This window comes from Lactuca saligna, chromosome 5, assembly GCF_052625555.1.
Source record: "Lactuca saligna cultivar CGN05327 chromosome 5, ASM5262555v1, whole genome shotgun sequence".
Taxonomy (NCBI): domain Eukaryota; kingdom Viridiplantae; phylum Streptophyta; class Magnoliopsida; order Asterales; family Asteraceae; genus Lactuca; species Lactuca saligna.
Window position 1 is genome coordinate 193,305,905 of NC_136421.1, and position 72,089 is coordinate 193,377,993.

Genomic DNA, 72,089 nt, shown 5'->3' on the forward strand with positions numbered 1-72,089 from the left:
TCGTCGGCATAGGGCACCTGTACCGACGACGTTTGTCGTCAGGATAGCCGTCGTCGCCTCAGTTGAATATTCTTGTAGTGAAGGAAATGAGCAATTAGCGGCGACAAAAGTCGCCGGTAAAGGGTCGAGAAGTCGCTGCTAAAGCTAATAGCGGCGACACGTCGTCGGTAAAGAGTCGCCGCTACTGCTTCGTTGCTATTGATCAGATTATCGCCGCTAAAAACAAATGTCGCCGCTAATAAAGAGTATCAAATACACATACTTTCATATACATATACCACATATACACCAAATACATATACATTCACATATATAGATAATAACATCCCACTTATAATAATTTTTAATTACATTTGTAGTTGAGCAACGTGCACATAGGAAAGTTCGAGGCAAAGCCAAAAATATAAAGCTTGAAAAAGCAATCTTATGGAATCAGGGCAAACTGATTAGCATGGAATATGCTAGGGATATAACATTTGATCCCGTAGGAGAGCCAAAAGACATGTTTTCACGAGAATTTGGAAAAACAATGTGGCAAATGGTCCCTTTTGATAAATGGACTTGGAAAAGTTTCCCCTACAATAAAGGACATACGTATTACAACATTTAGGGGTAATTATTTATTTAAAAAAAAATCATATGCATAACTATAACCGGTTTTTACTTAGTTAACTTTTTTTTTTCTGTAGACAAAGTTTGATTTGGATTAGATGTACCAAGATGTACAAGCTAATATGTTGACAAAGCCTTTTCAAGCAAATTTGTTAAAAGGTTATCGAGAACGTAAAGCTGACGCAAAAGAATACTTTATGTTACTCGAATGGTATGAAGATATCCCGAGAGCATTAGCCAACCCTCCAAAGGGTATGGAAGTTGATAACTAGAAGAAAGCAGTTGAGTATTTTCAAATAGACGAATACAAAATTGCTTAAGAAAGGAACAAGAAAGTCCGTGAAAAGCAAACAAATGCGAATTGTGGGGGGTCGATCTCGTATAGTAGTACTTGCTATAAGAAGGTAACGTACATATAATTATTTATTAAAAATATAATCTTATTTTAAAAGTTAAACAGAATTTTAAGAGAATGGAAACGTTTCGCAAAGCTCATACCGATAAGATGGTGCATTTGTTACCGCTGAGACGGAACAACAATATGTAAGTATTTAATTATAATTTTATCATATAATTAAATGTTTATTTATACTTAATTATTACTCACTTTTGGGAGTTACAGAATTGGTTAGTCGAAGAGCTCTTAGAACAAACCCAAGGTGAAAGTGAGTTAACACCCGCTCAAGAAAGAGTTGCTTTTGGAAAGTATTAGGAGAGCGACGTGGCCATATCAGAGGCATTGGCCGTAAACCTTCTGGTCTCCGGCCGATTTCACATCCATCGTAACCATCACCACAACCATCACAGGTAAAACAATCTACTTTGGTTTTTTGTGGTGATTATTTGCAAAAAGCTTTGATAATTAGGATTTTGTCCCAAGTGCAACAAATAGCAACGTAGTTTGGTTTTAGTCTTAGTTTAAAAATAGAAATCTACTTTTGCATCATAAAATGCATGTTAATTTGGTAATTTTAGTTTTGTGGTGATTATTTTCTAAAAGAATCGGTAAATGGGTTTGTGTCCCAAGTGCAAGAAATAGCAATGCACTTTGGTTTTTTTTTATCTTAGTTTAAAAATAGAAGTCTACTTTGGCATCATAAAATGCATGTTGATTTGGTAATTTTGGTTTTGTGGTGGTTATTTGCTAAAAACTTTGGTAATTAGGTTTTTGTCCCAAGTGCAAAAAATAACAACGTACTTTGGATTTTTGTCTTAGTTTAAAATTAGCAATCTACTTTAGCATCATAAAATGCATGTTGATTTGGTAATTTTCGTTTGTGGTGATTATTTGCTAAAAACTTTGATAATTGGGTTTTTGTCCCAAGTGCAAGAAATAGCAATGTACTTTGGCTTTTTGTCTTAATTTAAAATTAACAATGTACTTTGATAGTTTTTGTTTATGTTTGATAATTTAACTTATAAGTTTATAATGTTGTCATTAGTTATGTAGTTGGAAAATCTTCGTGCAATGCTCAGCGACCCGGCATGTAGGGATGAACTTTATTCGTTTTTTCAATCCCAAAATAACCGAGGAAACGATGGAAATGAAAATGATGGTATGTAGAGATGAGTTTTATTTGCATATTACACTTGTCACGCTTTGCTACTTTTTAGATTGTAATATTTTTGATTGTTTTCTGTAATTACCGGCGACATTATTACGTTTTATATTTAATCGGATGTTATGTAATTACCGGGAGACACTATTACCGGCGATATTATTACTTTTTATATTTAATCGGATGTGCGTGTGATTAACGACGACAATATTACTTTTGATATTTAATCGGATGTTTGTTTTGTAATTAGCGCCGACACTATTATTTTTTATATTTAATCGAATGTTGTTATGTAATTACCGGCGACATTATTACCGACAACCAAAATCATTGAATAAAAAAAATTAAAAAACGAAAATAGTTATTAGCGACGACACTATTACTAGTGACAACATCATTACCAGCGACGACACTCTTTACCGACAACAACCTCATTAGCGGCTACAATTCTCATTAGCGGCGACAATTTGATCAATAGCGACAAAGCAGTAACAACAATTTATTAGCGGCGACGTATCGCCGTTATTACATTTACCGGTGACTTTTGTCGCCGCTATTTATCTTTTTCCTTGTAGTGAGTTTTTTTAAAATTTCCCAATACACCCATTAATTTATTATAAAAACACATACTCTTACTTGCCTTTTTATGTAATTTTATATATTTCAACAAGCTTTTCAGTTATTTTTACGAAACGTTATTTTTTATCAGCTAACATTTCGAGTATCAACTAACTTTTTATTTAACAACTAGCTTTTCAGCTATCAGTTAGCTTTTTAGGTGGTCCGCCAAACATAATCTTACCTCCCTTTCAATAAGGAAATAAAAGGAAAAAAAAAAAAAACAAAACAAAAGGTTGGCGTGAAAAGGTTGTATAAAGTTAAAATCTTTACATAAACAAAACTCATGAAGTGTACCATTATGTGTTTGTTACCTTAAAATAATTCAAATTGAATTTGGATCACCTATTTGGTGGAATCTTGTTTTTTTTAAAGAAACCCAAAGGAAGGTGGTAGATTTAAATTAATTAGCCGTCTTGTTTTTTGTTTATGTTTGTTAGTTAGGATTAATATTTCAATCTTTGTTTGGATTTTGATTAGAATTGGTTAAATTTTGAATGGAATTTGATTAATTGAAGTCTCGAACTCTTTTTCTTTACGTCTTGGACTCCTCGATAGCATTTACTCAACATTTTGGAAATGCTCGTGAATATTGGCGTTTAAGATTTTAAAAATCTTAAATAATTTTAGACTTTTGGTGTTTCTGAGCTTGGTTGATAGGTTCATTTGAGAAGTAAATATTTGTATTTGTGCACAAGATCTAGTAGGGGGTCGAAGGCGGCAACGGCTAGGGTTTAGACTTGTTCCCTCCTCGTCGCCGTTCTCAGTGTAGATCTATCCAACCATCGTGTTTCTCCTTGTCGCCACCATCTCTGAAACGAATTTGTAACAAGTTAGGGTTTGTAATGGTGGCGAGCTGAAACCCTAGTAATGGCGGCGCTGGACTCAACCTAATCCACTGAGGTGTGGCGACGACCACCTTTTTACGAACCCTTCTCCGATCTTACACCAATGAAGGTTTGGCGCTGAACTTGACTGCTATCCTTCTAGTTTTTTGAAACCCTAGCTATTCAGATCTGTTGTGGTGTTTAGTGTGTATGTGTGTTTAATCTCTCGTTGGTCTTATTCGAGTTTGTGTGTGTGTTTAATATGTATGTGTGTGTGTTTGTGTTGTATCTGTTGAAAAATCGTTGGATGTTTGTGTGGATTTGTGTTTGCTCATCTGATTTCATTTTTATGTGTGTGTGTTCATCTGATCTGATTTTGTGTGTGTGTTCATCTGATTTCATTTAGGTGGAGATAGATATGGCAAATTGTGGCTGTGGCGGATGGTGGTCAAACAATGGTGGTGGAGGACGACGGTCGAATGGTCGTGGTGGCGGAAGATATTCTTCAACATTCTTGAGGAAGAAGAAGAAGATGGGTGAGACAGAGAGGGAGAGAGAGAGAGAGAGAGAGAGTATTTTCTTTTTTCTTTTATTTTTAATTCTATTTAATTGTTGTAATAAAATAAAATTAATATATTAAATAATCAGGGGCAAAATCGTCCTTATAAAAAAGTTCAAACAAAATCGGACCAAATTCTTAACAAAATGAAAAGTTTGGATCTCTGGTACTAATCAAAACATTTTTGGACAAAAGTGATAATTTTAAGCTAACCACAGGGACCATTTGTGTAGTTTTGTCTTTAGAGACACGAACACACATACTACTAGTTGTTGGTCGAAGACACGTTGTCTGGGGTTTCTAATGTGAACGTTGACAATTTTTTGTGTTATCCAGTGAGCAAATTCTTGTTGTCTGGGGTTTCTAATGTGAACGCTGACAAAGTTTTGTGTTATCCAGTGAGCAAATTCTTTTCCAACAGAGAAAGAGGTTAATGATTTGTAATCGACGTTGTGTATTTCTGAAAGATGGAGATCGTAAATTGGATGTTAGATTAGTTTATTTACTTTTTTATAGAAATTTTGTTTTCTAAAATTTAGTAACCTAATTTTATTTGAATTGTTATTGATTTTGTTCAGCAATCTTATGGTTTTGTCAGATATTTATTTAATTGTATAGTTGCATAATTTACCAAATAAAACTGATTTGCTTGTTATTTGGAGTGAGTGCTTAACAAATAACTTTTTACATTACATATATAAATACATATAATTACGTGGGGGGCAAGATGCCATTACATTATATATATATATATATATATATATATATATATATATATATATATATATATATATATATATATATATATATATATATATATAGACAAATATCGTCTCATATACATTTTTCTAAATATTAGCCTCAAAATCCTTCTAGATTTCAAATAGGACTTTCCTTTTCGTGGTTGTTGTTGACATACTACGCATCCCTAACCATTCCCTATAAATACAAATCATAACACAACCATTTTTCAAAACACCATATATTCACCTTCAAATTAAATACTTCTAGATATTCTTCTGATATTTCTCTTCACAAGAATTTAAAGACGAAAAATGTCAGGTTTAAAGATCAATTTGTTGGTGATTATGGCGCTCATGCTTGCATCTGTGCAGTTTCAAGGCACGGCGGCTCAAACTACCCATGTGGTCGGCAACGCCTTGGGCTGGAATATTCCTCCCAACGGACCTTCTGCTTACACCACCTGGGCATCAACGCAGACCTTCAGAGTCGGCGATGTTCTTCTCTTTAACTTCATCACCGGATTTCATAACGTTGCTGAAGTCTCGCAGGCGGCTTACGGCCCATGCACCGCCGCCAACCCCATCTCCATCGTCACCACCGGCCCCGCTAGAGTCACCTTGAACGCACCTGGCACTCACTATTACATCTGCACCGTTGGCACTCATTGCCAAATTGGTCAGAAGCTAACCATCAACGTCTCCGCCATGTCTGTCACCCCTCCACCAACACCCGCCTCTGCCGCACCGGTTTCTCCACCCACAGATAGCACCATTCTACAACCGCCATCATCCAGTTTTGCTCCATCTTTCACCGCTGTCGTACCCTTCAGTTTCTTGGCGATTGCTTTAGCTTTCTTTTATTAGATCCAATGTTTAGTTGCTTTATTTGAGATGTGTATATATACGTAACTCGTTTTGGTTTGAATTTTCTCTTTTTGATTCTATTCATATTTCGTCTACTTATAGAGATTGATATTGCTTTATACTCTTTATATGAGTATTTCCATTATATTCCGCTTTTTTTTTTTTTTAAAAGATTGATATTGCTTTATGCGTTGATATGAGTATTTCCATTAGTACGTCATAATTGGAAATATGACATGATCAATTTTAGAAAAGGGGAGCTCTACTTATTACACTATTAGCACTACAACAATCGGATCCTGTGGAGACGACAATTTCAGACCCTATGGAGACGACAAGTCGTCAGCATAGGATATCGCGACGACAAGTCGTTGGAAAAAACTCGTCGGCATAGGCGTGTCGGCATAGGTCTGTTAGGTCGTCGGCATAGATGTTGTCGGTATAGCTCGCTCTATTGCGACGACATGTCGCTGGCACAGATTTAGTCAACAACATTTTCGGGGGAAAAAAAAATAAAGTTTTACGACGCCGTGTTGTCGCTATAGGGTTTTATCAGTTAACGGTTATGGACCTATAGCGACGACTAGTCGTCAGGATAGCTACTGGTTGGTTTTTTTTAGCTTTACAGGTTTTGTACATTACCATTCCTGCATTTTTAACAAATCCATAAAACATAGCAGCATATATCAATTGAAATACATTAACTAGGTAACATTGTTCAAATTCAAAACATCAAATTCAAGTTTAATATTACAATAAGTAGTTAACTAACATTGTTCATAATAATAAAAAAACATCAATCATCATTATCATAATCGTCTTCTCCTTCTCCTTCTCCTTCTCCTTCTTCTTCTTCTTCTTCTTCTTCTTCTTCTTCTTCTTCTTCTTCTTCTTCTTCCATCCTTTCGGCAAATTGTTGAGAGCTACTTGCTTATGTGTTATAGTTGAATAGAAAGTTAGGAAATGGTGGTGGTTGGAAGTTCAGAATACAAGCCGCCAATGATGCATTATATTGTTGCAAATATTCTTGCATTTGTTGTGCATCGAATTGGGATTTAGATTGGGGTTGAGATTGAGATGATTTGGAAGTGGAAGGCCGTTCATTTGGAATTAAACCGAAGTTGGCGGTTGGTCTCCTACCCACCCCGCGAGCATGTCCACGTCTCGTCCCAAGGGCACGTTCGAAACATTCTTCCTCGTTTACTTCTCCTCCTTCCCCAACCTCGTTTTGCATTTTCTCATATTCATTTTGAATTTTCTCCTAAAATAAAGAAAACAATTAACATACGTTAATTAAAACAAACAACTAAACTTAAACATTCAAAAAATAATAATATTCCTTAAACAAGAAACTATAATTAATAATAATATATTTAAACAACATATTTATTTCGTTTATCACTTACCCAGTCTTCTTCTGCTCGACTTGTACACCAACCCGAACCTTCGTTGTAGCGCATTTTTCTCCAACCCTCAATATGCTGCAGCTTGATTCTCATTTGTTCCTATAATAAGTGAAAAAATAATAAATATATTTGTACAAATGTTAATAACAATTTTAAATAATACTAATGTAATTTATTACCTCTAAATAACGTCGTTGATCATAGGGTCTACACCCATGAGCACTTGTGTGTGGAAGTTTCGACCTAGTAACTTTATTTTTTTCCGACGTGCGTCTGTATACCTCGGTCAAAAACAACAAATCAATCATATCGTTCCAAGCTTGGGCGGTCCAATCATTCGGTGGGTGTCTTCTTGCCCTTTCCACATTACGATATCCACCAACTCCTTCAAAATGTTTTTTTTATTTGATACTTACGCTCTCGATAAGCTCTTTGCATATCTGCTTGGATACCCGCTCGAAGGGGTTCCCACAAGTTTATGCCCCGATACCTATTAATATCAAAATAAGTCTGCAAAAGGAAAAACGTATTTGATTAGTAAAAAAATATTTAATAAGTGTAAAATTCAATACATATAAAATATATTGTATATATACCTCTAGCTCGGGATATAAATCAACTTTGTACTTGGTAGGAACACGACGCCAAGTATGATAATGCAACGGTACCTTTGATCCCACCAGATTTGAGATCAGTCTGACAAATATTTGCCCCTTGTCCCCTATAAATCGATACGTCCGCCCGGAGATATCAATTCTCAAATCCAAAGGCCTACATTTGTTTTTTTCATACTCCTCATACAAATTTAAGTTTCTCCCTTTGCCACGCATATTCACATTCACATTCTTTGCTTGTGCTATATTTACATATACAATTGGAAATTTAGAAATTTAAAACTTTAATATATATAATAATTAAATATTTCATATAACTTACAAGATTGACAACCCGATGGTACACCGCATGCAATCCCGTGTGGAGGTCTATCCCCACCATCTCCTCCGTGTCCCCTCGCGACTTCTGCCATCTGTTTAACAAATATTATAAACATTCAGAAAATATAATAAAACTACAAATAAGCAACATTTCAAAATTTAACAAATATTATAAGCAATCACGACATATAATAACAATAACATACTGTCAATCAGATTCATCACTAGAACAATATACATGTACAACATCATCATCACTGTCATAGTTTTCATTATTTATTTCTTCATCTGAAGAGTACGTATCATCATCTTCATTTTCATCGTTAATGAAATCGTCATCATTTATATTAGGAGCAACATTCCTCCTAGCAACCACACTTGATTCACCAACTTCACCTAAAGTCGTTTGCATAGGTAAGGTGCCTAAGCCGACAACCAAGGTAAAATCAGTTGATTGAGTGTTGTTCACAACATCTATCTCGTTGACAACACCGATACTTGGATGATTCCAAAGTTTTCAATGATGAACTTCTTCCACAACTCTCCAGTTATTGTTTTGAGTGGGATCTTGGAGATAAAATACTTGTTAAGCTTGTGTGGCTAAGATGTATTATTGATCATTAAACCACATTTTACCGACATAACATTCATGACTGGTATCGATAAGAATCATATTATTTATAGTCTTTAAACGTCCATTACATAATGAGGCATTGAACCATTTAACCACGAAAGCGTACAACTGATTTATCATATAAATAATGCAACTCTATGATCTCCTCTAATTGACCATAGAATGGTGTATCGTCTTCTCCGAATGTAACAACACCACTATTTTGAGTAGTGCGTCAAAGATCACGACTATTCACGACAAATCGGACACCATTTACTATGGATGCAGTGTACGAATATGCACGAAACGGACAATATATGCCAACGCCTTTAATTCGTCAGTACAGTCCGTAGGCACATCTTTTTGGAGACAATAAATCTGTAAGGAAATATAAGATTGTATGTTTAAGTAATAACTTAGTTTTACATTATAAATATATAACATACTTACCTTTTCTTTGAACCATGAACGAAATTACTTTTTGAAATCACTTTCAGGCAATTCTAATTTGAATTCACTGAATATGGGACAAAATAATTAGAATAGTTAAAACACTATCGAAAAGTTAGTTAATAGATTACAAACTTACGATTTGTAGTTTCTCATCTCATCCTCATCGCAATTGTTTGGTACAAACCAATGCAATTATTTTTTTGGCCTCGTTACAAAAAACAACGATTTTCTTAGCCGACATTGTTCGACATTGTGATGAGAAGACATAAAATTGCCTTTTTGGAAGGCTAGGATCATCATTTCTATCAGCACAGATGAATTTAGTTTGCATACCCTCAAGATACATAGAGCAAAATGTCAAAGCTTCGTCTGCAACATAACCCTCTGTTATTGAACCTTCTGGTTTGGCTTTGTTTCTGACATAATTTTTAAGTTTTTACATATATCTTTCAAAAGGATACATCCATCTCATGTGTACAGGCCCTCCAAGAACGGCTTCATCAGGTAAATGAAGAATAAGATGAATCATTATGTCGAAAAATGCTGGAGGATATATCAACTCAAGATTGCATAAGATATTCACCACTTCTATTCTGGCATTTCTCATGTCATTAACATCCAATGACCGTGCACAAATTTTTTTAAATAATGTACACAGGTCAATGATTGTTCTTGAAACATTTTGTGGGAGACATGCTCGAATCCCGATAGGTAGCAATCGTTGCATTAGGACGTGATGATCGTGACACTTCAGCCCAACCAAATTTGATTCAGTATCATTAACCTTCTTCTTCAAGTTCGATCCAAAACCATCAGGTAGTCTCACTCCTTTAATGAATTGACTGAAACGTTGTTGATCAATTGGTTTGATAGAGTAAGAAGCATGTGGGAGTATTTCCTTCTTCTTGTTTTCTTCCTTGTTGTGTTTCTTCATCTTCTTGACTTTCTCTTTTGGCCATTGATCGAGTCTAATGCCCATATTTTTCAAGTCAATTCTTGCTTCTTTTTTATCTTTGCTTTTATCGTTCATCAGTGCATTATTCAACACACTCTCATTCACATTCTTTGAAATATGCATAACATCGAAATTGTGTTTTAGGTCGAGGAAAACCAATACTCAAGCTCAAAGAAGATACTTTGTTTCGTCCAATTTAACTCTCTTTTTTTCTTTCATCGTCGCACTTTCTTTTTTTGCCCCCATATTCAGGATGTTTCCCTGGAATTCGATCAGAGAAACAATTTACTTGCTTTAATATAGTTGCATTACTGAATCTTCTAGGGCGCGGTTTTGTCTCAGGTTGACCATCAAACAATAGACTCTCCCTCCAACTATGGTTTATATTCAAGAATCGTCTGTGATCAACATAAGACATCTTGTTGGTCACATAAATGGAAGATGTGTCTTCGTTACAAGTAGGGCATGCTAAATAACCTTGACCACCCCATCCAGGCAGACTACTACGTGTTGGGAAATCATTGATAGTCCATAATAACATCGCACACATATTGAATACAGTGTTGGTGTATGCATCTCTCATTTGGACTCCCTCGACCCACAACATTTTCAACTCATCTACCAAAGGCCTCAAGTAAACATCAATGTCCTTTGTGGGTGATCTAGGACTAGGAATCAGGAAAGTTAGCATGAAAGAATTCTAATTCATACATATCCATGGTGGTGTATTGTAGGTAGTCAATATAACCGTCCAAATACTATAATTGTTATTTAAGTTGTCGAATGGATTAAAGCCATTAGCAGCTAACCCTAGACGAACGTTTCTAAGTTCTTTGGCAAACTCTGGATATCTCTTATCAAATTCTTGCCATGACTTGCCATCTACTAGATGATACATCATACCATTCGTTGATCTTCCAGTATTATGCCAAATAATATCTTTAGCTATGAATCTGTGACAACCCGAAATCTATTCCGTCAGTTTTGACCTTTTTCCGTTAAGAAGCTTCGTTTTATTTAACTGTCCGTTACCCTTTTGGAAGAGGTTAATTATATGGGAACGTTTATAATGACTTGGTAAGGGTTGAAACAAATTAGAAACACCCACAAAATGCCCTTAAAAATGTCTAGTTACAACCAAGTCAAAATTTGACCGTTTAATCGGGTGCGACCAAAAAGCCCCGTTTAACGGTAGTATCGGGTAGAATTCCACTGAGCCGCAAATCCAACCCCTATATAAGGGAGAGTAAACTTCATTTCACCCTTTTTCACTCTCTCTCTATACTCTCTCTCTACAACTTAGTTTCGAGTAAAAAATCATCCGTTTCGAGCCCCAAACGAGTAAGCCACCTATCCTAACTTGTTATATAGCCTATCTAACATGCAAATTCGTGTTTAAAACATAAAATAGAGACAAAATGATGTGTTTACGTCCCAAGAACACTCTTGGACCGTGAACACCATTTAACGGGGTTTTTAAGCCCCAAAACCTCTCTAAATTGTCCCTAAGGCTTAGATATGGCTTGTAGGCTTATGGAATCGGACTTAGAACACCTTGAACTAGCATTTTGGGGAGTAAACATGAGTTTACTGCCCAAGAACATGCTTGGGCCATAAAATCCTCTTCATGGGGAGTAAACTCATATTTGAGTGTTTAAAAGCCACTTAAACACACCAATGGCCTTAGATTGAATTCTAGAATCGACCACCAACAAGTTAAGGGCCTTAAACTTCAATAAAACTAAGGGAATAGGAGTTCATGGCCGTGAACTCCCATAGAGGTGGTGCATGGGTCGTAAACTCCCAATAAGTGCCCAAATGGTGCCCTAAACTCCCCATTTGACATGGAAAAATGCTTAGGAATTTACCCTTTATCATTTAAGACTGTAAAACACCAAAAGAATGAGTGCATAGGAGCTTACGGCTGTAAGCTCCCTTGCTTTGGGTCGTAAACTCCTCAATGGTCCATGTGAAGCCTTAAAACCACTTATACAATTTAGATTTGGAGCTAGCAAAATTCCACGATCGATAATAAGCCTTTAAACATCCTAGAACACTCTCACGATGAGTTTACAACCGTAAACTCATGGGGAGTTGTCCCAGGGCCATAAACACCATATGGAGTGTTTACTCTTGGAGAGTAAACTCCATTCCTAAGCCATTTGAGCCCTTAGATGTTACCCGGGACACCCCAAACACTTAACCAAAGTGTTTTCCTCTCCTTAGAGTGCCTATACTTGTTTACTTAGTATTGAATGTACTAATTGTATGTGAACATATGTTATCATATGTTAAATAGGTATCTAAGTGTGTCCAAATATTTACTTGACACCGAGCACCCAACCGGCACCTTCGTCGGATCCACTTACACCAGGTGAGTTCATCCCCTGAATGAACCTTTTTAATGGTTTTACATGTTTTATAGGGGGAATACAAGTTAAACATGCCAGTTATCATATCAATCACATGTGATTGATAACCCGCATGCACAAGAATTTACCACACTGTAAACTGTTTTACTGAGTAGGATACTATAAATGGTTTTCTAGAATGTTTTCACTTGCTCATAACTCTTACTTATACTGTTTTATTAAAGTTCATTTTAAACTGGTTTATGGAAGGTTCCAAAGAATTTCTAAAGGTTCTCTTTCATGTCGAATACTCTTGCTTGTTAGATGCCGCTGCTTCGCTTTTACTTAGTTTAAACTCCTACTTGATAACGTTTCCACTTTGTGATGCACTTATATTTGGTAACACTTATACTTCACGGTTCGATTATCCCACACTGTTTGTTTACACTTTACGATTTGGTTATTCCACACTATTCACTCACACTTTATGATTCAGTTATTCCACACTATTCGCTCACACTTTATGATTCAGTTATTCCACACTATTCGCTCACACTGTACGTTATACATCACGATTCGGTTATTCCACATTGTACGTTTACACACCACGACCCAGTTATACATCACGATGCGTTTCCACTTGTTAAACACTCATTCATAGTCAGATGTATGTCTATACTTGTATAGGTGCATATAAATAATGATTGAAGGACTTAGGAAGGCTTGTCCGCCCTATTTCCTTTTCTTTGTTGAGATGTGGTCTGGTGGTATCAGATGGCCGTCCGAAGGTCGTTTGATTCATTAGTTGTATGTTATGTATGCGAGCATAGACATATAGGTTTACTCTAGTCAGTCCAGTTATGAGTCTCTACCCCTAGTTTAGCTCTTACATATGAAACCCACTACCCACTATTTGGGATGCATCTTCGGGACACGGCCTTCTCTATCGTCTAGTTGGTAACCAGAGTCTCCTGTAGAGAGAGCGGAAATTGTTTGTATAGATCTATACGGGATTGACATCCCCGCACCCTGACTTCTAGCTACAGTCCACGGCCCACCAAGCCAAGGGGCGACAAATGTCATATTTTATAGATGCTTGTAGGGCATCAGGTACTCTAGTGTCGGTTAGTATGGTTACGAGTATCCTAGGTTGCCTTATAATTCATGGCCTTAAGGTAATGGTATTATACCAGCAATTTACACTGTATGCTGGGAACCCATTTTCAGAGTCACACTGTTTTTAGACCTTGCTAGCTGTATCTTTCATTTGATACTGTCAGCGATCTGTATTCTCAATTTTAGACCTTGCTAGCTGTATCTTTCATTTGATACTTTCTGCGGTTTGTATTCTCTGTTTTAGAGCTTGTTAGCAGTATCTTTCATTTGATACTGTCTGCGGTCTGTATTCTTTGTTTTAGACCTTACTAGCTGTATCTTTGATTTGGTACCGTCTGGGGTCTGTATCTCCTTTTGTTAGACTGAGCCAGATGTGTTGTTCGTTCGATACTCTCCTACAGTCTATGATTCGTTTTGCCTTAGCCAACAGTCCTCACTGTTGAGGCATATGTTATTTCCCTGATTTCTCTTGCTTCTTTAATAATCAAATTCTGTATTTTGATAGTGATACCGATTAAGGGAAAACTACTTTTTACCACACAACTCCGTCCAGTCTTGGTAGAAGACTGCTTTTATTAAATAAAATATAGGATTTTCTGGAAAGGACACTAATGTAATAGATACCCTAAAACTACCACTTTTATTAAAGTTATGTAACGACCGAAAAATCCAACCTATTTAAATTTTTTCAAAAACAACCCGGTTACATTAAATTATTACAAAAAGGTTTTCAATACAAATCATTTAGAGTATTCCCAGAATCACATTACTACAAAATCCTGAGGAGCGGCACGATCACGCCTTCGGCTTGCCACAGTCTCCTGAAGAACCTGAAAAACATTAAACCACAACTGTAAGCCCGAAAGCTTAGTGAGATACCCCCAAAATACCAACCACATATACCATACACGTAACATGCTATCTCATAACGAAACACAGAACAGCCATGCATATCGGGTCTACTGTGGGACTGGTCTGCCTTGTCGGGCCTTCAGTCCACCTGGTCCACCCTCCGTGTCCAATCATGTCCCTCGAGTTTGCAGTGTGGTTGGTCTGCCCGCACTGGGCCTTCAACTCACCTGGTCCACTCTCTGAGTCTACAGTATGACTGGTCCGCCCTCATCGGGCATTCAGTCGGCCTGGTCCACTCTCCGAGCCTCGGCACGTCTGGTCCGCCCTCGTGGGGCCTACAACCTATCCGGACCACTCTCTGGGCCTTCGGAATAACCGGTTCGCCCTAGGTATCTTGGCCTACAACACAAAGCAGGACCCGCCTCAACCCAACTCCAGTCCAAACAACCATGTGCACATAAACAAACAATCATATAACAATTCATATTCAGGCAACCGATCTAGAAGATCACATATCACAACATACTCTAACAGGATACCGACCTAATCGGTCACTAGCATAGCCTCACTTTACATACCAGGATACCGACCTTAACCAGGTCTCTAACGAATACCATCCTAACTACCAGGATGCAAATATATCAAAGCAATAACATAACAACAGATACCCGGATCTCAATCCGATAAAAGGGCTGGCCTTGGTGTCTTAGATCCTGTTGATATAGTGAGGATAACTCACCTCGAAACTGTAGGCTGAAAGGATAAGATCCCACTGCTCCGAACTCCGACACGAACTCCTCCACTGAACACCAAAACACTCAACTCAATATATATCCTTAATTACCAAAATACCCCTGGAAGACAACTGGTCAACCTTGGACAAAGTCAAAGTCAACCCCTGACTGACTCTACTCGCTGAGTCAACCCGATGACTCGCCGAGTCCCTATGCTCAGAAGTTCCCTCAATCCGCGACCTAACTCGCCGAGTCACCCCGAGACTCGCCGAGTCCAACAACTCTTAGTCCACTCGCACCCCACTCACCAAGTCATCCCTTGACTCACCGATTCTCGACTCAACCAGAAAAATATTGGGACTCTTCGACAAGACTCGCTGAGTCTAAGGCTATCTTCAACCTACTCGCCGAGTTTTTCATCCAACTCGTCGAGTTCCAGCTCATTTTCAAGTAACTCGTCGAGTCTACCCATGTGACTCACCGAGTACCAATGGTCTGAATCCATACAGAAGCATTCCAGGCCATGCAATTGATCCAAAACATAGATCTAGCCTCCTAAAATCCATCCATCATGTAATGTGACAAACTTTACGTGAATCCAAAGAGATCTAGGCCTTATTCACTTTAGAGCTAGGGTTTGGAACATGATAGCTTCACTAAGCACTCAACACAGGGACTTTAATGCACTCTAGGCCTTCAATATTCCAGATCTGAGGTAGCAACTTCAGATCTAACCTCCAAACTCCAAAACATACCAAGATAAGCTCCCCATAAACCCCAAAATGATGAATCCATATGAGTGATAGCCCAAGAACGAGATATTACCTCAAAAGAATGCCCCAACTGCAATGAAACTCGAATCCAAGCAAAGCCCTTTGATCCAAGCCTCTTCTCCTTCAAGATTTCTTCAACAAACACCTCCCCAAGCTCCAAATGCACTCCAATCTTCTTCAATCACGCTTTCTAGGGTTTTTGGACTTCAAGGGGGGTCAAAGAGGCTGGGGAGAGGATATAATGTTCTTTAAATAGGGCTCATTCCCCGGATTTAGGGTTTTCTCCACTCAGCACCTACTCGCTGAGTCCATCTTTGGACTCGCCGAGTAGGCCACTTGACTCGCGACCAAAGTCGCAACCCTACTCACCGAGTCCATCCATGGACTCGCCGAGTTGCCCTTCAAAATTTACACTTTTAGTCCTTCAACTCTACTCTTGCTATTCCGTGATGTTACAATTCTTCGCCACTTAAATTAGGCTTCATCCTTGAAGCCTACGACAACTCATCTCCAAAAATACTCCCACAACACGCCACCTGACCTTAACCGGACCAAGCCCCTCAAGGCATACCCATCGAAACTCGAACTCATTTTCTCCTTCCTTGCGGTGTCCTGACCACCGTCTCAAACCGGGCACCGGCTTTACCCTCTGATAATCACACACAACAACTGGGTACCACTCATGATGCAACACTGCTCCAAATCACAACCATTACTCGACCCATAAGAGCCATAAATAACTATGCACCACCCGATTCCCGATCCGAATCTAACTCTATCCATACCATGCTGACAGAAAGCCACACTCTTCAGAGCAACTCCCATGAGTTCTCTTCTTGCAATCGCATGCACATGCTGAACTAGCTCTAGCACCGTCGGGTTAGGAAACCCATTACTCTGACGACCCTCAAAACATCCCTCAAGATGAACCACTGATACACAAATCCTTTACCGAAATCAAGCTGGGAATCCAAAACTCCATATCTGCATCCCTTACGAGTCTCTTGAATTTACAGCCTCGGAATTCCCTCCTACGACCCCAGCAGACATCCCCTCATGATGTCATCCCAAACCGCCGCCGCACATGCTGCTTAATGACCACCGTCGGACCACTCTGATCATAACTCTACACTGCCGCTTTCACTTCCACGAATTTGCACTCCCCTTCGGAATTACATTCCTCCCTTTTTCCTTACCAAGGAAAACCACTTGACCGCCTTGTCACCACGACAAGTACTACGGTGCTCACCCAACGCTACACCACCTCTTTATAGCGTAACCGCTATCCCTTGCACCATACATACTCTGAATCCACCAGAGAAGACCCTCAAGTCCATGCACTACCTCCACTGATTGCGATCAATATCCGGGGCCAGACCTTGCAACGCTAACATATCGCGACATACTCAATCCATTACCTCGCACCGATTTAACGACACATGCAGAGTCTTCAGCATGACTGGACCACCTTACCAGGCCTTCAGTCAAACTGGACCACTCTCATAACCTTCAGCAGACCTGGACCGCCCTCCAGGGCCTTCAGTCTAGCTGGACCGTTCACCGAGCCTTCGGCCTGACTGGTACGCCCATTGGCCTTCAGTCTATCCGGACCGCTCAACTAGCAATCATCATTCCGAGTTACCTCTCCGGGAGAACCTCCCATGCATACTGTTCTAGCCCCCCAGGGGTTCCGAACTCTATCTCCATCATACATACTCGATCTCGGCCTGATCCCAGACCCTGCACAATCAAGCTCTTGGTCTGTATCCCGCCCCGTATGCCTGCCATTTACTCATACCATCCAATGCCCTTGGCTGACCGAGACACTACTGAATTCCATACAGGTAAAAAACTTTTCATACTCGTCGATCCTCCGAAGAACTCTCAAATTCTCCCCCATTTAAGGCACTGACTACCAACCCCCGGTCGTTATCGCCGACCTCCCAAGATAACCTTGCACCAAAACCCACATATACACTCAAACTGATTCCCACTAGCCCTAGCAACCTTCTCAAAAACACATTTCCACACCGATCATCCCGCTCGAAAGGAACCCAATCTTCAAATATTCATTCCTCAGACTGCAGATGCTACCCGACATTCAAACCAACGCTGCATCCGCCAATAATCCTTACCAAGATAACCAGCAAAAACCCGAAATACTAACCCATACCCATGCCAAACCCTCAAGGAACAACGGATACCAAAACGAAAACCACCCAACGAGACTAGCAGATAAACGATATTCCACAATAATCATAATAAACAAGACAACAAGAAAGAAACATACCCGCAGCTGCATCCGGCACTGCTCGAACCTCCTCCGCTGCAAGCTGAAAAGCACGACCCTAAGCCCTTGGGGGCTCCGCTCCACCCTGACCTCCACTTGTGATCCTTAACGTGGCCGGTGCTGGAGCCTGCACCGGTCCTGCAGCAAGCTGTGGACAGTTGACCCTCAAGTGTCCAACCTGATGACAATGATAACATATCCTCAAATCTCGAACCCGAACTGACTACCAACAATCCCTCGCATAGTGTCCCTCCTTTCTGCACTTGCGGCATGCACCACCGGACCGACAAACTCCGGCGTGACCCCTCCCACACTTTCCACAAACGTGGCTGCCCTGATCTCCCATCCTGGAATCAACGGTCTTAGACCGTTTCGTCGCCGGCTGCGACTGAACCGGAGCTTGCCTCAGCTCACGCAACTACAACTCAATCTCTAACTCACGCCGCCTGACGGCCTCCTACAACTCCAACAAGGTCTCGCACCTCTGCGCGGACACAAACTGTCTGATGTCTCTCTTTAGCATACTTAGATATCGGGACATCTGAGCTTGCTTCGAAGCGAACTCAGGGCAAAACATCGCCCTCTCAGTAAACATCCTGGTGATTTCCATCACCGACTCCGAATCCTGCATAAGCTCAAGGAACTCCAGAGCCAACCTCTCCCTCTCGACCTGTGGAACATAACGAGTGCTGAACATCTCTCTGAACTGATCCTAAGAAATCGCAGCCCTCTGCACATCCGAAAATGACCCCGTGGTCAACCTCCACCAATCCTTTGCCCCGAGCCTTAACAAGTTTAGAGCGCACCTCACCCTCTGATCAGCAGGGCATGAACACGTGAAGAAACATCCCTCCACATCTGATAGCCATCTCATAGCAACGATCGGATCCTGAACTCCATCAAAGGTGGGAGGCTTTGTATTATCGAAATCCCGATACTGAAAACCTCTACTAGCTCCTCCCCATGCTGCTACAGCCGTTATAGCTGCCGCGGCAGCTGTCTCCGTGAGAGCCGCATAGCGCTCATCAAAATACTCCACTATGGCGGTCTTGATCGACCCAAACAACTCCGGCAGCTCAGCCCGAAACAATGCAGCAACCTCATCATGCAGGATCTCACGAATCCTCGCATCCAACTCGCGCGTACTCATCTGACCGACAACCTCGGGCGGTACGGACCCACCCGGAACTCCCTCTCCTGCTCCTGATCCTGACTCGGATCCACTCCCAGCATGCCTTGAAATCTCCATACTAAAAATAAAGCACCAAAAATCTCAAACACTTCCCACTATCCCGGGAACCAACTCTCAACCCAACCCTAGAGGTCATGGTTTCCCTAATACGCGTATGGGTCCTGCGCTTTCAGTAGTACGGGCCCATACTACCTTCTACACCTACCCATATTTGTATGAAGTACTTCCACAACACCCTTGCGAAAACATACATAACAATTCTCAATCCTCACAACTAGAGGAACACTAGAAATCTCTCACAAGAAAACCCTAGGCTAGCAGGCATCATAAATCAGGCAACACATCAAGAAATCCTGAAGATCCCTAGCCTAACTCTAGCATGCTGTTCTATCTAAGCTCAATAAAACATATATCATGTATGGTATTTTGGGGTTACTTACTGGCTCCGGCTGATCGTACCTCCGCGTCCTCCTTTTCTTATTTTGAAAACCATTTTAAATTCTCTTTTGAAAACCCACCTCGATTTGAGACTGGAGTCACACAAGTGTTCCTCCAATTCACTCAAACCAAGGCTTTGATACCAACTTGTAACGACCGAAAAATCCAACCAATTTAAATTTTTTTTAAAAACAACCCTGTTACATTAAATTATTACAAAAAGGTTTTCAATACAAATCATTTAGAGTATTCCCAGAATCACATTACTACAAAATCCTGAGGAGCGGTACGATCACGCCTTCGCCTTGCCACAGTCTCCTGAAGAACCTGAAAAACATTAAACCAAAAATAGAAGCCCGAAAGCTTAGTGAGATACCCCCAAAATACCAACCACATATACCATACACATAACATGCTATCTCGTAACGAAACACAGAACAGCCATGCATATCGGGTTTACTGTGGGACAGGTTCGCCTTGTCGGTCCTTCAGTCCACCTGGTCCATCCTCCGTGTCCAATCATGTCCCTCGAGTCTGCAGTGTGGTTGGTCCGCCCGCACTGGGCCTTCAACTCACCTGGTCCACTCTCTGAGTCTACAGTATGACTGGTCCGCCCTCATCGGGCATTCAGTCGGCCTGGTCCACTCTCCGAGCCTCGGGACGTCTGGTCTGCCCTCGTGGGGTCTACAGGCTATCCGGATCACTCTCTGGGCCTTCGGAATAACCGGTCCGCCCTGGGTATCTTGGCCTACAGCACGAAGCAGGACCCGCCTCAACCCAACTCCAGTCCAAACAACCATGTGCACATAAACAAACAATCACATAACAATTCATATTCAGGCAACCGATCTAGAAGATCGCATATCACAACATACTCTAATAGGATACCGACCTAACCGGTCACTAGCATAGCCTCACCCTACATACCAGGATATCGACCTTAACCAGGTCTCTAACGAATACCATCCTAATTACCAGGATGTAAACATATCAAAGCAATAACATAACAAAAGATACACGGATCTCAAACCGATAGAAGGGTCGGCCTTTGTGCCTTAGACCCCGTTGATATAGTGAGGATAACTCACCTCGAAACTGCCGGCTGAAAGGATAAGATCCCACTACTCCGAACTCCGACACGAACTCCTCCACTGAACACCAAAACACTCAACTCAATATATATCCTTAATTACCAAAATACCCCTGGAAGACAACTGGTCAACCTTGGACAAACTTAAAGTCAACCCCTGACTGACTCTACTCGCCGAGTCAACCCGATGACTCGCCGAGTCCCTATGCTCAAAACTTCCCTCAATCCGTGACCTAACTCGCCGAGTCACCCCGAGACTCGTCGAGTCCAACAACTCTGAGTCCACTCGCACCCCACTCAATGAGTCATCCCTTGACTCACCGATTCTCGACTCAACCAGAAAAATATTGGGACTCTTCGACAAGACTCACCGAGTCCAAGAACAGACTCGCCGAGTCTAAGGCTATCTTCAACCTACTCGCCGAGTTGTTCATCCAACTCGTCAAGTTCCAGCTCATCTTCAAGCAACTCGTCGAGTGCACCCATGTGACTCGCCGAGTACCACTGGTCTGAATCTATACAGAAGCATTCTAGGCCATGCAATTGATCCAAAACATAGATCTAGCCTCCTACAATCCATCCATCACGTAAAGTGGCAAACTTTACATGAATCCAAAGAGATCTAGGCCTTATTCACTTTAGAGCTAGGGTTTGGGACATGATAGCTTCACTAAGCACTCAACACAGGGACTTTAATGCACTCTAGGCCTTCAATATTCCAAATCTGAGGTAGCAACTTCAGATCTAACCTCCAAACTCCAAAACATACCAAGATAAGCTCCCCATAAACCCCAAAATGATGAATCCATATGAGTGATAGCCCAAGAACGAGATATTACCTCAAAAGAATGCCCCAACTGCAATGAAACTTAAATCCAAGCAAAGCCCTTTGATCCAAGCCTCTTCTCCTTCAAGATTTCTTCAACAAACACCTCCCCAAGCTCCAAATGCACTCCAATATTCTTCAATCACGCTTTCTAGGGTTTTTGGACTTCAAGGGGGATCAAAGAGGCTGGGGAGAGGATATAATGTTCTTTAAATAGGGCTCATTCCCCGTATTTAGGGTTTTCTCCACTCAGCACCTACTCGCCGAGTCCATCTTTGGACTCGCCGAGTAGGCCACTTGACTCGTGACCAAAGTCGCGACCCTACTCGCCGAGTCCGTCCATTGACTCGCCGAGTTGCCCTTCAAAATTTACACTTTTAGTCCTTCAACTCTACTCTTGCTATTCCGGGATGTTACAAGTTATTTGAATAAAATGACACTAAGTACTTATGAACTCACCAGCATTTGTAAAAATGTTGATACTCGCTTTTCAAATAACTTGTATTCTCAGGTCAGCATTAGACAGGCACCTCCCCGGAGCTTTTGATGAAGATAATTTAGTACCAAGCTACTTTTATATCATTTACTTGTATTAATCTGATATATTGTAATGTAAACAATGTAAAACTATTACTATTAATGCAATGTTTTGCTGTACTTTGATTAGTATAATGCATGTGTTGTGATACTTGACATGACGTCATCCACCCCACAACGTTTCCACAGTTCCAGTTTTGGGGTGTGACAGATTGGTATCAGAGCATTGTTTATAGTGAGCTAAGTATATCAATTCATAAAAGATATACAGCCTATAAATACATAGGGATAAAACACTCTGACCAAGAATTATACTTTAAAATATAACCATATTTTACCAAAGTATAATAACACCCAGAATCTAAACACTCGAACACAAGTATCACAAGAAGAACAAGAATAAAAGTCTTCGGATGTTGAACGCTACTGTCAGACCTAGGCAGTTATATAATCGTAAGCTGGAATAAATGTAACCTGATCAACTACATTTATTCGAGATGCGATGAACGTGTGCTTGGGAGTGATAGTGGTGTTACAACAGGTCTGAAACTTACCAACTAGGAATGCTAGAGCCAAACATAAAGTTAAAATACTATAGGAGTATTTTGGAACACTAAAAGTCTCACATTAATCCCAGAATCATATTCAGAAGATAAGAAAACAAACAAGAAATGAAAATACCATAGGGTTATTTTAGGATACATAGATAACACTGTGTGAAGAACTAAAAAGATCCTTATTGATATACCTACAACTACAGGGAGTATACTCCCAAGGTTATATATAATAAGGATCCCATAGGCTAAGAATGTGTGGTTTCGCCCTATTTCCTTTTCCTCATTGGGATGTGGATCTAGAGTAGTATCACATATTCGAAGGCCTATCGGATCTAAGCTATATATGATTTGTATACCCTGTGTAATCATAGCAGGACCCGATATGGATCATCCAGTGAAATGTTAATAATCTCTTAGGATTCTTTAGACATTTCCGTTCTCGCACGAACCCTATAGAAACCCTATCCACTTCAGTGCTTGACAGAAGAGTTGATTCCGGCCCCGAAGAAGTTCACTGAGAAGATTTCCAGTTCAGAAATAAATGAACTGGGTCTAGACTATTGAAATCACCAAGTGTCTATATCTTTTAGGGACATTGGTGAGAGATTCACCTAAACTTCCAAGATTCCAGTCATCCATCATGAAGTGATGACACCCAGAGTCGGAATCAGAAGGAAGGTGGAGTAGGAATTCAATATGTCCATACGAGGAGAGAACCCTAGGTAACTACCCGAAGGGAGCCAGTACATCGAACCCAAGAAGAGTCTTACCCTCGTGTTCATCACGCTAATACACCCTTAAAATAATACAATTTAGGGAGTTAGTGGTTACACTACTCACGCTATGTGTTAGGTAAATCGTCGTTTCCCGTTGCCAGTCACACGATTAGAGCGGATCCCCACACCTCTATTGAGGACTTTTAGCCATAAGTCTTCATGAGCTTTTCTTCCTGCGGACTTCATTCCGAATTGTTCTCAAATCTCTCCAGGCCGGAGAGTGAAACCTTTCCCAGTATAAAGGTAACTTAGTAGGAACGATTCCCATCTTATAGTTTTTTTTTCTGATACTCACACTCCTACCTTGTACACCAGGACTACATCATAGGGTTGTAGGTCGACACTTAGACAACCAGTACCCGAGGTAGGGGAAAAATTTATGCCTAATACAGTTAGGACAGACATGTCCGAGGTTAGCCATCGTCTCTCATTATCTTGTATTCATTTCCGTGTAGGAAAAACCATGCCACCGAAGAAGCACGACCAGTCCGCAAACACGAAACCTACTCTCCTGTTCGATGAAGCTACTTTCCAGGCTGTGGTCTCGGCAGCCGTTGTAGCTGCCATGGCTCAACTAAATGCTAACAACGCCAATGTTAGTGTGAGCCCTATCGGAAATTCCAACCCCAGCATTGGACCGCAGCAACCAACACCAGTATGCCCGACCATTCAAGAACCCCAACCAACCCCACTAAAGAGAAAGTTCAGAGACGAGGAAGGAAGTACCTCGGCTCAAGGACCTTCTGAAGGGCAACGAGCTGAGGCAGTCAATACCCCTACCAACCCTTCCATCCCAACACCTACAAGACCAAACCTAGGAAGAAAACCAATGACGACAGTCACGAGCAGTCCAAGTGGTAAAACAGAGAGAAGGAAACAGAATCGTCACGCTCGAAAGGAGCGCCAACGATTCCACAAACTTGCTGCGCAACAATAGCAAGTGAAAAACCCCACCCCTCCAGCGCTAGCACGACCCCTTTAACAAGTCCCCGGCATCGGGTCCAACCCTACACACAATAGTAGTGTCAAAGTCAGACTCTTTAAAGGGAAATTTTCGAAGTGGAGGAACGAGGAGGGCACTCGTGTCCATGCAACTCTGACTAAGCACCTCACTCCTACCACCGATACCAGTACGAACCAGCCATGTCATCAGTGCGGTGAGACAGGACACCTGAAAAGGGATTGTCCAATAATAAAGAACTCTGGTGCAGACGGGAGGATACTAAGGATCACTGCTGCAGGAGAAACGACAGGGGCACAGGAAAAGTCTAACTTTAACACTTAGGGAGAAGCATCAAGGAACCCGGTGGATTTTGGTACGTCTTTCGATCACAGATAACTAAACCGAAAACATTAAAAGACAATTTCAAATGTAAATACTTTTTCATAAGGCGAAAGTCGTAGCCTTATGAAACTATAATGGCTAAAACATATAAGTTAGGGCCATGTATAGTTAAGATGGATAGACCTAGAGTGAGTGAATGCCGCCTCATTTCTTGTTCCTTGTTGGGTTGTGGATTTAGGGCGGAGTCGCTCAGTCAACAATCTTCCCCACCTTAATTATGCATGACTAGTATATATGAGGTGATTATGGAAATGCCACGTGAGAATGCATTCATGAAAAGGTACTCTACTCAGAAACACTTAGGACCCTCTATAGTTCCGCGTCGACTCTATCGGTCATGGCTTGACGTAGTGCAACCATTTGTACGTCCCTAGTGTTGTGTAAAAAGAACTTTCACCGTAGCCATATCGGCAAATAAAGGTTCTTCCGAACCTAAACATAATACAAATAATCAAACCTAATGCGATTTGTCAGTCATCCCTATTATCTCAAACCTTCTGAAGTACCCAAGAGAAGGATACCGCGCGCTGTTGACCAACCTCTCTTAGTCATATGGAAACCTAAGAGAAAGACACTACAAGATACTCCAGAAGACAATAACCATCCGAAGCATACTCCGTAGATTCCCCAGTAGGATCCTCCGCCTGCTCGCATGGAGGAAATCGTCGTCGCCCTGTAGACGATAGACTTTATTCTCCGAAGTGAACACTAGAATACCGAGAACCATAGGATAACCTCTGCAGCCAAGAATACTTGATCAAGGTGCGAAAGTAGTTGCGTTAAGCCTCATGACCCAGATCCCGAAGAGATTATAGACTTGACACCAGCCTTGGTGTTAGTCGAGAGGTTATGCAGGAACAGGCGCTTTCCACACTAGAATAAACCAAATTCTTAGAGATTATTTGGACTATTAGGTGTTCCACGAATACTATCTCGCCTAGAAATAGTAGAACCACCTCCCGAGATAGTCCCACACTCATCTGGTGAAACCCTATCTCCCCGACCCTGAGGGTTTCCGTTAGAAATACCTCAAGCATCAGAAGTGTGGATTCATTTTGCACAAGCTTGAGATAGACACTCTACATCAAACAGATAACCATAGTCACATAACCCATTCGACAATCTAGAAAGCCTCTAACAACCAGTTGACAGGAAATGCGAAACCAAAGACAACCCGAGCTTCCTAAGAACCAACTTGAAGGACTACACTACCAGTAAGAGAGAGAACGTTAGGAACTTCGGAATGGCGATCACGCCAGTGATGATCTTGCCATAGAAGTACACTATGTTCTAAGTACTAAAAAGCTCTGCCATTTCGAGAGCTTAGGACCATCTGAGAATCCTCACAGAGATTGGTCCAACCCTCGTATGACCACTACTACTTTCGGATATTCCACAAGTTTCATACCGGATCGATCCACTTCTTAGACTCGATAAGTGCTTACCCAGCTTCACTCTTCGTATCCCACTCGTCTTGCTAGAAACCATTGGGAACCCTAACTTCGTAGACATACCTGTAGGAAATCGCTAACTGCACGAGACGGAATCTGCATCCCATAGGTGAAGGTTTGTTGGAATGACAGACATAAACCTGAGTTCACTTGGGAAATACGAGGACAAACAGACTAGGAAATACCCTCCTGCATCTACTCGACCATTCATACCTACTTCCTTGCCTAAACCAGAATTTCGCGAAGAAATTCTCTCTAACAAGGGGATGATGTGACAACCCGAAATCTATTCCATCAGTTTTGACCTTTTTCCGTTAAGAAGCTTCGTTTTATTTAACTATCCGTTAACCTTTTGGAAGAAGTTAATTATATGGGAACTTTTATAATGAATTGGTAAGGGTTGAAACAAATTAGAAACACCCACAAAATGCCCTTAAAAATGTCTAGTTACAACCAAGTTAAAATTTGACCGTTTAATCGGGTGCGACCAAAAAGCCCCGTTTAACGGCAGTGTCGGGTAGAATTCCACTGATCCCCAACTCCAACACCTATATAAGGGAGAGTAAACTTCATTTCACCCTTTTTCACTCTCTGTCTATACTCTCTCTTTACAACTTAGTTTCGAGTCAAAAATCATCCGTTTCGAGCCCCAAACGAGTAAGCCACCTATCCTAACTTGTTATATAGCCTATCTAGCATGAAAATTCGTGTTTAAAACATAAAATAGAGACAAAATGATGTGTTTATGGCCCAAGAACACTCTTGGACCGTGAACACCATTTAATGGGGGGTTTTTAAGCCCCAAAACCTCTCTAAATTGTCCCTAAGGCTTAGATATGGCTTGTAGGCTTATGGAATCGGACTTAGAACACCTTGAACTAGCATTTTGGGGAGTAAACATGAGTTTACTGCCCAAGAGCATGCTTGGGCTGTAAACTCCTCTTCATGGGGAGTAAACTCATATTTGAGTGTTTAAAAGCCACCTAAACACACCAATGGCCTTAGATTGAATTCTAGAATCGACCACCAACAAGTTAAGGGCCTTAAACTTCAATAAAACTAAGGGAATGGGAGTTCATGGCCGTGAACTCCCATAGAGGTGGTTCATGGGTCGTAAACTCCCAATAACTGCCCAAATGGTGCCCTAAACTCCCCATTTGACTTGGAAAAATGCTTAGGAATTTACCCTCTATCATTTAAGACTTCAAAACACCAAAAGAATGAGTGTATAGGAGCTTACGGCCATAAGCTCCCTTGCTTAGGGCCGTAAACTCCTCAATGGTCCATGTGAAGCCTTAAAACCACTCATACAGTTTAGATTTGGACCTAGCAAAATTCCACAATCGATAATAAGCCTTTAAACATCCTAGAACACTCTCACCATGAGTTTAAGGCTGTAAACTCATGGGGAGTTGCCCCAGGGCAGTAAACACCATATGTAGAGTTTACTCTTGGAGAGTAAACTCCATTCCTAAGCCATTTGAGCCCTTAGATGTTACCCGGGACACCCCAAACACTTAACCAAAGTGTTTTCCACTCCTTAGAGTGCGTATACTTGTTTAATTAGTATTGAATGTACTAATTGTATGTGAACATATGTTATCATATGTTAAATAGGTCTCTAAGTGTGTCCAAGTCTTTACTTGACACCGAGCACCCAATCGGCACCTTCGTTGGATCCACTTACACCAGGTGAGTTCATACCCTGAATGAACCTTTTAAATGTTTTTACATGTTTTATAGGGGGGATACAAGTTAAACATGCCAGTTATCATATCAATCACATGTGATTGATAACCCGCATGCACAACAATTTACCACACTGTAAATTGTTTTACCGAGTAGGATACTATAAATGGTTTTCTAGAATGTTTTCACTTGCTCATAACTCTTACTTATACTGTTTTATCAAAGTTCATTTTAAACTGGTTTATGGAAGGTTCCAAAGAATTTCTAAAGGTTTTCAAACTTATTTTATCAAAGAATACCAAGTTGTGACTTTCTTAAGTGTAAAGGTTTTTCCAAGGTTTTCATCAAAGTTCTCTTTCATGTCGAATACTCTTGCTTGTTAGATGCCGCTGCTTCGCTTTTACTTAGTTTAAACTCCTACTTGATAACGTTTCCACTTTGTGATGCGCTTATATTTGATAACACTTATACTTTACGATTCGATTATCCCACACTGTTTGTTTACACTTTACGATTTGGTTATTCCACACTATTCGCTCACACTTTATGATTCAGTTATTCCACACTATTCGCTCACACTTAATGATTTAGTTATTCCACACTGTACGTTTACACACCACGACCCAGTTATACATCACGATGCGTTTCCACTTGTTACACACTCAGTCGTAGTCAGATGTATGTTTGTACTTGTATAGGTGCATATAAATAATGATTGAAGGACTTAGGAAGGCTTGTCCGCCCTATTTCCTTTTCTTCGTTGAGATGTGGTATGGTGGGATCGGATGGCCGTCCGAAGGTCATTTGATTCATTAGTTGTATGTTATGTATGCGAGCATAGACATATAGGTTTACTCTAATCAGTCCAGTTATGAGTCTCTACCCCTAGTTTAGCTCTTACATATGAAACCCACTACCCACTATTTGGGATGCATCTTCGGGACACAGCCTTCTTCTTCGTCTAGTTGGTAACCAGAGTCTCCTGTAGAGAGAGCGGACATTGTGTGTATAGATCTATACAGGATTGACACCCCCACACCCTGACTGCTAGCTACAGTCCACGGCCCACCAAGCCAAGGGGTGACAAATGTCATATTTTATAGACGCTTGTAGGGCGTCAGGCTCTAGTGTCGAGTAGTATGGTTACGAGTATCCTAGGTTGCCTTATAATTCATGGCCTTAAGGTAACGGTATTATACCAGCAATTTACACTGTATGCTGGGAACCCATTTTCAGAGTCACACTGTTTTTAGACCTTGCTAGCTGTATCTTTCATTTGATATTGTCTGCGGTCTGTACTCTCAATTTTAGACCTTGCTAGCTGTATCTTTCATTTGATACTGTCTGCGGTCTGTATTCTCTGTTTTAGACCTTGTTAGCAGTATCTTTCATTTGATACTGTCTGCGGTCTGTATTCTTTGTTTTAGACCTTACTAGCTGTATCTTTCATTTGGTACCATCTAGGGTATGTATCTCCTTTTGTTAGACTGAGCCAGGCGTGTCGTTCGTTCGATACTCTCCTAGAGTCTATGATTCCTTTTGCCTTAGCCAGCAGTCCTCACTGCTGAGGCATATGTTATTTCCCTGATTTCTCTTGCTTTCTTTAATAATCAAATTCTGTATTTTGATAATGATAGCGATTAAGGGAAAACTACTTTTTACCACATAACTCCGTCCAGTCTTGGTAGAAGACTGCTTTTATTAAAGAAAATATAGGATTTTCTTGAAAGGACACTAATGTAATGGATACCCTAAAACTACCACTTTTATTAAAGTTATTTGAATAAAATGACACTAAGTACTTATGAACTCACCAGCATTTGTAAAAATGCTGATACTCGCTTTTCAAATAACTTGTATTATCAGGTCAGCATTAGACAGGTACCTCCCCGGAGCTTTTGATGAAGACAATTTAGTACCAAGCTGCTTTTATATCATTTACTTGTATTACTCTGATATATTGTAATGTAAACAATGTAAAACTATTACTATTAATGCAATGTTTTGTTGTACTTTGATTACTACCATGCATGTGTTGTGATACTTGACATGATGTCATCCACCCCAGAACGTTTCTGCCGTTCCGGTTTTGGGGTGTGATAGAATCTGGAACTATACATCTGTCGAAGTCTTGGAGTCAAAGGAAAGTACCGCCACACTTTTTGTGGTACTCGCTTCCCCTTTGTGGTTGTGTCCACCCATCTACTCTCGTTACAAATCGGGCAATTCTGCATGGAATCATTCTCCTTCCAAAACAAAGCACAGTCATATTTGCAAGCATGGATGGACTCATATCCTAACCCTATCTTTCTCAACTTTTTCTTAGCTTCATAGTGTGAAGTTGGAATCTTGCTCTTCGGGAAAGCAACTCTTAGGAACTCTAAAAGTTGGTCAAATGAACTATTTGTCCATTTATTGATCACCTTAATATGCAACAACTTTTCCAAAAATTTTAAAGATGACATCTCACAATCAGGGTGTAACTTGGTATTGAGCTCCTCAAATAAAGCATCAAATTCTGGGTCCATGCCTCGTCCTTCATCATCTGTATTTTCTTCATTTGTATTTTGTTCCGCCATAACATCATCAATTACATCAAACATCTCATTATTTGTTGGAATGTTTATTGGAGTCGAATTGTAGCCCAAATCCGAAACATAATGCTTCTCACCATGATAAATCCATATAGTATACGGTTTTAGAAATCCATGGTCATGTATATGGGCATAAACTGTACTCAACAACTGTTGATACATATTCACACACTTTGTGCACGGACAATGCACTTTGTCTTCAGAGTCAACATGTTTCCTAGCAATCTCCATAAGGTTTTTAAGACCTTCCAAGAATTTTGGGGACGTTCGGTGTTCCCGAATCCAACTCTTATCGATCGTCGTTACTGTTTAATTATAAAAAATTAGATTGTATACATAGTTACAATAAATTTACTTTTATTAGTTTAAATATTTTTATATTTTGTTTACTCTCAATAAACATACTTTTATTAGTTTAAATATTTTTATATTTTCTGTTATGTTGCTATTAGTAACGTTTGTTCTTAATGAAAAACTTTTATTAGTTTAAATCTTTTTATATTTTCACGAATCCAACTCTTATCGACTGTCATTACTATTTCATTATTAAAAATAACATTGTTGTATATATAGTTAAATTGAATGACTTTTTGTTTGAGAAAAAAAACCAGACGGAATAGATATTGACAAGTATATAAAGAAATATATACACTGGAAGTCGGAATCGGATGGAATTGATAGAGTATTCATAAGGGTAGACTTCTAAACATATTTTATAGCAATGTACTATTATTAGTTTGTTTAAAACATTCTATTTTTCACTTCTCTTTCATATTTATAGTATATATACATTTTATCTTTTTCAATTACAGCATTGTACTTTTAATATTATTTTGTTTTTTTCATATTTTTTTATACCACCATAAACAAGATAAAAAATACTTTTAATATTACTTTTAATAACAACGTAATTTTATTATTTTGTTTTATGTTATAACTTTCAAATAGAAATTAAAATAAAATACTTTAATTAACAAGATAAAAAAAAGTATGTTGGTATTAATAACTTTTATAGTTTAAATATTTTTAACTTAATAAACATATTTTTATTAGTTTTATATTATTTTGTTTTTTTTTTCGTTTTTTTTATCTTGTATATTGACTTTAAAGCTTATTAGTTTGTTTAAAACATTAAGATGGTTCAAACATATATGGTCAAAAGATCAGTCACGGAGAATACTAAGATAAAAATACTTTTAATAGCACCATAAACAAAATGAAAAAATACTTTTAATATATTATTTTATTTTTTTATAGCACCATAAACAAGATTAAAAAAAAATACTTTTAATATTACTTTTAATAACAACATAATTTTATTATTTTGTTTTATGTTATAATTTTCAAATAGAAATGAAAATAAAATACTTTTATTAAAAAGATAAAAAAAAAAGTACGTTGTTATTAATAACTAAACAAATTAAACACAATTCATACATATTTTACATTTTATACATAAACTTTTATACCAACCTAAACAAAGATCACAATCATACAAAATTTCATACCAACCTAAACAATTTCAATTTCATATACCAACCTAAAAAATATCAATTTCAAACAATTTCATATACCAACCTAAACAATATCAATTTCATACAATTTCATATGCCAACATAAACAATATTAATTTCATACAATTTCATATACCAACCTAAACAATATCAATTTCATACAATTAGTTTGTTTAAAGTATAAGCCTAAACAAACAACAACACAATCACACACACACACACACACACATATATATATATATATATATATATATATATATATATATATATATATATATATATATATATATATAACATACAAAACAAACAATACAATTAGAAAAAAATCAAACAACATATATATATATATATATATATATATATATATATATATAACAAACAACAATCACATATATATATATATATATATATATATATATATATATATATATATATATATATATATATATATATATATATATATAACATAATCACATATATATATACAACATAATGACATATATACAATTATATATATATATATATATATATATATATATATATATATATATACACACAATCACATATATATACAACACAATCACATATATATACAAACAACAAACAATTTCAACACAATTCAATTTCAATTTCAAAGAAAATTAGAGATAAAAAAACTAACCTTGTGATGTTCTGTTTTTTTGGCTCGTCAAAGAAGCAAGTAATACTCCGGTGGTGGCTAGTGGTGGCCACAGGCGGCAAAACTAGACGGTGAAAGGGTGATGCAGCGACTAGATCGGTGGAGCTTGACCACCGGTTCCTAAACACCAAAAAAACCCCAAATTAGGGGTAAAAATCAATACCAAAACACAATAAAAAACAAATTAGGGGTAGAAATAACCTTGGATTGGCTTAATCGCCAGATATTTTCGTTGGGTAGCCGATTTTGTGCTTGGGAGGAAAGAATGGAGAAAGAAAAGTCGTTGTGTGCAAATGAAAGAAAGTTACGTATCTGTTATAGGGTATACCCCTATGCCGACGACATGTCATCGGTATAGGGTCGACATAAATGGCGACGTCTCACTTATTACTGAAATATATATATATATATATATATATATATATATATATATATATATATATATATATATATATATATATATATAAATTAAAAACTTTGTGCCAACGACTTGTCGTCGGCATAGGGTATCCCAAAACTACGTCATTCACATTTTCTGGCACTTGGAATAAAAATAAATGGAAAATACTTTTTTTTACCTCTATCGACGACACGTCGTCGGTATAGATTTTCAACTTACCGCCAACATTTTCGTCGTTCCCGCCAGACCTATGGCGACGACTTGTCGCCGGAACACATGTAGTGGTCAAAGGAAATTGGTCAAAGGTTTCAAAAGCTATGGCGACAACTTGTCATCGGCATAGGGCACCTGTACCGACGACGTTTGTCGTCGGGATAGCCGTCGTCGCCTCAGTTGAGTATTCTTGTAGTGAAGGAAATGAGCAATTAGCAACTACAAAAGTCGCCGGTAAAGGGTCGAGAAGTCGCCGCTTAGGCTAATAGCGGCGACACGTCGTCGGTAAAGAGTCGCCGCTACTACTTCGATGCTATTGATGAGATTATCGACGCTAAAGACAAATGTCGCCGCTAATGCCCTTGTCACCGCTAATACTTCGTGCCACTAATAAAGAGTATCAAATACACATACTTTCATATACATATACCACATATACACCAAATACATATACATTCACATATATAGATAATAACATCCTACTTATAATAATTTTTAATTACATTTGTAGTTGAGTAACGTGCACATAGGAAAGTTCGAGGCAAAGCCAAAAATATAAAGCTTGAAAAAGCAATCTTACGGAATCAAGGCAAACTGATTAGCATGGAATATGATAGGGATATAACATTTGATCCCGTAGGAGAGCCAAAAGACATGTTTTCACGAGAATTTGAAAAAACAATGTGGCAAATGGTCCCTTTTGATAAATGGACTTGGAAAAGTTTCCCCTACAATAAAGGACACCGTATTACAACATTTAGCGGTAATTATTTATTTAAAAAAAATCATATGCTTAACTATAACCGGTTTTTACTTAGTCAACTTTTTTTTTTCTATAGACAAAGTTTGATTTGGATCAGATGCACCAGGATGTACAAGCTAATATGTTGACAAAGACTTTTCAAGCAGCTTTGTTAAAAGGTTATCGAGAACGTAAAGCTGACGCAAAAGAATACTTTATGTTAGTCGAAGGGTATGAAGATATCCCGAGAGCATTAGCCAACCCTCCAGAGAGCACGGAAGTTGATAACTAGAAGAAATCAATTGAGTATTTCCAAACGGACGAATACAAAATTGCTTAAGAAAGAAACAAGAAAGTCCATGACAAGCAAACAAATGCGAATTGTGGGGGGTCGAGCTCGTATAGTAGTACTTGCTATAAGAAGGTAACGTACATATAGTTATTTATTAAAAATATAATCTTATTTTTAAAGTTAAACAGAACCTTAAGAGAGTGGAAATGTTTCGCAAAGCTCATACCGATAAGGATGATGTATTTGTTACCGCTGAGGCGAAACAACAATATGTAAGTGTTTAATTATAACTTTATCATATAATTAAATGTGTATTTATACTTAATTATTACTCACTTTTGGGAGTTACAGAATTGGTTAGTCAAAGAGCTCTTAGAACAAACCCAAGGTGAAAGTGAGTTAACACCCGCTCAAGAAAGAGTTGCTTTTTAGAAAGTATTAGGAGAACGACGTAGTCATATCAGAGGCATTGGCCGTAAACCTTCTGGTCTCCTGCCGATTCCACATCCATCGTAACCATCACCACAACCATCACAACCATCACAGGTAAAACAATCTACTTTGGTTTTTTGTGGTGATTATTTGCAAAAAGCTTTGATAATTAGGATTTTGTCCCAAGTGCAAGAAATAGCAACGTAGTTTGGTTTTAGTCTTAGTTTAAAAATAGAAATCTACTTTTGCATCATAAAATGCATGTTAATTTGGTAATTTTGGTTTTGTGGTGATTATTTTCTAAAAGAATTGATAAGTGGGTTTTTGTCGCAAGTGCAAGAATAGCAATGCACTTTGTTTTTTGTCTTAGTTTAAAAATAGTAGTCTACTTTGGCATCATAAAATGCATGTTGATTTGGTAATTTTGGTTTTGTGGTGATTATTTGCTAAAAAATTTGGTAATTAGGTTTTTGTCCCAAGTGCAAAAAATAACAACGTACTTCGGATTTTTGTCTTAGTTTAAAATTAGCGATCTACTTTAGCATCATAAAATGCATGTTGATTTGGTAATTTTGGTTTGTAGTGATTATTTGCTAAAAACTTTGATAATTGGGTTTTTGTCCCAAGTGCAAGAAATAGCAATGTACTTTGGCTTTTTGTCTTAATTTAAAATTAACAATGTACTTTGATAGTTTTTGTTTATGTTTTGATAATGTAACTTATAAGTTTATAATGTTGTCATTAGTTATGTAGTTGGAAAATCTTCGTGCAATGCTCAGCGACCCGGCATGTAGGGATGAGCTTTATTCGTTTTTTCAATCCCAAAATAATCGAGGAAACGATGAAAATGAAAATGATGGTATGTAGAGATGAGTTTTATTTGCATATTACACTTATTGTCACGCTTTGCTACTTTTTAGATTGTAAAATTTTGATTGTTTTCTGTAATTACCGGCGACATTATTACGTTTTATATTTAATCGGATGTTATGTAATTACCGGGAGACACTATTACCGGCGATATTATTACTTTTTATATTTAATCGGATGTGCGTGTGATTAACGACGACAATATTACTTTTGATATTTAATCGGATGTTTGTTTTGTAATTAGCGTCAACACTATTATTTTTTATATTTAATCGAATGTTGTTATGTAATTATCGGCGACATTATTACCGAATACCAAAATCGTTGAATAAAAAAAATTAAAAAGAAAATAGTTATTACCGACGACAACATCATTACCGGCGACGACACTCTTTTTACCGACAACAACCTCATTAGCAGCGACAATTTGATCAATAGCGACAAAGCAGTAGCAGCAATTTATTAGCGGCGACGTGTCGCCGCTATTACTTTTACCGGCGAGTTTTGTCGCCGCAATTTATCTTTTTCCTTGTAGTGAGTTTTTTTTAAATTCCCCAATACATTCATTAATTTATTATAAAAACACATACTCTTACTTGCCTTTTTATGTAATTTTATATATTTCAACAAGCTTTTCAGTTATTTTTACGAAACGTTATTTTTTATCAGCTAGTTTTTCAAGTATCAACTAACTTTTTATTTAACAGCTCGTTTTTCAGCTATCAACTAGCTTTTTAGCTAGTCCGCCAAAAATAATCTTACCTCCCTTTCAATCAGGAAATAAAAGGAAAAAAAAAACAAAACAAAACCTTGGCGTAAAAAGGTTGTATAAAGCTAAAATCTTTACATAAACAAAACTGATGAAGTGTACCATTATGTGTTTGTTGCCTTAAAACAATTCAAATTGAATTTGGATCACCTATTTGGTGGAATCTTGTTTTTTTTAAGAAACCCAAAGGAAGGTGGTAGATTTAAATTAATTAGCGGTAGTTACGATTAATATTTCAATTTTTGTTTGGATTTTGATTAGAATTGGTTAAATTTTGAATGGAATTTGATTAATTGAAGTCTGGAACTCCTTTTCTTTACGTCTTGAACTCCTGGATAGCATTTACTCAACATTTTGGAAATGCTCGTGAATATTGGCGTTTAAGATTTTAAACATCTTAAATAATTTTAGACTATTGGTGTTTTTGAGCTTGGTTGAAAGGTTCATTTGAGAAGTAAATATTTGTATTTGTGCACAAGATGTAGTAGGGGTCGAAGGCGGCCGCAGCTAGGGTTTAGACTTGTTCCCTCCTCGTCACCGTTCTCAGTGTAGATCTATACAACCATCGTGTTTCTCCTTGTCGCAACCATCTCTGAAACGAATTTGTAACAAATTAGGGTTTGTAAGGGTGGCGAGCTGAAACCCTAGTAATGGTGGCGCTGGACTCAACCTAATCCACTGAGGTGTGGCGACCACCACCTCTTTACGAACCCTTCTCAGATCTTACACCAATGAAGGTTAGGCGTTGAACTCGACTGCTGTCCTTCTAGTTTTTTTGAAACCCTAGCTATTCAGATCTGTTGTGGTATTTAGTATGTATGTGTGTTTAATCTTTCGTTGGTCTTGTTCGAGTTTGTGTGTGTGTTTAATCTGTATGTGTGTGTGTGTGTTTGTGTTGTATCTATTGAAAAATCAATGGATGTTTGTGTGGATCTGTGTTTGCTCATCTGATTTCATTTTTATGTGTGTGTGTTCATCTGGTCTGATTTTGTGTGTGTGTTCATCTGATTTCATTTAGGTGGAGATAGATATGGCAAATTGTGGTTGTGGCGGATGGTGGTCAAACAATGGTGGCAGAGGATGACGGTCGAATGGTGGTGGTGGCAGAAGATATTCTTCAGCATTCTTGAGGAAGAAGAAGAAGATGGGTGAGAGAGAGGGAGAGATAGAGAGAGAGAGAGAGTATTTTCTTTTTTCTTTTATTTTTAATTCTATTTAATTGTTGTAATAAAATAAAATTAAAATATTAAATAACCATGGGCAAAATCGTCCTTATAAAAAAGTTCAAACAAAATCGGACCAAATTCTCAATAAAATGAAAACTTTGGATCTCTGGTACTAGTCAAAACATTTTTGGACAAAAGTGATAATTTTGAGCTAACCACAGGAACCATTTGTGTAGTTTTGTCTTTAGAGACACGAACACACATACTACTAGTTGTTGGTCGAAGACACGTTGTCTGGGGTTTCTAATGTGAACGCTGACAATGTTTTGTGTTATCCAGTGAGCAAATTCATGTTGTCTGGGGTTTCTAATGTGAACGCTGACAATGTTTTGTGTTATCTAGGGGTACAAACGAGCCAAGCTACTCGCGAGCTACTCGGGATCGGATCGTTAAAAACTCGACTTGAAATCGATTTTAAACGAGCCCAAGCCGAGCTCGAGCCTAATATTAAGCACGTTTATTAAACGAGTTCGAGCTTATGTCATTAAGCTCGATTAGGCTCGCGAGCCTTAACGAGCGTTTACATAATATAATTTATTATTATTTATATATATTAAAATAAAAATATATTAGAGGAATTACGGATTTATGGTATTAGTAAACGAGTTTCTTAACGAGTTCGAGCCGAGCTTAAGCTTATTTAGGCACGTCCGATAAAAAATGAGTCGAGCTCGAGCCCAAGCCGAGCTTAGGTAATTCTTTACGAGCTCGAGCCGAGCTCAGTACAAGAAAGCTCAAATCGAACCGAGCTCGATCTCGAGCCTCATATAACTTAAATGAGCCCGAGCCGAGCCTGGCCAGGCTCGGGCTCGGCTCGGCTCGGCTCGTTTGCACCCCTAGTGTTATCCAGTGAGCAAATTCTTTTCCAACAGAGAAAGAGGTTAATGATTTGCAATCGACGTTTTGTATTTCTGAAAGATGGAGATCGTAAATTGGATATTAGATTAGTTTGTTTACTTTTTTATAGAAATTTTGTGTTCTAAAATTTAGTAACCTAATTTTATTTGAATTGTTATTGATTTTGTTCAGCAATCTTATGGTTTTGTCAGATATTTATTTAATTGTATAGTTGCATAATTTACCAAATAAAACTGATTTAACAAATAACTTTTTACATTACATATATAAATACATATAATTACGTGGGGGGCAAGATGCCATTACATTATATATATATATATATATATATATATATATATATATATATATATATATATATATATATATATATATATATATATATACTATCTTATAAAAGAAATCTAACTATTTCTAAAAATAGATTGATTATAATAATATTATTTTTTTAAGACGTCCAAATGATGAAGCTGATAGTACAAGTAACCATTAATAAAATAATATTAAATTTTAACCACATTTTGAATTCAAATATTTATCATCAAATCTCCTTATATTTTTCAACAATTTGATATGGTTCCCTCAAATCCCGGATTCATTCAAATTTTGAACCCTTTTAGATATCCTTAAATTTAGCATGTTGATTCAAATATCCCTCCAATCGCATATACCTCTTTGTTCCCTCCTCTGCTATAAAGCCTACCGTCCAGAAACAAAAAATGACTTCATCTCCCAAATAATAGTTTGATTATTTTGTCTTCGACATGTACTTTCTTTTGTAAAATAACATTTTTGTAGAGAAAACATATCACCAAAAGAATTTACACGCCCCGCCGCTTTGCGCGGGTACACTGCTAGTATATATATATATATATATATATATATATATATATATATATATATATATATATATATATATATATATATATATATATATATATATATATATATATATATATATATATATATATATATATATCGTCTCATATACATTTTTCTAAATATTAGCCTCAAAATCCTTCTAGATTTCAAATAGGACTTTCCTTTTCGTGGTTGTTGTTGACATACTACGCATCCCTAACCATTCCCTATAAATACAAATCATAACACAACCATTTTTCAAAACACCATATATTCACCTTCAAATTAAATCCTTCTAGATATTCTTCTGATATTTCTCTTCACAAGAATTTAAAGACGAAAAATGTCAGGTTTAAAGATCAATTTGTTGGTGATTATGGCGCTCATGCTTGCATCTGTGCAGTTTCAAGGCACGGCGGCTCAAACTACCCATGTGGTCGGCAACGCCTTGGGCTGGAATATTCCTCCCAACGGACCTTCTGCTTACACCACCTGGGCATCAACGCAGACCTTCAGAGTCGGCGATGTTCTTCTCTTTAACTTCATCACCGGATTTCATAACGTTGCTGAAGTCTCGCAGGCGGCTTACGGCCCATGCACCGCCGCCAACCCCATCTCCATCGTCACCACCGGCCCCGCTAGAGTCACCTTGAACGCACCTGGCACTCACTATTACATCTGCACCGTTGGCACTCATTGCCAAATTGGTCAGAAGCTAACCATCAACGTCTCCGCCATGTCTGCCACCCCTCCACCAACACCCGCCTCTGCCGCACCGGTTTCTCCACCCACAGATAGCACCATTCTACAACCGCCATCATCCAGTTTTTCTCCATCTTTCACCGCTGTCGTACCCTTCAGTTTCTTGGCGATTGCTTTAGCTTTCTTTTATTAATTAGATCCAATGTTTAGTTGCTTAATTTGAGATGTGTATATATACGTAACTCGTTTTGGTTTGAATTTTCTCTTTTTGATTCCATTCATATTTCGTCTACTTATAGAGATTGATAATGCGTTATACTGTTTATATGAGTATTTCCATTATATTCCTCTTTTTTTTTTAAAAAAAAAGATTGATATTGCTTTATGCCCATGATATGAGTATTTCCATTAGTACGTCATAACAGGATATGTGACATGATAAATTTTAGAAAAGGGGAGCTCTACTTTTTTTTTTATTGAATTTAAATATATGGTGATATATAACAAACTAAACCGGTCATCTTTACGTAATTAAAGATCCTTCAGGTGTATATTGTAATTTTTAAGGAAATAAAGGGCTGATCACGTCTTTTGCTTGGGTAGAAATCGATCCTAAAACACCTCCAAATTAAACAAATAACTAAATCATCAGTTTTTCATGTCACTCAAATTTGGAAACTAAAACTTCTTTTCTGTTCCCATCATAAATACAAACCTTTCTGAAATTAAGGGATCCATCAAACTAATTAATATGGCAGGTTTCGAGCTGAATCAAGCGGTGGTTATGATTGTCATGGTGGCATACATGCAGTTTCATACCACGGTGGCTAAGAATACCCATGTGGTCGGTGGTCCAGCAGGGTGGACTATTCCTGCGTCAGGATCCCATATCTACTCTAGTTGGGCTGCTACCAAGACCTTTAACGTCGGAGATGATCTAGTCTTTAACTTCCCCACCGGAAAACATACGGTTGCAGAAGTACCCCTGCAGGGATATGACCAATGCAACACCACCGACCGCGCACGCATTTACAAGACGGGGCCCGCCACCATCACCTTGACAAAATCTGGCACCCGCCATTACATATGCACTTTCCATTGCAAAATGGGCCAGAAGTTAAGTGTTAATGTGAAATAGGAATATATAGTTTGGATTTATGAATAAAATAAAATGGTAAAGGCTAACTATCGTAATTCTTAAAAGATGTGGCTCGTTAAATAAATGTATCCATCTTTATTGTGTTATTTCAAACTAGATGCAATATATTTTTTTTCGAAGAAATTTTCGCAATAAAATCTTTTATTTATGCATCAAACTATTGCACGATATATAGTAATTAATTTTCTAATTAAGAGACAATATTGTGATATATATTTAGTTAAGTTTCAAATGACTTTGTTGAACTACATGGCTGGCTACATATGTTATAGCTAGATATTTCAAAAACACAATTTTTTCATTTACCATAATATTTTATTCATTACGTTATGTATTTATAACATCCTTAAATTTCTATAATAGTTCTACTAAAATATCACAAGTTACCACTGTCTTGTCGACGGGAAATTACCATCGACTATAACGTTGATAATTGCCATTTTCAAGATGGAACAAAAGCAATATAATTATAACTAGGAGGATGAAAATCAAAATTTAATGCAAAACTAAATAAACAAATAATTATTCTAACAAAAGTAACCAGCAATTATCACAAAACAATCTAACCTAATAAATAAAATCAATTTTCTATACTTCTTTTTCTCCTTCATTTTTACATATTTCATTTTATGGATTTTATAATTTTTATTTTCCACTTGTAATTTTTAGGGATTTTTATTTTCTTAAAATAAAATTCCATAAAAATCTAACGGGTTTTCTAAGAAAAAAAATCATTCTATTAATTTGATAGTAAATTCCACTACAAGAAAAACGTGTATTACTGGCGACAATTTTATTTGTCGTAGCTAATGGTGGAGTCGCCGCTAATGGCGTCGCTGGTAAAGGTGGTACACAACGATCTGCATCGTCACCCAAGAACTAACTCCATCCATTCATCATATCACCCAATCGAATGGCTATTAATCCATTCTGTCTTAGATACCATTACCGATGACACAAATAGGAGCGATTGAGTCGCCACTAATGCTCGAAAATAACAACAGTGAATAAATTCCCTCCAAATACCCCAAAATTTCGACGGTAAATCCTTGTGTCGCCGCTACTTCTCTCCTTCTACATGAGGCGCATTCCTGCTTTCATTCCAAATCACAACAAAACCTCGATTGAACTCATCCTCCATCGGTTTTGACTTCCAAACCCACAATTGAAGCTCCAGCCACCCTCGATTGAAGCTTCGGCTACACATAACCACTGTCGACCACAATTTGTCGGTGATGAAGGTTATACCGATAACACCTTTCGTTTTTTCGGCGACGATATGTTCCCTCTTCCCTCCTTTCTCTTTCTCTTTCTCTTCTGACCAAAATTCTAGACCTAATTGTTTTTTGTTGATTTTTGTTGTCTTAATTTACACCACCACTACCACCATTGTTGCAGCACCGAAGACTACCACCACTAGTTGAAAGAGGGCAAAATTTTGGGGACTATAAGTGCATTTTTTGTAATTTGTTATATATGTGCATTTGTGTGTGTATTTTGTTTATATGTATGTGTATTTCATATGTCTGTGTGAAATATGTTATATGTGTGTATTTCATATGTGTGTGTGAAATTTGTGTGTATTTCGTATACATGTGTGTATAAAAAGTATGTATATATGTGTATAATATGTGTGTGTATTTGTATGTAATTTGGATTGTGTTGATGGTTGTTTTATGTGTATAAAAAGATGTATATATGTGTACAATGTATGTATGTGTGTATTTGTATGCAATTTGGAGTATATTTGTATGAATTATGTAAACTAGAATGTCATAATGGAAAAAACAAACAAATAACAAGTACGATGCTATTATTGATAAATGTTATTTAAAGTACATTACTATAATAGTTCATATGTATTGTGTATTTGTAGATAAATTGTTAATTGTTAGTTTGTTGGTCTGTTAGTTTGATTGTTGGTTTAACTTAGAAGGTTAATTTTAGTTAGTCGGTTTGTCAGTTTGATAGTTTGTTGATATATAGATAAATTGGTAATTGGTAGTTTTCTTATCATTTGGTAATTAATAGTTTAGTTTATGGTAATAGTTTAACTTACAAGTTTATATGTTGTTATTTACTGTGTAGTTGGAAAATCTTCGATCAATGTCCAACGATCTGGAGTCTACTGCGAAACTTATGGGAGGGAACGTGGGTGGCGGGGATGATGACACGTCGTAATAGTTTTATCTTTTATTAGAGATTATGGTATGACATAAATTTATAAGAATTTTGTTATCTATTTTGGTGTATGTATGGTATGACAAAACTTGGATGTTATCTTATCGTTTTTTGCCTTTATCGTTTCTATTTTTCTGCATTTAACGTTATTAACGTAGCATTAGTGGCGGCATTATCATTAGTGGTAAGAGTGAGCATTAGCGGCGACTTTTTGATCAATAGTGACGGGTCAGTAGTGTCTACGTGTCGCCGAGGCAACTTTGGTGAGCAATATCGGCAATTTTTGTCGCTGTTGATACCTTTTTTTCTTGTAACGGTCTCATAAATGCTCCAAATGTTTCAATTTGTATTATAAATGTTCCAAAAGATTACTTTATGTTATGTAAAAGTATTACTTTATAAAATATTTAATGTTAAACTATTGATAATAAATTTTTATTTTTAATGAACGTATATATAGTTCTTACACCTAATTCTCAAATTGTAATATCCGGTCTCAGGTATGCATTTAAATTCAAGTCAAACTTCATATTTTGCCCTTGGACTCGGCAAGTTGGAGGCCCAACTGGTCGAGTAGGATCAACTCCGCATCGGGGGACTAAGTGACCTACTCGATGAGTCGGAAGACCGACTCGGCGAGTAGGAGTTATCTGATTGAAACCCTAAATTGGAGGGTTTGCACCCTATTTAAACGTCTTATGAGGCTTCCACCCCAGCCACCATCACCTTCAAGCTCTGTCCTCGAAATCTTAATCAATTGTGAGCATTCTTGAGCAATTTGTGCCTTTCCTTTTGTTTTGAAGTTAGAAGAAGAAAAGGAAAGCTTGGTGAATCAAGAAGCAAGTTAGTGGATCCAGAGTTCTGGTTGCATTTCCAATTATTTGAGGTAGAGAGCTCCTACCTTGACTCCTAAATTGTTAGATCTACTTTGAGGCTTGAATCTTGTCATCTTTGGGGATATTTCCAAGCGATTTCGGATTGTAGACTGTAATATAGGGTAAATGCTACAGATCTGGAACCTTGAAGGGTTCTCATGGCATAAAGGTGCCAACTTTATGGCCATGAGAACCCCATGCACGTAATAAACCCTATTTTTGGTCTTTTGAGCTTAAAAGTCCCATGCAAGGATGTAAAGTTCATGACTTTACGTGTTATATTGACCTTAGGAGCCCAGATCTACCCTCTGGATGAGAGTAGCACAACAAAAATTGAGTTTTGGGCATGGACATTAGTTGACTCGACGAGTCGTTCATGGGACTTAGTGAGTTGGGGGTTTAGTTCCCCAGCCTTTTCTGATTTGAAGGGATCTAGTTGAGTCTGGAAGGGATCTGGATGAGTCCAGGAGGAGGAATCAACAAAATAAACGTAGTTATAGACCTGGAAACCATGGGACTCGGCGAGTGGATGAACACACTCGGCAAGTCCAAGGCAATCTCCAAACCCATGAAGACGGACTCAAATAGTTGTTCATACAACTCGGCAAGTCACAGACTAGCCACACTTATATGATGAAGATGAACTCGACGAGTTCATGGATGAACTCGGCGAGTCAGATGAAGATAGTCTCGATGTTATGCTTGAAGGAGAACTTGTCGAGTTCTTGCTAGACTCGACGAGTGGAGTCGGGGTTGGGAACAGATGAAAGAATAAGGACTCGACGAATTGGTGAACCAACTCGGCGAGTCAGGTCAACTGGGTGATGACTTTGACCAGGATGTTAACTTTAGTCAGGGGTAAAATGGCTATTTTACCCTAAGAGTAGTTAACAATTTTTGACTAAGTACCTTTATGGAAATCTATAGTTGGAGAGTTGTTAGAGCAGCAGAGAGAGATTCCTCACCTAGAGTTGTATCAGTCAGTCACATGAGGTGAGTTTTCCTCTAGTAGGCACGGGTTTAAGGCACCAATGCCAACCTGTTTATGTAGCAGTAGCATGTCGGGGTTAGCCCGATGCAGTTTATATGTTTCCGGACTTCGGTCTGATGCTAGGGTGGTCCTGAGAAGTAGTTATGTATGCTTGATGTATTTGTGATTCATGCATGATTATGTTATGTGTTATGTCTTCCGGAATTCAGTCCGATGTTGTGTAGGGCCCAAGTTATTCCGAACTTTGGTCCGATGTCGGGCGAGGCCCAATTAAGTGGGCGCGACCCAATTTGTGTTATATGTGTTATTGTATGGTATGTGGTAGTTTGGAGGAGCTCACTAAGCTTCATGCTTATAGTTTTCAGTTGTGGTTTAAGGTATTTCCGCTAGCAAAGGGAAGGGCTCGGGATGATCGCATGGCACACACCACAGTCTCAGCCTGAGAGTTTACTCTGATGTTTTGTTATGAGATTTTGATTTCAGACAGATACTAAGATGTTTTATGATACATGATTTATGTTTTTACTTATGACTTTGGATGGTTCGTGATTTTAATAATGATTTGTGATGCGACATCGGCTCCGACCACCTGCTCTGAGGATGTGCTTCTGCGCCGGAGACAGATCTGCGAGGTCACCACAGAGAGATGCGTTAGAGCCGCCCATGGGACTGTGCTATAGGAGCGGACTGCGACGATCAAGTTAGATCATCTAGAAGATCCGAGATGGTCCTCCATAGCTGCACAGAACCATTTTGGTGTTGGTGGTGGTGTATGGTGGTTGACGACGGCGGGTGGTGACTGAGCCATCCAACCGGAGTATAGTGTGCCAGCTGAGCCAGTTAGGGAAGAGTCCAAGGGAAAGGTTAGGGAAATTTCCTCCTTCATGGAGGAGGCACTATTCTATTTATAGTGGATAATTAGGTCAAGGGAGATGGGGTCAGGCCTTGGGCCAGCCTAATTCAAGCCCAGCTAGCAAGGAGTTGGGCAAGGCCACCCAGAGGCGTCGGGAGGGGCTGGCAGGCGCGCCCTAGGCAAGGCTGGCGGGCGCGCACCAGGAGAGGCTGAAAAGGGAACACTAGGCCAGGTCGGCGGGAGAGTCCCCAGGAAGGTTGGCAATGGAGTCCCCAGCAAGGCTGGCAAGGGAACGCCAGGAAGGGCTGGAAGGAGCACGCCAGGCTAGGATGGCACGCTGGAACAGTCTAGTCCATGCTAGTGGACCATATATCATGAAGTCCCCGCAGTCTGATGTTATTGGTACATGGCCAACGACATCGGACTGGACTTAGTCATATAAACCTTGCATCATCAAGTCCCCCTATTCTGATGCGATTGGGTTGCTGATAATCAGATCGGACTAGATAAAGCGCTAATACATTAAATAATAGATAGAACGGCCAAACCTTGCCAACGAGATCTGTGGGGTTGTGCGATGAGCCAAACATTGCTTATGCAGCTTTAGCTGACTTGATACCCCTTCATTTAGAGGATTGTGATCTGGTTGGTGTGATGCAACGTAACTGTTTCTGGCAATGTTATGCGAGTGGGCCTGCTAAAGAGTATATGACATGGATGTCACGACGTTTCCATCATCCTGGAGGAATGTCATCGATAATTATCTTCATAGTCTGTTTCGCATGTGAATTGATAACCACTCTAAAGGTGTTTCTTGCTGGAGCTATTCCTAGTTGGATTCCCGCCAATCTGATGTGGGTAGCGTAGGTAGTCGTATCAGACTATGGTACATGTGGCAAGGTTGTTATAAGAATACACAACAAGGCTTTTTATACGATAACAGTCAACCAGACAGCTGCTAAGAGCCAGAAAACATAGATGTTGATCGATTGTAAGTCACAATGTTTCTACCGATAGCGTTCTTCTTAAACAGCAACCTTGCTATAGCAAGATGTGATGTAAGAAATGTCTTATTGATAGTCTGAGTATAAGAAGACCATGGTTGCGTGACTTAGAAGAATAATTTGGGCTTAGCAGCCAGCGATCGAGGAGATGTCACGCGGCAGAGCATCACATGGAACAAATCGGTCTTAGCAGCCAATGATCGTAAATACATCACGCGGGAGAGCATCGCATGGAATGGATCGGGCTTGGCTGCCAGCGATCATGAATACATCACGCGGGAAAGCATCGTGTGGAATGTATCAGGCTTGACTGCCAGCAATCACAAATACACCACATGGGAGAGCATCACGTGGATTCATATAAACAAAGGTTGCGAGCCTTTGAGCCTCGTTGGTGGAGCATGCCGCTAGAATGGAGTTGAGCTGAAAAGTCAGGAGACTCAAGGCAAGGATAATGGACCTTGCATGCGGAGCGTGCCACTATAATGAAGTCAGGCTGAGAATGCAGATGACTCAAGGCAAGAGTTTTGAACATTGCATGTAGAGCTTACCGCTAGAATGGAGTCGGGTTGAGAAGCCAATCGACTCAAGGAAAGGATGTTTAACCTTGCAGGTGAAGCTTGCCGCTATGATGGAGTCGGGATAAGAAGCCAGGGGACTCAAGGCAAGGGTTTTGAACCTTGCATGCGGATCTTGCCGCAAGAATGGAGTTGGGCGGGGAAGCCAAGCAACTCAAGGCAAGGATGCTGAACCTTGCAGGTGGAGCTTGCCGGAGTCGGGCTGAGAAGTCAAGGCAAGGGTACTGAACCTCGTATGCGGAGCTTATCGTTATAATGGAGTCGGGTTGGGAAGTCAGGTGACTCAAGGAAAGGGTACTGAACCTCGTATGCGGAGCTTGCCGCTATAACGGAGTCGGGCTGGGAAGCCAGGAGACTCAAGGCAAAGGTACTGAACTTTGCAGAATGGGGCATAGCGGCCGACAATCTATGTGTCCGGCCTGGGCCGAAGTATGATGCCACATGATGCATTACTCCATCATTAGCTGTAGTGACGACTGGTGTCACTTCTTCTAATGACTCTGTCGAGAAGCATGCAGCGAGGCTACTGGGAGCCGGACAGTGGAGCTGTTGTCAAGAGGTGTGTAGTTGGAGTATTGCCGAGAATAGAGCAACAGGGTCGTTGATGGTCGGGCAACGAGCTACTAGCGATGGATGAGCAGCATGATTACTGAGAGTTGGGCAATAAGACTCCCAAGGGTTGAACTATGAGGTTGCTCTTTCGATCTACTGTCACCTAAGGAATGCACGGTCACGTACAGTATCTACTCTTCATATACTTTAACTCTTCCCCTTTGAAATAAAAATCACATTTGCATAGTTTCGTACTAACCCTCCCCCTCCCCCCCTGTTTTTTACATAGAGGAGGCAAGAAAAGGGGGAGACAGACCCGAAGTTGCTGGAAACCGGGCAACGCAGCTGTTGAAAAAGATAGGCAACACAAGTGTTAACAAAAACTGGGTAGCGCGGCTGTCGAGAGCTAGGCAGCACGACTGTTGGTCCGACATCGTGACTGTTGAGCTGGTCGCATGGATGCTGAGGATCGGGTTGCGCGACTGCTGAGATCCAGGAAGCATGGCTGCTGAGAGCTGAGCAGCGGGACTACCTGAAGTTGGTTGATACAGCTGTTGATAGTCAGGCAACACGGTTGCTGAGGATTATTTTTAGAATGATTCACAAGTAGTACTAGCATACTACTCTTCTCCCTCCTTTTTTTCTGAAAATGTCGCGAGAGTTCGAGTCGCAACGCATTCTATTGAGCGGAGCTTGCGGTGCGCGAGTATTTAAATGGTCGATTCTTTTTTCTTATAAAGTTGGTGGGCTATTTGTTGTTGGGGTGGCCCAGTATAGCGGAATGCTAATTTTCTAGGGGGCCAAAATATGTTAGAGCCCACTTAAGAGATGATTAGCCCAAGTTCATATCCTTATTTATTTATTTATTTATTTTTTGAAACGTTGAGTTGTCTGGACCGCCACACATCTTCATAAATTTTTTGTTTAGTGGAATCGCAACACACGAACGTTGGACGGTTGATTTGCTGAATTTATCTTGAAAAAACTAAGTCATTTTACTGTTGCATTAGCTCGATAAAATAAAAGGCTAACATGGGAAGAGCCCAAAATAAGACTTTTATGAGTCCAAAGTGAACTTTGTAAGGAGCCTATACGAAAATGATAGCCCCATTTCTTCTCTTTTTATTTTTCACGTGTTTGTACACTCGATATAGAGATACTTTGGACTTACCCTCATCAGTTCTGACTTAGGAGAAAAGTCGCCCAAAACCATCTCGCTCTCAAATCTCGATTACCAGAAGCGGAAGTGTTAAGCGGTTGGAGATGGATTGTTCTTGCCGAAGGATGGGTTGTGGAAGAAGATCAAAGCAAAGATAATTTATCTAGAGGTGTTGTTGGAGGAGACCGGAGCAAGAGTGAGCGTCTGATAGCGAAGGTTTTGCTCATTGGGATCGGAAGTGACTAGACCGCCAGTGACTGAGAGGCGGCCATTTGGATCTGACTTCAGTCGGTGATGATTGTGTGCAAAGCATCGGGACCATCGATTGCTATTATTGTCGGAGTTCGAGGAGACCGTTGGAGCTACTTTGGTTGCAGGTGGGCCATCGAATGAGGTGGTCGACTGGCGGCAGCGAATCGAGGAAACAGGAGGCCCCGATCTCAGTTGTAATCTGATGGTGTCAACTGTCAACCTTCTCCCTTGATGATAACGATAATTGATGGTGATGAAATTGTCCGGTGACGACAAATGGTGAGACGTAGCGGTTGTGGTTCTATTGTTGTCGGCATTGAAGCGACATCAGGTGGTGTTAACTCTTAAAGATGCCTTTCGATTGTAAGCGATCCCGTGGTGCATACAAGTGCATGATTTGTTGTTGCAGGAAATCGATGACTACCAATTGTAGGTTCGCAGGTACTATGCTTTGTTGGCCTTATACAAGGGTATTTGTGTCTTTATGCTGAAAATAACACAACAGGGGACAAAAGTTGAATAGCACAGTGGGCAGAGTTAAAAGAGAAATGGGACAAGAAAGTAAAAACATAGAACAGGACCAGAAAGTTGCCAATTTCTTATTCATAAACTGGAAGAAGAAAAGAGGATACCAACTCCTCATACATGCCTGACTATTTAAACAAAAACTTTGCATAAAAATAGCAACTGCTAGCTAGAGACCAGGGGACACTAACCTACATGATCTTGACTTATTCTTTTCTACTAAAAGCTAAAGAAATTAAATAAAAACGTGCATAAGCCAAACCATGACCTGTACTCTGAATTACTTTAATACTTTCCCCCTTAATTCAGAAGTTCTAACCTTTCAAACCTTCTCAATTCCAAGGAGTGATCGCATGTCTTCAAACTTCAATCTTCCCAGTGGCTTTGTAAAAATGTATGCCTTTTGCTCTTTGCTCCATACATGTGACACAGTGATTTCACCCTTTTCCACACATTCACGAATGAAGTAAAATCGTATGTCTATGTGCTTACTTCTTCCATGGAACACAGGGTTTTTCATTAGATCAAGGGATGACCTTTTATCAACCAACAATGCTACAGGTGGTACTTTTTGCCCAGTTATTTCACCAATGAGTCTTCTCAGCCAGATTCCTTGACAAGCAGCTTTAGTGGCTGCCATAAACTCTGCTTCACAAGAAGAGAGAGCCACACACCTTTGTTTTTGAGATGCCCATGTAATGAGGTTTTCATTGACATAAAACGCCATACCACATGTACTTATTCTATCATTTACATCACTTCCCAAGTCACTATCGATGTATCCTTTGAGATTGATGTCCTTCTTCCCTCTAGAGTACTTCAAACCAAAATCAACTGTTCCTTTAACATACCTGAGTATTGATTTCATGGCTTGAAGATGTTTTAATGTTGGTTTCTCCATGAACCCGCTGACTACTCCAACTGCAAAAGTGATGTCTGGCCGAGTATGGGTCAAATACCTTAACCAACCAACTATACTTCGATACTCTGTGGGATTTACCATTTCACTTTCTTCATTTTTGTGAAGTTGAAGCTTGTGTTCCATTGGACTCTTTGAGCGGTTACAGTTCAAGTCTTAATGAGAAGAGTCTTGGCATAAGCTTCTTGCTTTAGACTGATTCCATCTGGTTGCTGGTTCACTTCAATCCCCAAATAATATGTCAAGAGACCAAGATCACTCATTTCGAACTTGGTGTACATATCCTCCTTGAATGTCTGAACACTTGCAGGACAACTTCCTGTTACCAGAAGATCGTCTACATACACTCCTACGATCAGAGTATTCCCATCATTATTCTTCATGTAGACTGAGTATTCATGGGCACACCTTTTGAAGCCTAGTTTCTTTAAGTATTGATCCAAGCAGGCATTCCAGGCCATGGGTGCCTGTTTCAAGCCGTATAGGGCCTTTGACAGCTTGTACACTTTTTGAGTCTCACCTTTCTTCTGGTATCCTTCTGGCTGGGCAACGTAGACTTCTTCCTCTAAGTTGCCATTTAGTAACGCCGATTTCACATCCAGATGATGCACCTTCCATCCATTTGATCCGGCTAAGGCTAGGATAAGTCAAATTGTCTCAATTCTGGCCACCGGTGCGAATACCTCATCATAATCAATGAAGTGCTTCTGAATATACCCCTTTGCCACAATCCTAGCCTTGTGTTTCACAATCTTCCCGTTTGGATCTCGCTTTAGCTTGTATACCCATTTTAATCTGATAGCCCTTCTATTCTTTGGAAGATTGACTAGCTTCCAGGTGTTGTTTTTTTTCAATCGAGGCCAGTTCTGCATCCATTGCTTCTACCCACTCCCTTTTCTTACTTGCTTCCCTATACGATGTTGGTTCGTTATTGCTATGTATCATCATAAGTTCTTCTGGTGGTATGTGGACTTCCTCCGTGTTCTCGTACAAATCCGTAAGCAAGCTGTAGAGTTTTGGGGCACCACCACTTGTGGATCTAGAAGCGGTACTAGCTGAGCTATGTTGCGATACAGGTGAAATTGGCGTAATTTGGGAATTAGGTGTTGATGGTGGACTTGTGTGCATTCCAGGTGGGCTCATTTGTGAATCCAGTTGTGAGTTAATGGGTTGTGAACCTTCAGCCCAATCACTAACACTTTGTGATGACCCATGTTCATGTTGTGGCGTACTAGGTTCCCAGTCGACCTCATCATCATAAACCTCATCTAGGTTGAAACCATCGACAGTGAAACTTATACCCGGCATCGGTTTGATTTTCGTACTCTTCTCCCACACCTAACTTTGTTGCTCATCGAAGACCACATCTCGACTCACGTACATCTTTCCAGTATCCGGGTCCAACAACCTATAAGCCTTAGTTCCCTTTTCGATCCCCAGATGTACTAGTCGAATGCTTCTTTCATCCAATTTCGCCAAGTGCCCTTTGGCAACTTTCATATGTGCCACACATTCAAACTGTTGGATAAGGTGTCTAAGTCCATAACTATTTCTGGTATGTACTTGACCCGACCCGGCATGGTCCATTTGGGTTGCATGGCACCATGCAATTGGATAAACTAAATGAGAGAAATAACGCTTGGAGATTATTAATATATTATAAGTTATAATATATTAATAATATTATTTGATTAGTTTGATCAAGAATTAATTTAGACTTAATTAAGTGATCAAAAGATAACTAATTAAATATATGGGTTGATTAAGTAAATCATCCATATCTTGTATAGTGGGCTAAAAGGCTCCATGGATCATCAAGTTGGGTTCCACCCATAGGATGCTCCATGAATGCTCCATGGGAGTTACAAACCCATGGGTCATGGAAATGAAGAGTCATGACACATTAGGGTTTAACCCTAGATGTGTCAACACTATATAAGTAATATGATCTCCTCCCAAATCGGTTACACTAAGTAATAGGGGGCTTGGCCGATTTTGAAGAGTGTGTATTCTCTCATAAGTTCTTCCAAGAGCATTTGGTGTTGTGTGAAGCATTTGAGGCATCACACTTGGGGTGCTAGGCTCACAAGGTTTCAAGGAACACAAGCAACAACAAGGTAAGTTATTCTATCTATACTTTATGTTAAAATTGTTCCCCATGTATGCTAGATAGGAATATAACCTTGGAATTCAACTTTGCATGACAAATTAGACAAACATAGATCCAAGGTTATTAGGGTTGCATGTACACTTAGGAAGTGTTAGAATGCTCAAAACCCATCAGTGGTATCAGAGCCTAGGCTTGTTTGTTCTTATTTGTGCTTAAAAGTTGAAAAACAGAATCGAAAATTTGCTGTCTGCGAACGGACTCGTCGAGTCTATAGGGGGGACTCGTCGAGTCCATGTGTATCTTCAACCAACTCGGAGAGTCATGTTCATGCACTCGGCGAGTAGGGTCGAATGAGTGCAGAATTTCGATTCAGTTGCTGGAAAATGAATTAGAAACATTACCCTAAACTGTTTTAGTAAATGTAAACTTGTTTTTGGTGGTGTAATGTCTTGCTAATTCATTTACAACAACTAGTTATCAAAATTACAAAGTTTTATGTAATTTTTGATTGTGTTCATATTCATGTTCTTGTTCTTATGATGTTTTAGATGATCATAGGAATTATTTGTAACCTATTTGGTAGTTTAATTCTTGATCATAATGTGTTTTAATGGAGTTCATAACTTATCCTTAAGTTATGGAAAACCAAGAGTCACACTTGAGTTAAAACCATTAAGAAAACACAAGAGTTATAAAAATGAAGAGTCTTCATTTTATGACTCTATTAAACTCATAAGTTACAAGAAATGAAAAGTTTTGAAAGTTACAAAACTTGCCCTCAAGTTTTGGAACAAGTAAAGTTAAGTTAAAACTTTAGTTCCAACCCCTAGAATTTTAAAAGTTAAAATTCAACCCTTATACTTATATTATGATGATTTAATAATTATATATATATATATATGTATAAGAACAAGTCATCTTACCGCTAGTACGCCTCATTCACGAAGCCGGTCTATAAGGTGGGTATAAGGTTGTTGCCTATAAAATGGTGACTTAATGGGTGTATATTCTCACCCACCGCTTGCTTGACTGGTCGAGGGTCGTTAGCCGAACGGGTAAGACAAGGACTTATAAATTCTCATTCAAAGTATGATGAATATATAAAGTAACTAAATGTTTATTAAATTCCCAATCTTAGTTACTTTAGGAAAAATGTGAATAAGGTGCTAATCCATGAAATTACACTTTACACTTTGTCTGAGTCGTTGGTGGAGTGTGTATGGTTAACCGGCACACTAACTTGGACTTAACAAGGTAGGTAAAGGGTGACTTAAGGTTTATTATAGTATCGGTGGAGCGTGTGTGGTTTACCGGCACATCGATTGAGTGATAAACTTTAAGGGTACCAAGTGATTTGCATGGTTACTTCACACCTTGTTTTGTGATCCTCGGCATCCCAGTCACAAAACCTGGAGGGCACTCCCGAGATTGAAACATGCCTTTGAAAAGTTCATTGGATCTCAAAGAATCTAGGAATTTCTAAAACCAATAAAAACTAAATATTTAATATTTCGGTTTTCGTGGTGGAAATTGGTGAATCGTCATTCACCTACCTTTCAAATATGGTATAGCTTAGATTACGGCATACCTCTTCTAAGTTATATTATATTGTGATTGGATCCTAGCCTTAATATTACATTTGGGTGTTTTATTAAGGACTCTCTTAAATCTAAACTAAACTTGTTCTTCTTTTTCAGATGTCTTCAACTAATGCTTCTGGCTCGAATCCTAATGGCTCCTTTACTCTTATGAGTCTATGTGGGAAAGTCACCTTTGATGGATCCAACTTCAATAAGTGGATCAGAAACATCAGGATGATTACCCGCTACGAGGACAAAGAATATGTCCTTGACAAGGAGCTTAAGGAAATTGACGAGTCCACTGCAACTCCCCAGGAGATCGCTGACTTTCATACTCATGAAAGAGATGCAACCAAGGTGGCTTGCATCATGTTAGCCACCATGACAGCTGAACTCCAAAAGTCTTATGAAGACTTCTACCCTTATGAAATGCACCAAGATTTGATGGAAAGATACCATCAAAGTGCACGACAAGAGAGGTACGAAGTCATCTGCTCCATGATAACAACCATGATGAAGGACGGAGAGTCCGTCACGAGCCACATGCAGAAAATGCAAAGGTATGTGGATCGGTTGCTGAAGCTCAATGTGAACTTCCCTGAGGAGCTTGCAATAGATATCATTTTGCACTCCTTACCATCGTGCTATGATCAATTCCGCATGACATATCACATGAACAAGGAAGAGGTCACCCTCAGCAAACTTCAGGGACTTCTCAAGACCGCAGAAACAGGTCTTAAGGGGAAGTCGGTTGCTATCACTCCTACTCCAGACACAACTCCGGTCTTGGCAATCGGGCAAAGTCGAGGGAGGAAGAGAAAGAGATCTTCAAAGGGTACCAAGGCTCGGACCCTTGATGGCTCTTCTTCAAGTGGAACCAAGAAAGGTTTCATTATTCCTTCTTCTGACCCAAAAGAGGCTGAATGCTTCTATTGCCACGAAAAAGCTCATTGGAAGCGGAACTGCCCAAAGTACCAGCAAGATGCCCAAAGGCTCGGACCCTTGATGGCTCTTCTTCTATTGCCACGAAAAAGCTCATTGGAAGTTGGTTAGGCATTGATTGTACGAAAAACGCATTGGTAACTCGATGTTATAAAATCGTGCTCTTATGTGTAATTCAATGAGTAGTAGAACAAACATATGAGTCGAAGTTTATCTGTTCCTTCTTGGTTTAGAAGCTGATATCTGGGCCCCTCGATGATTTTGTTTTGACCTATGTACCGGGCCCGGTCAGAACTAGATTGATGTGTTCAATAAAGTTCTTTGTCAAACAAATCGGAAATCGGGAATCAAATGTTGGACAATAAGTAAGACATTGTTCCATGTATTTGTCCGACTGATATCTAGAACAGAGGATTATATGATCACTTATCTTAAATGGCGTACCATCATCTTCTCAAGTTTCGAGAAACCTTGTAAAGAGCTACGATTGCCGATCGGTTCCTGAAGTCATACTTGCAGTAATAGTTACTAGACTTATCCAAGTGGGAGACTGTTGGATAAGGTGTCTAAGTCCATAACTATTTCTGGTATGTACTTGACCCGACCCGGCATGGTCCATTTGGGTTGCATGGCACCATGCAATTGGATAAACTAAATGAGAGAAATAACGCTTGGAGATTATTAATATATTATAAGTTCTAATATATTAATAATATTATTTGATTAGTTTGATCAAGAATTAATTTAGAATTAATTAAGTGATCAAAAGATAACTAATTAAATATATGGGTTGATTAAGTAAATCATCCATATCTTGTATAGTGGGCTAAAAGGCTCCATGGATCATCAAGTTGGGTTCCACCCATAGGATGCTCCATGGATGCTCCATGGGAGTTACAAACCCATGGGTCATGGAAATGAAGAGTCATGACACATTAGGGTTTAACCCTAGATGTGTCAACACTATATAAGTAATATGATCTCCTCCCAAATCGGTTACACTAAGTAATAGGGGGCTTGGCCGATTTTGAAGAGTGTGTATTCTCTCATAAGTTCTTCCAAGAGCATTTGGTGTTGTGTGAAGCATTTGAGGCATCACACTTGGGGTGCTAGGCTCACAAGGTTTCAAGGAACACAAGCAACAACAAGGTAAGTTATTCTATCTATACTTTATGTTAAAATTGTTCCCCATGTATGCTAGATAGGAATATAACCTTGGAATTCAACTTTGCATGACAAATTAGACAAACATAGATCCAAGGTTATTAGGGTTGCATGTACACTTAGGAAGTGTTAGAATGCTCAAAACCCATCACAAACACCCTAAGATGTTCAATGTGTGGCTTTCTTCCGGTCTACATCTCGTATGGGGTTTCATCTTTCAAAGCCTTTGTGTGTGCTCTGTTGAGAACATAAACATAATAATTAACAGCTTCGCCCCACAGGGTATCTGGCATCCTCACGGTTTTCAAGTTACACCTGACCATCTCTAATACTGTTCGATTCCTTCTCTCCACAACCCCATTTTGTTGTCGAGAGAATGGAGATGTATATTGTCTTTCCAGTCCTGTTTCATTGCAGTATGCTGTGAATTTATTTGATAGAAATTCACCACCACGGTCAGTCCTGAACGTCTTCAACTTCTCCCCTGTTTCGAATTCCAGCAATTAAGCACATTGTTCAAGCCTCTTCCAACTCTATTTTGTAAAGTCCATTTGGTGATCTCCTCACTTTCATTAGAAGCTTCCCTGCTGTATCATGAACCCATAGAAACGGGTCCTTGATTTTGATTTCAACCTCCCTCATCCAGCTGTCCTAGACTTATTATGTTGCTACATAAGTCTGGGATATAATAGACTTCATCAAGCTTTCGATGATCACCATTCTTGCATTGAAACACGATTGAACCCTTTCCTTCGATCCTCACCCTTGATTTGTTTCCAAATTTTACATACCCTTGAACTTTTTCATTCAACTCACGAAACTTATACTTGTCACCGGTCATGTGATTACTTGCCCCTGTGTCAAGATACCACATACTTGACCTCTTTACTTCTTCTTCTCGTGTTCTCAGTTCTGGGGTTACATTTTCCTCATTTTAAAACACTTCACCAGCCTCTCCATCATTATGAAATGATGCTAACGATACTGCTGGCTCATTGTCTTCTTGCTCACGGATCAGGTTGTTCTCATGACTTCTTTCACGTCTTGGATTTGGGCATTCCACTGCATAGTGGCCATACTACTGACAGTTGTAACATTGGATCTTGCTTTTATCTTGATTACTGGATGTGCCTCTTCCTCCATCTTTCTGGTGGTGTGAACCTCCTCTTCCACGAGTCCCATGACCACCACTACCTCTACCTCTTCCTCTGCCTTGTGCCCATGAGCCTCCAGAACCTCCTCGGTTTGATTTGGATTTGGAGTCTCCTTCTATCTTCTATTTCTTTCTTTCTGACCACTCTTGATGAGTTAAGAGTAGTTTTCTTTCATCACTTTCACCATGCCCTTTCATCCTTTCCTCGTGAGCCTTTAGCCTTCCGATTACTTCTTCGGTTGTCATTCCCTCCAGGTCTCCAAATTGCTCAAGTGTTGAAGCAATTTGAAGGAACTTGGTTGAGACTGCCCTTACCAGTTTCTTCACAACATAGGATTCAGTCACTGTGTCCCCCAATGTTTTCATGGTGCTAACAATGTTGCTTACTTTCGCAGCAAACTCATCAACTCCTTCTGATTCTTTCATGTTTAAGGATTCAAACTCAGCCTTCAATGTTTGAATCCTCGCTGCTTTGACTCGGTCTGCCCCCATGAACATTGTCTTCAGTGCTTCCCAAGCTTCTTTGGCTGTTTTCTTCTTAGCCAAGGACAATAGCAAATCCTCTGGTGTCCCTTGATAGATAGCAGCCAAAGCCATCTTATCCTTCTTTACTTCAACAACAGTGTTTGAAGTCCTGGGTTCCACTGCATCCCAGACTCCTTGGGCCTGCATGAATACTCTCATCTTTATGGCTCATGCAGAGTAATTGCTTCTTGACAACATCGGATAATGAAAGGTGATCTGTCCTTCTTTCTCTCCTTTTCCATTGCCTCCTGACATCTCTTCACGAGATTGATACTTTGGCATGCAACAACCAGGCTTTGCTCTGATACCAGGTGTTGGCCTTATAGAAGGGTATTTGTGTCTTTATGCTGAAAATAACACAACAAGGGACAAAAGTTGAATAACACAGTGGGCAGAGTTAAAAGAAAAATGGGACAAGAAAGTAAAAACACAGAACAGGAGCAGAAAGCTGCGAATTTCTTATTCATAAACTGGAAGAAGAAAAGAGGATACCAACTCCTCGTACATGCCTGACTATTTAAATAGCAACTGCTAGCTAGAGACCAGGGGAGACTAACCCACATAATCTTGACTTATTCTTTTCTACTAAGAGCTAAAGAAATTAAATAAAAACGTGCATAAGCCAAACCATGACCTGTACTCTGAATTACTTTAATATGCTTTGTTTGTTCGAGGAGTTGTTTGACTGGTGAAGTGCTTGCCTCAATTTGTGGTGGTAAGTCAGCGGTGAAGCAACGATGGTCGGGGTGGCGACCTGTGTTGCTGGCGGACATTAATGGATGTGTTTCTTTAGAGTTGATAGTGTCCAACAGCTTTCTATGGGATTGATTGATGTCGGAGCTGATCCATTGGAGCCACCATTGATTGGTCGAAGGACCGGTCACCAGTTGCTACCGATTGGAGGTGTATACTAGATGGGACTACCAAGATTCTTTTTGAGTTTTGTTTTGTTTTTTTACCATAGCAAGGCTTTCAAATGTGTAGGGCCCAACTACTAGTGTATTGCTTTGTATATGACAGATGTACAACTACTTTTTCCCTTCTTTTTTTCGAGACACTAAACACACAAAACATACACTATTTTTGATGTATTTTGGATGATTTGTTGTAAAGGTCTTTATGCATATATATTTTTGTATGCTGTTATTATATTTATTTTCATATACATTTCTTTTTCCATATCACATCTGGTATAACTCCATTTTTACCGCCCCTTCTCTTCTTTTATTTTGTCTACTTAAAGAGACGTACACAATATTCTTGTACTTTTTTTTCTAAACCATTTACCAAATGGTAACTATAGGGTAGGGGTAACTCTTGACGCAAAGATATGATCTAGATTTTGGTGAAGAATACACATCGTATGCTTTGTTGGTTTTGTAAAATGTACAAGTGACACAACACTATATACAAGTAAATGTTTCAGTGAGTGAAATTGTAAACAGAAAAGGCTCAACTATACAGATTTTCTAGTAATGTATCAATTGGGAATGATGTAAACTCCGGTAAAAATATATTTTCTCCACAAGCTGATATATAAAAAAACACCAAAATATAAACGAATGTGTGGAAAAATATCATAAAACCTCTTGTAACATCCGGATTTTACCAGGTATAATGTAAGTTTAATTGTGTTATTTTGTAAGAGGGACTCGGCGAGTCGGGGCTCAGACTCACCGAGTAGGGACGCGGGATTAATCGAGGGTGCGCACTTGGACTCAGCGAGTCTGCGCTGGGTTATGAAACCCTAAATCTCCGGGTTTGTGGCCTATTTAAGGGGCCTTATGGCCGTCATTTGCGCTCACCCAACCCCCAGAGAGTGTCCCTAGAGTTCTTGAGCGTTTTGTGAAGGAAAGAGAGCCAATCTTGATCTTGTGTGTGTTGCTTAGCAAGAAGAAGGAGGCCCTAGGCAAGAGGAAGCAAAGGAGGTTGCTATTTCGTGGATTTGGAGCTTGGATCATCACTCTAGAGGTATTATTTTCGGACCATTTTCTGTTTGGTGAAACTTGATGTAAGTTAGGGCTTAATATGATCATTTATGGGGTGATTTGGTGCCCCTTTGGTTCCCTCTTTGAGTTGAGACCATGGATCTGGATCCATAGAGGTCCAGAGCGCCTCACTCATCAAGCTTTATGGGTGGAAATGGAGTCCTTGGCCTTGTGTTGAAGTAGTTGAGTCAAAAACATCATTTGTGATCATGTAGAGGTTATTTATGCATCAAGGTTGTGACTTTACGTGCTAAATAAGCATGGGGGGACTGGATCTATGGATTAGTGGACTGGATCTGGCCTTTAGAGCAAGATTGAGTCAGTGCATGGCTCTGACTCGCCGAGTCCAAAGAACAGACTCGGCGAGTAGCTTGAATGCTGCTCGACCACTCAGCGAGTGGCCTCGCCGAGTTGGGATGAGTGAACTCAGTGGGTCAAGGGGGAGTCAGGATGGACAGGTGGACCGAGTCAAACCGGACTCGCCGAGTTGTTCTTGAGACTCAGCGAGTTGAGTCGTGGTGGCCCCACAACTCGTGCCAGGTGGAGCTCATCGAGTTGGGAGGGGATGCTCGACGTGTCAATAGAGGATTCCAGGGAAATTGGTGAATGCGCTCAGACTCGCCGAGTCGCTATAGTGCACTCGCCGAGTCCGGTCAAGTTGACCGTTGACCAGCGTTGACCTAGATTGTCCTGTTATGGTATGGTCAACCCTAGTTGGGAAAGTGTTAATTAGAGATATATTGTGCTATAGGGGGACTTCAGCTCGGCAGATCGAGTGTTTAGCGATTTCAGGGTTACGGTTTACCGAGACACACGAGGTGAGTCTTCTCACTATACTTTACCTTGAGTAGGTAACCAGAGTTATGTGATAGAGTATTTGTATGCTATGTATGTTATGTGTTGTACTGCATTACTTTTATGTGTTTGATGCTGTGCATGTTTACAGAGCTAGAACCGGAAGGTTCACAGAGTTAGAACCTGAGGGTTCATAGAGTTTGGGTGCACGGACCCACAGAGTTATAGCCTCGAGTGGCTAATATGTGTTATATGTAGTATTTTGGGAAACTCACTAAGCCTTGTGCTTACAGTGTTGATGTTATTTGTTTCAGGTACTAGTGACGACCGTGGGAAGGCGCCGTCTTGATCCGTACACACACGTTTGGAACTTGACATTTTGGATCTTGGGATTTTGTACTATTTTGTTGAACAATTAAAAGGGGTGTTTCTATGAATATTGATGGAATTATGTTTATAAAAATCAAAAAATTTGTTTGAAAAACTTAGTGTTACAAATTGGTATCAGAGCCTTGGTTTGAGGGATTCGGGTACACCTTCGGGGGTATTTGAACTCAAACTGAGGAAATGAAGAGATATTTTCAAAATATAAACCAAAATTTTCTAAGAGTAAAGGGTTTTCCAGGAAGAAACGTGTGTACGATCAGTCAGCGCCCGAACGGTGAATTCCCAAAATATCTTTTGTTATGTAATAACTATTATTGTGATGTGTGTGCATGCTAGAGTAGGCTAGGTATTGCTGATAGGGCTAGAGTGGCCTGTTTTGTGATGCCTTAGCTTAGGGAATGGTGAGCTGCTATGAGACGCTGAGAGTAATTAGGTAGCAGCTAGGGTTTTTGTGTGAGATCTATTCAGAGAGATTTAAGTATAATAGAGTACTTGGGGACTGGGATCCGAAGAGGACGATTTGGGGTGTGTACCGAGACGGTGTGGACAGTAGTATTGGGCCCGTACTACTAAAAGCACCGGAGCGGTACACAGTTCAAATAAGAATCTGGGGATGCCAAGAATCAAGGAGGGGTGGATTGTTGAATGTAAGAGTGTTCGAGTGAATTCTAATTATCGCATGTTGTATTTCAGAGGTTGATCATGGTGAGGACACGACACATGCCGGAGGATGCCGGATCTAGTGATGAGGACATTCGACAGATCATTCATGAGGAGGTGGCTGTGGTCATCAGAGCCGAGATACCAGAGATGTTCGGGTCTATTAAGACCGCTTTGATTGAGACGTTTGACGAGCGCTATGCCGCTCTTTCTGAGGCTGCGGTTGCAGCAGCTACCGCAGCGATTGCTGCGGCGAGACCCCAGGGAGGTGATGCGATGTTGTTCAGGGAGTTCAGCAACACCAAGCCACCAGAGTTTGATGGTACGCAGGACCCGGTGGCAGCTATGAGGTGGATATCTGATATGGAGGGATGCTTCTTCACTTGCTCGTCCCCTGAGCATTTGAAGGTTCGGTTCGCACTGAACCAGCTTCGCTTGGGAGCGAAGGACTGGTGGAAGTTTGTGACTGCGCATTTCACACCGACTGAGCTTTCGGCAGTGACCTGGGAGAGGTTCACTTCCATGTTCCGAGATGAGTATGTTCCTCAGGTGGAGAGGGAACGTCTGGCACAGGAGTTTCTGACCCTCAAGCAGGGTACCGAGTCAGTTACAGCGATTACGAGGATGTTCCAGGAGAGGGCGATGTTTTGCCCTGAGCACATGTCCACCGAGCAGGCACGTATGAGCCGTTATCTGAGCATTTTGAGGCGGGATATTCGGGAGTTCGCTGCGAACTCCTCGTACCGAACATTTGCCGAGCTTCAGGCAAATGCTCGGAAGAGGGAGATTGAGCTTGAGACTCAGGCCAGGGAGGAGGCGGAGTCTATGGGGAGGGATCGGCGGCCGGCACAGTCCCAGCCGGCAGCCAAGCGGGCCAAGCCCGCTGATCCCAGACCCGGGAGCCAGAAGGGCCGCACTTGTGGGAAGTGCGGCAAGGGTCACGATGGCGCCTGTCGGGCAGGGTCTTGCTACAAATGTGGCAAGGAGGGGCATATGGCTAAGGACTGCCCCAAGGGATTTGCAGTGTGCTTCCACTGCAACCAGACTGGACACCGGAAGGCGGAGTGTCCGCTGCTGCGCGGAGCATCTCAGGGGTCTGCTCCCGCCGCCATCAGAGCTACTGCTGCAGAGAGTCGGCCCGTGAAGGCCGAGGCACCGAGGGCTCGGGGGAGAGCCTTCCAGCTGACTGCGGAAGAGGTCCGCGCCGCACCCGACGTTGTGGCTGGTATGTTTCCTTTTCATTATTGTTTATGGTATTGAGATATTATGCTTACATCATGCTATGCTTAGGTACCTTTCTTGTGAATTCTGTACCTGCTTTAGTGTTATTTGACTCGGGTGCGAGTCGATCTTTTGTGTCCTTGGCATTTAGTCAGCGTATCAGCGTTAGTCGTGGAGTATTGAGTCGGCCCCTGCGGGTTTCCATAGCCGCCGACAGAGTGATTTGTGCCACAGAGGTCTTCCGGGGATGTGTATTGGAGATATTCGGGGTCGAGTTTCCGATCGACCTGATTCCAATTGCGATGGGTGATGTCTGTGTTATAGTGGGTATGGATTGGTTGAGCCGATTCGGTGCGGTTATCGATTGCGAGCAACAGCTGGTGACCATACGAGATCCTAGTGGGGGAGTTCTTTCAGTGTACGGCGAGGGTACACGTTCTGGATCAGCCTTTTGTTCGGCTGCTAGGGCGAGGCAGTGTTTACAGCAGGGCTGTAAGGGTTATGTAGCGTATGTGATGGATACGCGAGTGATCTCCGAGAGACCGAGCTCTGTGGAGGAAGTTCCGGTGGTGCGGGAGTTTCCAGATGTATTTCCCGAAGAGTTACCAGGAGTGCCTCCCGCGAGGCAAGTGGAGTTTGGCATCGATTTGGTTTCGGGGGCCGCGCCTATTGCTAAGGTGCCGTATCGCCTTGCGCCTCCGGAGATGCAGGAGTTATCCTCGCAACTTCAGGAGTTGCTGGGGAAGGGGTTTATTCGGCCGAGTAGCTCGCCGTGGGGAGCACCCATCTTGTTTGTGAAGAAGAAGGACGGCTCGCATCGCATGTGTATTGATTACCGGGAATTGAATAAGCTGACGGTCAAGAACCGTTACCCGCTACCGAGGATCGACGATTTATTCGATCAGCTATAGGGAGCATCTTGGTTCTCCAAGATTGATTTGAGGTCGGGCTATCATCAGGTGAGAGTGCGGGACGAGGACGTCCAGAAGACAGCATTCAGGACGCGTTATGGGCATTATGAGTTTGTGGTGATGCCTTTTGGGCTCACTAATGCTCCGGCTGTGTTCATGGACCTCATGAACAGGGTATGTCGGCCGATGTTGGATCGGTCGGTGATTGTTTTCATTGATGATATTCTGGTATATTCGAGATCTAGTGAGCAGCACGAGGAGCATTTGAGGGAGGTGCTTGGGGTTTTGAGAGCGGAGAAACTTTACGCAAAGTTCTCCAAGTGCGATTTCTGGTTACGGGAGGTCCAGTTTCTGGGACATCTCGTTAACCAGAAGGGGATATTGGTCGATCCGGCCAAGGTTGACGCAGTGATGAGGTGGGAGGTGCCGAGGTCACCTTCTAAGATACGGAGTTTTCTCGGGTTGGCAGGGTATTATCGGAGATTTATTAAGGATTTCTCCAAGATTGCGGTTCCACTCACCAGATTGACCCGGAAGGGTGTGGCATTTGCATGGGGTCCCGAGCAGCAGACCTCCTTTGAGACGCTTCGCCAGAGGTTGTGTGAAGCTCCAGTATTAGCCCTTCCGGAAGGTATGGAAGGTTTTGTGGTATTCTGCGATGCATCGATCCTAGGATTGGGAGCGGTATTGATGCAGAAGGGTCATGTGATAGCTTATGCATCGAGGCAGTTGAAGCCTCACGAGACGAGGTACCCCACACATGATTTGGAGTTGGGGGCAGTGGTGTTTGCCCTCAAGATCTGGCGGCACTACTTGTATGGAGTTCGTTGTACGATTTACACGGACCATAAGAGTTTGAAGTACTTGATGGATCAGCCTAACCTAAATATGCGGCAGAGGAGATGGTTAGATGTGGTCAAGGATTATGATTGCGAGATCTTGTATCACCCGGGCAAGGCTAATGTGGTAGCCAACGCGTTGAGTCGCAGGGCGGAGAGTACTCCCCTGCGGGATGTATGTTTGAGATTGACCGTGATAGCTCCAGTTCTGGACGCCATTCGTGGGGCTCAGGCCGAGGCCGTGCGTCCGGAGATGCAGAAGAGAGAGCGGGTTGTTGGGATGGTTTCTGAGTTTATATCGGATAGTCGAGGCCTTATGACTTATCAGGGCAGGATCTGGGTACCGTTTGTGGGCGGTACCCGTGCTACATTGATGGAGGAGGCTCATAGATCGAAATTTTCGATCCACCCCGGGGCCACGAAGATGTATTTAGATCTAAGGAAGGAGTATTGGTGGCCCTGTATGAAGAGGGATGTAGCATGGTTTGTCGAGAGGTGTTTGACTTGTCGAAGGGTAAAGGTCGAACACCAGAGACCGCATGGCAAGTTGCAGCCATTGGAGGTTCCCGAGTGGAAGTGGGAACAGATCACTATGGACTTTATCACCAAATTGCCAAGGACTGCCAGAGGAGTTGATGCAATTTGGGTGATTGTGGATAGATTGACAAAGAGCGCTCACTTTCTTGCCATCAGTGAGAGTTCTTCAGCAGAGAAGTTGGCGGAGGTTTACGTGAGGGAGGTTGTATCTCGGCATGGGGTGCCGATCTCGATTATTTCAGACCGCGATGTGCGTTTCACTTCCCGTTTTTGGAAGAAATTTCATGAGGAATTGGGTACTAAGTTGCATTTTAGTACCGCATACCACCCCCAGACCGACGGTCAGAGTGAGCGGACGATACAGACACTCGAGGACATGCTTCGAGCTTGTGTATTCGATTTTGGGGGTAGTTGGGACTCGTATTTGCCTCTAGCGGAGTTTTCCTACAATAACAGCTATCATTCGAGCATTGGTATGCCGCCCTTTGAGCTGTTATATGGTAGGAGGTGTCGGACTCCCATATGTTGGGGAGAGGTTGGGCAAAGGGTAATGGGCAGTACAGAGATCGTGAATCAGACGACAGAGCAGATACAGCTGGTCAGGCAAAGGTTATTGACCGCTCAGAGCCGACAGAAGAGTTACGCGGATAGGCGCCGGTCCGAGTTGGAATTTCAGGTCGGCGACTTCGTTCTCCTGAAGGTCTCTCCTTGGAAAGGAGTGATCCGGTTCAGGAAGAGGGGCAAATTGGGACCCCGGTTTATTGGCCCGTTTCGTGTGATCGCCAAGGTGGGCCGGGTAGCCTATCGGCTGGAGTTACCAGCAGAGTTGGGTCAGATTCACAACACTTTTCATGTATCGCAGTTGAGGAAATATATAGCCGATGAGTCGGCAGTAGTTCCACTTGAGGATATTCAGGTTGATGCGAGCCTGAATTATGCGGAGAGACCAGTGGCTATTAGGGATCGGAAGATCAAGGTTTTGAGGAACAAGGAGGTACCTCTAGTATTGGTTCAGTGGCAACATCGGAAGGGATCAGAGATGACCTGGGAGCCGGAGGGTATGATGCGTGAGCAGCATCCGGAGCTGTTTTAGAGCGGGACTTCGAGGGCGAAGTCCAGTTCTAGTGGGGGAGAGTTGTAACATCCGGATTTTACCAGGTATAATGTAAGTTTAATTGTGTTATTTTGTAAGAGGGACTCGGCGAGTCGGGGCTCAGACTCGCCGAGTAGGGATGCGGGATTAATCGAGGGTGCGCACTTGGACTCGGCGAGTCCAGGGTATGGACTCGGCGAGTCTGCGCTGGGTTATGAAACCCTAAATCTCCAGGTTTGTGGCCTATTTAAGGGGCCTTATGGCCGTCATTTGCGCTCACCCAACCCCCAGAGAGTGTCCCTAGAGTTCTTGAGCGTTTTGTGAAGGAAAGAGAGCCAATCTTGATCTTGTGTGTGTTGCTTAGCAAGAAGAAGGAGGCCCTAGGCAAGAGGAAGCAAAGGAGGTTGCTATTTCGTGGATTTGGAGCTTGGATCATCACTCTAGAGGTATTATTTTCGGACCATTTTCTGTTTGGTGAAACTTGATGCAACTTAGGGCTTAATATGATCATTTATGGGGTGATTTGGTGCCCCTTTGGTTCCCTCTTTGAGTTGAGACCATGGATCTGGATCCATAGAGGTCCAGAGGGCCTCACTCATCAAGCTTTATGGGTGGAAATGGAGTCCTTGGCCTTGTGTTGAAGTAGTTGAGTCAAAAACATCATTTGTGATCATGTAGAGGTTATTTATGCATCAAGGTTGTGACTTTACGTGCTAAATAAGCATGGGGGGACTGGATCTATGGATTAGTGGACTGGATCTGGCCTTTAGAGCAAGATTGAGTCAGTGCATGGCTCTGACTCGCCGAGTCCGAAGAACAGACTCGGCGAGTAGCTTGAATGCTGCTCGACCACTCAGCGAGTGGCCTCGCCGAGTTGGGATGAGTGAACTCAGTGGGTCAAGGGGGAGTCAGGATGGACAGGTGGACCGAGTCAAACCGGACTCGCCGAGTTGTTCTTGAGACTCGGCGAGTTGAGTCGTGGTGGCCCCACAACTCGTTCCAGGTGGAGCTCGTCGAGTTGGGAGGGGATGCTCGACGTGTCAAGAGAGGATTCCAGGGAAATTGGTGAATGCGCTCAGACTCGCCGAGTCGCTATAGTGCACTCGCCGAGTCCGGTCAAGTTGACCGTTGACCAGCGTTGACCTAGATTGTCCTGTTATGGTATGGTCAACCCTAGTTGGGAAAGTGTTAATTAGAGATATATTGTGCTATAGGGGGACTTCAGCTCGGCAGATCGAGTGTTTAGCGATTTCAGGGTTACGGTTTACCGAGACACACGAGGTGAGTCTTCTCACTATACTTTACCTTGAGTAGGTAACCAGAGTTATGTGATAGAGTATTTGTATGCTATGTATGTTATGTGTTGTACTGCATTACTTTTATGTGTTTGATGTTGTGCATGTTTACAGAGCTAGAACCGGAAGGTTCACAGAGTTAGAACCTGAGGGTTCACAGAGTTTGGGTGCACGGACCCACAGAGTTATAGCCTCGAGTGGCTAATATGTGTTATATGTAGTATTTTGGGAAACTCACTAAGCCTTGTGCTTACAGTGTTGATGTTATTTGTTTCAGGTACTAGTGACGACCGTGGGAAGGCGCCGGCTTGATCCGTACACACACGTTTGGAACTTGACATTTTGGATCTTGGGATTTTGTACTATTTTGTTGAACAATTAAAAGGGGTGTTTCTATGAATATTGATGGAATTATGTTTTATAAAAATCGAAAAATTTGTTTGAAAAACTTAGTGTTACACCTCTACTCTTTCTCTTTTTTTTAGGGTTTTGTAATATGTACAAGCTACATACTTGTATGTACAAATAGCTGTTACAGGGATGGGATAGCACAAAAATCATAGCTAAAAACAATTTTTTGTAATATGTGAACTGAAAATGAGATGAAAATCCTTAACAAATTCTTTTCTCCCTACTTGCTGAACAAACTGAAAATAAAAACGGATTTGATAAGGTACTGCTCATAAAACTTCATTTTCTTTTCAGCTTGTTCAACAAGCTATGAAGATATGAGCAAGTACCAGATCTGGAATGATTTTCATTGTCTATCTCTAAGCTTTTAGAGAAAACACTAAATAGACTGATTTAGAAGGGTTTTGCAAAGAAAATCATAAATTGAAGGTGATTTTTTGACATAAACTGCAAATAAAGTAAGAAATCACAAAAATTCTTCTCCTATCAAGTTGCTTGGATAAACTCCAAAATACGAACAAAGATGGAGAAATGGTCAAAAGAACATCTTCTCTCCCTAAAAATACATGTAAAAACGGGTTTGAATTGGTGTTTTTAAACTTGAAAGGTGAATATGTGAAGAAAAAAAATGTATAGATCTGAAGATCTAAGGTAAAAACGTTTATAGATCTGAAATGTCTTTGCAAGCTTCATAAATGTTCTCACCAGTTAAGAACTCAACAGATCTTGAGATCTGAGCTTCAAGTTTTAACTAAAACTGAGGAAATGGTATAAGTTTTAAAAGAAAAAGCATGTTTATAAAAGGATTTTGAGCAAGAAACCAATTTTTGAAAAGTATAAGAATTTTGAAAAGAGAAAAGGGTGTGGTGGCTGCAATCAGCCGAGCTCAAGTAAGTACTCCCAGATTACACATAGAAATTGATGCTATGTTATGATTGTTGGCTTATTAGAACAGCATGCTAGATTAGGACTAATGATCTACGAAGGATGCCTTATGTGCCTGTTATATGTGTTCAGCTTTATTAGAACTGCATGATAGTTTAGATTTGTCAGTATGATTGTCATAGTAGTAAGTGCTCGATTATGTGTACTTGATGCTTGAATGCTGCTTGCTTTGTGCTTTTAGGAGTCTTAGTTATTTTTTACTAACTAGCAAATGAAGACGTTACATTACATATTGAGAGGATTAAATAATATCAGAAGGTTAGGTCTAGCTCTATTGTGCAGCTCTTGTTTGAGTCCAACCGTTGTAAGGTAGGATCTCTCATTCGAAGAATTATCTAGTCTTAGTAATATATAATAAGTATTCACGAGCCAGTTAGGAGGAGGTAGCAGGGACTTCTTATGTAGTTGATAGTAGAAGGTGGGTTGGTAATTACCCTAGGGCAAGCCTAGGAAAATTTTAGTATGAGATCAACAGTAGTAGTAGTAGTAGTAGTAGTAGTAGAAGGGATTTGGTGGAGTCGAGGCAGTTCTTGAGGAAAGTACGGATAGATGTGGAAGGTAGTATGGGTCCGTACTACTGAAAGCAGAGGATCCGTACTCGAATCAAGGAGGCTGAGATAACACTAGGGAACTTGTAGCGTATTTGATTCCTCGAGTTATGTTAAGTATTCTGACATTTGTTATAATGTGTTTTCAGAATGGTGGTTTTACGTCCTAGACCAGCAGTTGGCAGTTCAGGTGCTAGAGAGGGATCGGGTTCAGCCTCTGGAGTCGAACACTTAGATGAGCAGACTAGGGAGTTTCTCTCCTCAGATATCACTCGCACTATACTCGAGCAGTCTCCTGTAAATTTTGGTTTGATTAAGGAGGGTGTTCTCGAGCTCATGGATGAGAGATTGAGTGCATTCCGCACTGAGGTGGCGGCCATGTTGGGGTCGCGCATGCTCACCTTTAGGGAGTTTAGGGAATGTGGACCTTCCGATTATCATGGGGCATGAGATCCCATTGCTAGTACTAGATGGTTGACAGATGCTGCCAACACATTCCGCACCAACAAATGTACCGAGAGGGACAAGGTCAGATTGGCATTGTGTCTTCTGAAGAACAGGGCACGAGATTGGTGGGAGGAGGTTGAGAGAGCTATTGGAGATGACACAGTTTTAGATGCGATGACCTGGGGTGATTTCACGACCAGGTTCATGGCCGAGTTCGCACCTGTCATTGAGGTGCAGCAACTTGCTAGGGAGTTTCAGGACCTCCAGCAGACGACAAAGACTGTGGCGGAAATTACCGCCAAGTTTAGGGAGAGGCCCCTTCTCGTTCTGTAGTATGTGGCGGACAATGAGATAAAAAAATGCCCGATATCATGAGATGTTGCGGAGCGATATCCGCCAGTTCATGAGCCACTCCAGCTACAGGACACTGGAGAACATGATTACTAGGACATGATTGTAAGGGCTCGTGAGAGGGAGATTGATCTAGAGATGGAGAGGAAGAGGAAGCCAAAAGTGGCGTCTGGCGCAGCAGGTTCGGGCAAAAATCTCAAGGCGTTTGATCACAGGTCTAAGGGACAGTAGAGCCACGATCAATGTTCCAAGTTTGGCATGTTGCACGATGGGGTGTGCAAGGCAGGGAGCTCCAACTACTTCAAGTGCGGCCGGACTGGGCATATGAGTAGGGATTGTACAGCTACTACCACTACCACCACCGCATCATCTGATCTGATTTGCTTCCATTGCAATCAGAGGGGACACAAGAAGTCCCAGTGTCTAATTCTAGCATCAGTAGGATAGGTGGTGGCACCCACTCCTACCACATTGAGGATTACAGACAGCTGTCAGGGTTGGGCTGAGGCGCCAGTAACGAAGTGTAGAGCCTTCCAGTTGACAGTAGAGGAGGCACGAACAACTCATGTTGTGGTTACTGGTATGTATTTTCTCCATTCTCTCTTTATTACTTTTGACTACTGCTCATGTTTATGTGTTTTTTATAGGGTCGTTCCTAGTGAACAACATTTCAGCTATGGTGTTGTTTGATTTGGGGGCTACCCGATCATTTGTGTCGCTTGCACTTAGCAAGCGATTTAGCAGAGCTCTGAGGGAGATGGATTGCCCACTCAACGTTGATATAGCCAATGAAAGGACCTTCAGAGTCGAGAGAGTTCATAGGGGA

General features: G+C 40.5%; 2 protein-coding genes and 2 pseudogenes across 2 annotated transcripts; 3 read left to right on the top strand and 1 right to left on the bottom strand.

The window, feature by feature from the left end:
* Positions 1 to 5,223: 5,223 nt before the first annotated feature.
* On the top strand, positions 5,224 to 5,787 carry LOC144998875 (umecyanin-like). The gene has a single exon (XM_078958603.1). The coding sequence runs from the start codon at positions 5,231 to 5,233 to the stop codon at positions 5,780 to 5,782; it is 552 nt and encodes a 183-aa protein (XP_078814729.1). The 5' UTR covers positions 5,224 to 5,230; the 3' UTR covers positions 5,783 to 5,787.
* A 34,155-nt stretch (positions 5,788 to 39,942) lies between these two features.
* LOC145046102 (umecyanin-like) lies at positions 39,943 to 40,506 on the top strand. The gene has a single exon (XM_078994386.1). The coding sequence runs from the start codon at positions 39,955 to 39,957 to the stop codon at positions 40,504 to 40,506; it is 552 nt and encodes a 183-aa protein (XP_078850512.1). The 5' UTR covers positions 39,943 to 39,954.
* Positions 40,507 to 41,064: 558 nt separating this feature from the next.
* LOC145046103 (stellacyanin pseudogene) lies at positions 41,065 to 41,451 on the top strand (annotated as a pseudogene).
* A 9,313-nt stretch (positions 41,452 to 50,764) lies between these two features.
* On the bottom strand, positions 50,765 to 51,487 carry LOC145046104 (secreted RxLR effector protein 161 pseudogene; annotated as a pseudogene).
* Positions 51,488 to 72,089: the final 20,602 nt, after the last annotated feature.

What these genes read in the sequence shown, in the direction of transcription:
- LOC144998875 (XM_078958603.1), top strand. Translation starts at nt 5,231, where the DNA reads ATGTCAGGTTTAAAGATCAATTTGTTGGTGATTATGGCGCTCATGCTT.
- LOC145046102 (XM_078994386.1), top strand. Translation starts at nt 39,955, where the DNA reads ATGTCAGGTTTAAAGATCAATTTGTTGGTGATTATGGCGCTCATGCTT.